General features: G+C 36.8%; 3 protein-coding genes across 3 annotated transcripts; 2 read left to right on the top strand and 1 right to left on the bottom strand.

Annotated features, from left to right (window-relative positions):
• The first annotated feature begins 20380 nt into the window (after positions 1 to 20380).
• Positions 20381 to 21520, top strand: LOC117030950 (olfactory receptor 226). The gene has a single exon (XM_033121216.1). The coding sequence runs from the start codon at positions 20446 to 20448 to the stop codon at positions 21427 to 21429; it is 984 nt and encodes a 327-aa protein (XP_032977107.1). The 5' UTR covers positions 20381 to 20445; the 3' UTR covers positions 21430 to 21520.
• Positions 21521 to 53994: 32474 nt separating this feature from the next.
• On the top strand, positions 53995 to 54918 carry LOC117031202 (olfactory receptor 2D3). Its single transcript, XM_033121625.1, has one exon. It carries the CDS (start codon positions 53995 to 53997, stop codon positions 54916 to 54918), a length of 924 nt encoding a protein of 307 aa, XP_032977516.1.
• A 12368-nt stretch (positions 54919 to 67286) lies between these two features.
• LOC117030824 (olfactory receptor 2AG2-like) lies at positions 67287 to 68291 on the bottom strand. The gene has a single exon (XM_033121063.1). It carries the CDS (start codon positions 68261 to 68263, stop codon positions 67298 to 67300), a length of 966 nt encoding a protein of 321 aa, XP_032976954.1. The 5' UTR covers positions 68264 to 68291; the 3' UTR covers positions 67287 to 67297.
• Positions 68292 to 72089: the final 3798 nt, after the last annotated feature.

Here is a 72089-nt window from a genome sequence, read left to right on the forward strand (position 1 = left end):
TTACATTATGAGGTCAATCATGATAAAAATAATTGTAGATTCAAATTGGGAACTCAGCAATTCTATTTTTAAACAAAAAGAAAATAATATGAACTATAACATAAAATGCTAAATTTGGCTAGTCAAGTAACATTAATAGAGCTTTTTATTTTTAGTTTTAGTATACTCACTTACCTGTTCAAAGGCCAGAAAAGCAGCACATTATGTTCAAATCTCTTACATCCTTACTGTATTTTTGTCTAGTCCTTTATCAATTACTGAGAGAGGATTGGTGAAAACTTCTATTATAATTGTAGACTTGTTATTTATCTTTTCAATTTTACTTTTTTATTAAATTTATTGGGATGACATTGGTTAGTAAAATTATATAGGTTTCAAGTGTACAATTCTATAATAAATCATCTGTATATTGTATTGTGTGTTCACTACCCGAAGCCAATTCTTCGATCACCATATTTTTGACCCCCTTTACCTTCCACTCCCACTCCCACTCTCCCCTTACTCTCTGGTAACCACTAAACTGTTGTCTGTGTCTATGAGTTTTTGTTTGTTTGTTCATCTTCTTCGTTTGTTGCTTTCAGATTTATATCCCAAATATGAGTGAAATCACTTGGTTCTCAACTTTTTCTGTCTGACTTACTTCTTTTAGCATGATAATCTCAAGATCCACCCATGTTGTCACAAATGGCAGTATTTCATCTATTTTATGCCTGAGTAATATTCCATTGTGTATATGTACCATACCTTCTTTATCCAATCATCTATCAAAGGACACTTGTTGTTTCTATGTCTTGGCCACCATGAATAATGCTGCATTGAACATAGAGGTACATACGAGTATACCTTTACGGATAAGAGTTTTCAGATTTTTTTGGGTAGATAAACAGAAGAGGGATTGCTTGGTTGCATGCTAATTCTATTCTCACTATTTGAGGAAACTCCATACTATTTTCCATCATGACCGTACCAGTTTACATTCCCACCAGCAGAGTATAAAGATTCCTTTTTCTCCACGGCCTCTCCAACAATTGTTATTAATTGTTTTGTTCATAATAGCCATTCTAACAGATATGAGATGGTACCTTATTGTAATTTTGATTGGCATTTCCCTAATAGTTAGTGAAGTTGAGCATTTTTTCATATATCTGTTGGCCGTTGGTATGTCTTCTTGGGTGAAGTATCTGTTCAGATCCTCTGCCCATTTTTTAATTGGATTGTTTGTTTTTTATTGTTGTTGAGTTGCATGAGTTTATACATACATATATATATATATATATATATATATATATATATATATATATATATATATATATATATATATATATATAATTTGGATATTAGCCCCTTATTGGAGGAGGTGTTTGCAAATATCTTCTCCTACTCAGTTGGTTGCCTCTTTGTTCTGTTGATGGTTTCTTTTGCTGTGATTTTGACATAAGCTTTTAAGTTTGATATAGTCCCATTCACTTATTTTTGCTTTTACTTCCTTTGCCTTTGAGATCAAAATCATAAAATCCTCTTTGAACCCAAGGTCCAGTAGTTTTAGTACCTATGTTTTCTTCTATGCAGTTTATTTTTTCAGGTCTTATGTTTAGGTCTTTGAACCATTTTGAGTTAATTTTGGTATATGGTCTAGATAGCAGTCCAGTTTCATTCTCTTGCATGTGTCTTCCCAATTTTCCCTGCATCACTTATTGAAGAGGCTTTCTTTTCTCCATTGTATGTTTTTGGTTCCTTTTTCTGTATATATGTGGGTTTATTTCTGGGTTCTCAATTCTGTTCCATTGGTCTTGTGTCTGTTTTTCTGCCAATACCATGCTGTTTTTATTATTGCCGCTTTGTAATGTAAATTGAATTCAGGGAGTGTGATACCTCGGGCCTTGTTCTTTTTCCTCAAGATTGCTTTGGCTATTTGGATCTTTTGTGATTTCATACAAATCTGATGATTTTATGTTCTATTTTTTTAAAAAATGCCATTGGGATTTTGATGGGGGTTGCATTAAATCTCTATATTGCTGGGGGTAATATGGCCATTTTAACTATGTTGGTTCTTTGAATCCATGAATATGGAATATCTTTCCATTTCTTTGTGTATTCTTCAATTTCTTTTAATAATGTCTTGTAGTTTGCAGTGTATAGGTTCTTCACATCCTTTGTTAAGTTTATTCCTAGGTATTTTGTTCTTTTTATTGCAATTGCAAAAGGAATTATTTAAAAAATTGTTTTGTGTGAAGTTTCATTGTTAGTATATATGAATGCAATGGATTTTTGTACACTGATTTTGTATTCTGCAATTTTACTGTATTTGTTTGTTGTTTCTAAGTTTTTTGGTGGAGTGTTTAGGATTTTCTTTTATCTATAAAGAAACATGTCATTTGCAAAAAGAGACCATTTGACTTCTTTATTCCTAATTTGATGTCGTTTATTTTTTTCTCTTACCTGATTGCTCTGGCTAGGACTTGCCATACTATATTGAATAACAGCGGTGAGAGTTAGCATCCTTGTCTTGTTCCTGATCTTACAGGAAAAGCTTTAAGTTTTTCACTATTAAATGTGATATTAGCTGAGGGTTTGTTGTATATAGGCTTTATTATGTTGAGGTACTATGGTATTTTGTTGAGGTAACCCTGCTATACCCATTTTAAGTGTTTTAATCATAAATGAATGTTGTATTTTGTCAAATGCTTTTTCTGTATCTATTGATATGATTATATAATTTTTATCCTTTATTTTGTTTATGTGGTGTATCACATTGATCAATTTGCATATGTTGAACCATCCTTGCGCCCCTGGAATGAACCCCATTTGATCGTGATATATAATCTTTTTAATGTATTGTTGGATTTGATTTTGTTTAGGATTTGGCATCTGTATTCATTACATTCTATTTTGGTTTTATGTATTTTGAAGCTGTTTTATTAGAAGCCTTTAAATTTAGGATTGTTATGTTAATGTGACGAATCAATCTTTTTAGTATTAGAAATATACTTTCTTTTTTATTTTTCTGAAAATTCTTGATACAGTCATTAACTCAGGTGCTCTAATTTTCTTATGGTTAGTGTTTGCTTTATATAACACTTATCCATTCTTATATTACAACCTATTTGTGTCTTTATATTTAAAAAGCCTCTCTTGCTGACAGTACATAGTTGGGTCATGCTTTTATACCAGAATGATAGTCTCTGTCTCTTAATAGGGATATTTAGTTTACTCTTATTAAATATTTAGTGTAAATATTGGTAATATTTAGTTCTCAGTTTTAATCTGCAAGTATTTATTTTTATCATAAGCATCATAATGTAATACTACTACATTTATCATCAATAATCCAGAGTAAATTGTGTAGACATAAAGATCACCATATATTGATTTCCTAATTACATTTAAGTAATTGCTTATTGTTGTGAAATTTGTTGGTATGAAAATCAACTTCTGTTAAAATAGACTAACCTTACAATTAATTTTGATGTGGTTGGGTTTTGTGTGTACTATTCTTTCCTGCCTCCTTTTGGATTATTTTTTTCTTTTCTCTTGATATTTTAACTATACCTATGAATTATTTATTTCTTTGTTCATGTGTTTTCTATAGTATTGCCATATGCATCCTTAACATATAGCAATCTACCTAGAAGTAATATAACTATTCATGTGTAATGTAAAATTTCTAAGAGTAAACTTCCATTTACCTCTCTTTCTATTGTGCTATTGCTGTCATACATTTTACTTATACATATTCTATAAATTTCACAACACACTGTTATTATTTTTGCTATAACAGTTCATTGGCCACTTTTATTAATTCTGTCCATAAGCATAACTAAAAACTGTGGAATATATATATATATATATATATATATATATATATATATATATATTTTCAGAAAGGTGGAGGAAAGAAGGCAGACTAGCTAGGGACCTTATGGACCAAGGAATGAAATGGTAATGAGTTCCCTGGGTTTTCTTTTGGTTTCCTATATCCCAGACCTAATAGTGGAGAAGCCAGAAATCTGGACATTTTAAATACAGGTACAAAGAAAAAACTCCAATCAAAGTATACTCTCTCTTCCCTAACAACCAGGAAAGGGGCAACCTAGGGAGACAGAATGTTTTAGACAATAACCACTTTCCTTTAGCCAAAACCAGTTAAAAAAGAAACTGTGGTTCTATCCCTACCCACACTAGCAAAGGTTGAGTGGGGAGTCTAGACTTCCACACTTACCAGGCTGGGTAAGGAGCCAGGGATTTCATTCCCACTGGGAGGTGGGAGGTGAGCTCCTCTGCCCTACTGCCACCAGATGTCAGTGAAGAGCTTCGATTCTACCCTCATCCAGCAGTAATAAGGTGTCCCAGTCCTTTCATACTAAAGTTATGTCAGAAGATGCCTAATGGAGAGTCAGGACTTTCACCACCATCCAGCAGTAACAAGGCCACTCACTGTGGTGTCAGTAGAGTCCACACAGTGAGCAGTAACTAAGCACTCTTACTCCTCCCAGGAAGGTATCAGCAGAGTAACAGGGAGTTGGAATTGCCATCCCTGCCCATCAGTAATGAGAAGCTCCACATTTGGATATCAGTGGAGAGTAAATAATGAGCCTAGACTTCTACCTGCACCTGGCAATAACAAGGTCGTATCCCTCCTGTTCATATAGGAGAAATGTCAAAGGAAACCAGCTAAAGCAAAGGGTTTAAATAAGATCCAAGCCTCAAAAGAGAATATCCAATGTATTCTGGTTTCAGTAGAAAATTAGTCATCATATCAAGAACCAGGAAGATCTCAAAGTGAATATTAAAAAAAAAAATCAACAGAAGCCAATACTGACATTATAGAAATGTCAGAATTATGGACAAAAAAATTTTAAATAGCCATCATAAGGAGGAATGATAAACACTCTTAAAACACATGAAAAAATAGAAAATCTCAACAAAGAAATAGAACACATAAAGAAGATACAAATGGAAATTTTACAGCTGAAAAACAAAATAAGGAAATAAAAAAGTTCAGTGGATGGGCTAAACATCAGAATGGAGAGAACAGAGGGAGGAACAGAAGAGACTGGTGAGACTATAACAAAATATCTTAACATTCAGGTTATCAGAGTCCAGTAAGGAGAGGAACAAGAGAGTGAGGCTGAAAAAGTACTCAAAAAGTGATATCTGAAAATATCCCAATTTGGCAACAGAAAATCTACAGATGCAAGAAACTAAATGGACCCTAAACATGATAAGCCCAATGAAATCCACAAGATACATGTGAAACAAATTTCTGAAAACTGAAGATAAATTAAAAACTTTGAAGCTGTAAAGGAGAAACACCTTACCTCTAGGGGAGGACAATTCGAATGACAATCAATTTCTCATCAGAAACCATGGAGGCTAGAAGGAAAGGGCACACTAGTTTTCAAGTGCTGAAGAAAAGCAATCAACTCTGAGCCCAATATCCAGTGAAAATCTCTCTCAAGAATGAGAAAGAAATCTAGACATTCTCAGATGAAGGGAAACCAAGAGAATATGTTACCAGCAGACAAATCCTTAAAGAATGGCTATAGGAAGTCCTCTATCCTGAAAGGAAATGATCAAAGAGATTGAGAACAATAGGAAGGAAGAACACCGTAAGCAAAAGCATGGGTAAATAGACTAATTGGGATGATCATTGCATAAATTATATAAATGTCTAACTACTATACTGTATACCTGAAACTAACATAAAATAATATTGAATGTCAACTGTAACTGAAAAACATAATTAAAAAAAGAAAAGTCATTTAACTCCTGAGGTTCGCCACATATGTAAAATAAAAAAGCTTCTAAATGTTAAAAACAACAACAACAACATTCTTCTCCTCTTCAGTTTTCCTTGTTTTTTAGTTGAAATATAATTGACATAAAACATTCTGTAAGTTTAAGGTGTACAATGTGTTGATTTGATACATTTATATATTGCAATGTGATTACCACCATAGTATTAGCTAACACTTCCGTAACATCATATACACTACAGTTAATCAAGACTGTGTGTTATTTATGGAAGTGCAGACATACAGATCAATGAATCAGAATAGAGAATCTAAAAATAGACCCATTGACATATGCTCACTGATTTTTTAAAAATGTGTGAAAGTAATATGGAGGAAAGAAACCCTTTTCAACAAATAGTGCTGGAACATTTGAGCATCCATGGATGAAAAAAATGAACCTTGACCCAAGTCTCACGTCTTATACAAAAATTAACTCAAAATAGATCATGCACTTACATGTAAAATGCAAAACTATAAAACTATGAGAGAAAATCTTTGGGAACTATGGGTAGACAAAAAAATTCTTGTAATTCACACCAAAAAATCCATAAAAGAAAAATTAATAAATTAGACTTTATCAAAATTAAAAATGTTTGCTTTGTGAAAGACAAAAGGATCAAAAGAGAATCTACAGACAGGGATGATATATTTGCAAGGCATACAGAACTAGGCTCTAGAATACATGAGCAGCTCTGAAAACAACAGTCTAAAAACAACAATCCAAGTGGAAAACAGGCAAAAACATTTCACTGAAACAATATAGGAGGCAAATAAATACATGAAAAGATGTTCAATTTCATAGCTATTAGGTAAATGCAAATTAAGTCACAATAAGAAACCATGACACATCTATCAAAAACACTAAAATAAAAAAATAGTGACAACAACAAATGGTGGCAAGGATGCAGAGAAACTGTATCACATACAACTGTGGTGGTGATGTAAAATGGTACATCCACTCTGGAAACAGTTTGGCAATTTCTTTAAAAAATTAAGTATGCAATTAACACATGACTCAGCAACTGCACTTCCGTGCATTTATCCCAAAGTAATGAAAACTTAGTTTTACATAAAAGCTTGTACACAAATGTTTATAGCAGCATTATTCATAACAGCCTGAACTGGAAACAACCCAGATGTCCTTCAACTGGTGAATATTTAAACAAACTGAGGTACATCCATAGCATGTAATACTATTCAGCAACTAAAAAATGAACTATTGATACACACCACAATCTGAATGACTCTCCAGAGAATTATGTTAAGTGAAAAGCCAATTCCAAATGATTATAAACTGTGTGACTCCATTTGTATAGCATTTCTGAAATGACAAATTATAGAAATGAAGAACACATAGTAGTTTTCAGAGTTTAAGAAAAGGATAGGGGCAGGAGAGAAATGGGTGTGCGTATAAAAGGACAACATGAGGATCCTTGTGATGAAGATACTCTGTATCCTTTCTGTATCTATGTTGTTACTCTGTGATAATGTACTATAATTTTGTAAGACGTTATCGTTATCGTTATAGGAACTACAAAAAGTACACAGAATCTTTATGTAGTATTTCTTACAATTATCTAACAGTTTTTCATTTAGTACTCTTATTTTTCATGATCCTAATCATATAAGCAAATAATAATTTTGAATTTATCTTTTCAATATTTATTATACATTTCTTTCATGTATTATATTCACAAAAACTGCCTAAGAAGATGAAATAATGAGGATAAAGAATATATATTTTTTATTAATTAAATTAATTGGGGTAATAATGATTAGTAAAATTAGGTACATAGTTTTCAAGTACACAATTCTATAGTATATCATCTATATATCATATTGTGTGCTCACCCAGAGTCAGTTTTCTTTCCATCACTATTTATGTGATCCTCTTTATGCTCTTTTACATTCCCCCTCCCCGTTACCCTCTGGTAACCACTAAACTGTTGTCTGTGACTATGAGTTTTTGTTTGTCTTGTTCCTTTGTTGCTTTTAGTTTTATATCTCACATTTGAGTGAAGTCATATGGTTCTCGACTTTTTCTGTCTGACTTATTTCACTTAGTATAATAATCTCAAGATCCATCCATGTTGTCACAAATGGTAGTATTTCTTCTTTTCTTATGGCCAAGTAATATTCCATCGTGTCTATGTACCACATCTTCGTTAGCCAATCATCTATCAAAGGACACTTTTGTTGTTTCCATGTCTTGGCCACCAAAAATAATGCTGCAATGAACATCAGAGTACATATATCTTTACGGATAAATGTTTTCAGATGTTTTGGGGTAGATATCCAAGAGAGGGATTGCTGGGTCATATGGTAATTCTATTCTTAATTTTTTGAGGAACCTTCACACTGCTTTCCATAATGGCTGTACCAATTTACATTCCCATCAACAGTGTATGTGGGTTTCTTTTTCTCCACAGCCTCTCCAACACTTGTTATTATTTGTCTTGTTGATGATTGCCATTCTAACAGGCATGAAGTGATATTTCATTATGGTTTTGATTTGCATTTCCCTAATAGCTAGTGAAGTTGAGCATTTTTTCATATATCCGCTGGCTGTTTGTATGTCTTCTTGGGAGAAATGTCTGTTCAGGTCCTCTGTCCATTTTTTAAATGGATTGTTTGTTTTTTGTTGCTGTTGTTTGTTTTTTTTTTTTTTTGTTGAGTTGTATGAGTTTTTATATATTTTGGATATTATCCCCTATTGGAGGTGTTATTTGCAAATACCTTCTCCCATTCGGTTGGTTGCCTCTTTGTTTTGTTGATGGTTTCCTTTGATGTACAGAAGCTTTTAAGTTTGATATAGTCCCATTCACTTTTTCTTTTGCTTTTGCTTTCCTTGCCTTTAAGGTCAAATTCATAAAATCTTCTTTGAACCCAAGGTCCATAATTTTAGTACCTATGATTTCTTCTATGCAATTTATTGTTTCAAGTATTATGCTTAGGTCTTTGATCCATTTTGAGTTGATTTTGGTATATGGTGACAGATATCAGTCTAGTTTCATTCTTTTGCATGTGGTTTCCCAATTTGCCTAGCACCATTTATTGAAGAGGTTTTCTTTTCTCCATTGTATGTTTTTGGCTCCTTTGTTGAAAATTATCTGCTCATATTTATGGAGTTTATTTCTGTTTTTTTTTTTTTAATTCTATTCCATTGGTCTGTGTGTCTGTTTTTCTGCAAATACCATTCTGTTTTGATTACTGTCACTTTGTACTATGAGCTGAAGTCAGGGAGTGTGATACCTCCAGCCTTTTTTTCCCCCTTAGGATTGCTTTGGCTATTTGGGGTCTGTTGCAGTTCCATACAAATTAAATGATTTCCTGTTCTATTTCTTTAAAATATGCTATTGGGATTTTGATGGCGATTGCATTAAATCTGTATAATGCTTTGGGTAATATGGCCATAGTTAAAAAACTATGCTGATTCTTCCAATCCATGAACATGGAATGTCTTTCCATTTCTTTGTGTCTTCTTCAGTCACTTCAAAAAATGTCTTATAGTTTTCAGTGTAGGTCCTTCACATCCTTTGTTAAGTTTATTCCTAGGAATTTTATCCTTTTTGTTGCAATTGTGAAAGGAATTGTGCTTTTCTTTTTTTGAAATTTCAATGTTACTATACAGAAAAGCTATGGATTTTTGTGCATTGATTTCTGTAGCCAACAACTTTATTCTTTTATTGTTTCTAATAGCTTCTTGGTGGAGTCTTTAGGGTTTTCTATATAAATAGTCATATCACCTGCAAAAAGTGACAATTTAACTTCTTCTTTCCCAATTTGAATGTCTTTTATTTCTTTCTCTTGATTGCTCTGGCTAGGACTTCCAGTACTATGTTGACTAACAGTGGTGATAGGGGGCAATCCTGTCGTGTTCCTGAACATAGGGAAAAAGGCTTCAGTTTTTCATCATTAATTATGATGTTAGCTGAGGGTTTGTCATATATGGCCTTTATTATGTTAAGGTATTTTCCTTCTGTACCCGTTATATTAAGTGTTTTAATCATAAATGGATGTTGTCTCTTGTCAAATGCTTTTTCTGCATCTATTGATATAATCATATGATTTATTCTTTTATTTTGTTTACGTGACATATCACATTGATTGATTTGCTTATGATGAATCATCCTTGTACCCCTGGGATAAACCTCACTTGATCATGACATATAATCTTCTTAATGTATTGTTGTATTCAATTTGCTAGAATTTTGTTTAGGATTTTTACATCAGTATTCAATTCATCAGAGCTATTGGTCTGTAATTTTCCTTTTTTGTGTGTTATCCTTAGCAGGTTTTGGTATCAGGATAATGCTGGTCTCATAAAATGAGTTAGAAAGTATTGCCTCTTCTTCAAAGTTTTGGAAGAGTTTGAGGAGGACAGGTGTTAAATGATCCTCTTTGAATGTTTGGCCGAATTCGCAAGTGAAGGTATCGGGTCCTGGACTTTTGCTTTTGGGAAGGTTTCAGATGACTAATTCAATTTCCTTACTGTTGATCAGTCTGTTTACATTTTCCAGTTCTTCGTGATTCAGCCTAAGAAGGTTATATGTTTCTAAGAACTTATCTTTTTCTTCTAGGTCATTAAATTTGGTAGCATATAGTCCTTCATAGTATTATTGGATGATCCTTTGTATTTCTGTGGTTCCTATGGTAACTTCTCTTTCGTTTCTGATTTTGTTTAATTGTGTCTTTTCTCTTTTTATCTTAGTGAGTCTAGCCATGGGTTTGTCAATTTTATTAATCTTTTAAAAAAACCACCTCTTTGTTGCATTTAATTTTTTCTATTGTCTTTTTGTTCTCTATTTCATTTAGTTCTGCTCTGATTTTTATTATTTCCTTCCTTCTGTTGACTTTGGGTTTCATTTGTTCTTCTTTTCCTAGTTCTTTAAGGTGTAATGTTAGGTTATCTGGAATTTTTCTTGCTTGTTGAGATAGGCCTATAATGATTTAAATTTCCCTCTTATTACTGCTTTTGTTGTAGCCCAATAATTTTGATAGGATGTATTTTTATTCTCATTTGTTTCTACGTATCTTTTGAACTCTCCTTTTATTTCTTCTTTGACCCAGTTGTTCTTTAATAATATGTTGTTTAATCTCCACATATTTGTGTTTTTTTCCTGCTCTGATAAAGAATATTTTTGCCATCTTCTGTTTTAAAAAGAACATATCTTATATTTCTCCATTTTTATATATGTTTAGTTTTAAATAGATATTGATTCCACAAGGCTTTCTCTATGATTTCAAATTCCAACCAACTTTGGAAATTGAATATTTATTTCCTAAGTTTTGGGGCTAAACTCATTGGATGACAAAATCTGTTATGAACTGATATAAAATTATTTATTGCCTTTATTTCATCCACATTATAAAAATAGTCATAGGCTTTGCTACAGAGATATTAATGTGTTAGATTATAGGATGCTGCTTGAGAACTCTGGCAGTTTTAGGACATGTATGGTGCAGGCAGCATATCACCTTTCCAAAATCTAAAAAACCCAAGAGCCCCCATTTGTTTGGATAAAAGAATTTGGACCTTTATTTTTCATTTTAAGCATGTATTCCCTCTGTCCTCAAGGGTGATGATTTTATCAAATGGATAATAGTATATATACTGAATGGATTATGGCTCATTTTATTTAGCCTATTGATGTAGTCTGTTGACTGTGGAATAAACACGAAAAGCAAACTGACATCAATGTCAATATATGTAAACTTTTGCAAAACATTTCTTATTCAAACAGTACTACATCAACCAAACCAATGCTAACTCAACCAGCTGCTAGCTTTAGAAGTTTTTCAACTAAAAATACAGCTTGTTGATAATATTTATGTATATACATATTTTTCCTTTATTCAAAATAGATTTACTACAATGTCTATGGCATATGATTTTACTCAAAATAGGCTTCTATTTTAAGGGAATTAGCAGTTACTCTTTTAAGCTCTATCTCTCCTAACAGCTGGGTTGGTTCCTTCCCCTATGAGTTCCTCCACATCTTTTCCATTCTTGAAGCAACGAGTTTTGTTCCTATTATGAGATCAGTGAGGCTTATGACTAGCACAGTGATCTCGATAATGATTACTGCCTAATCATACTCATTTTGTTCTTATTATTTAAGAACCGGTTCCTCCCAATTACTTATGAGAATCCCTCTTAAACTCAGAATATCAAAGATCCTTCTCTTATATCTCCAAATATTTCCATGAATAAATTCTGTTCATTCTCAACAGACACAGATTCAACAAATATTTCTTGAACACCTGCTAAGACTTATTGAGAAACATTATGTTGCAAGTTCTGTTTTAAGAAACTTCCATCCAAAAAAGAGAGCGAGGACCCAAATTAATAAAAATCAGAAATGAAAGAGGTGAAGTGGCAATAGACACCACAGCAACACACAAAATTTTAAGAAATTACTATGAGCAACTATATGGCAACAAATTAGACAATCTGGAAGAAATGGACAATTTTCTAGAAGCATACAACCTTCAAAGGCTAACTCAAGAAGAAACAGAAAACCTGAATAGACTGATTACCACCAGGGAAATTGAATCAGTAATCAACAAGCTCCCAACAAACAAAAGCCCTAGACCAGATGGCTTTACAAGTGAATTTTACAAAACATTCAAAAAAGAATTATCACCTATTCTCCTCAACTATTCCAAAAAAACCAGAAAGAGGGAAGGCTCCCAAACACTTTTTACGAGGCCACTATCACCCTGATCCCAAAATCAGACAAAGACACTACAAAAAAAGAAAACTACAGGCCGATACCTCTAATGAACATAGATGCAAAAATTATCAACAAAATATAAGCAAACAGAATTCAGCAATACATTAAAAACATCATACACCATGATCAAGTGGGATTCATTCTTGATATGCAAGGGTGGTTCAACATCCGCAAATCAATTAATGTGATACACCACATTAACAAAACGAAAAATAAAAATCATATGATCCTATCAATAGATGCAGAAAAAGCATTTGACAAAATCCAGCAGCCATTTATGATAAAAAACCTTAAGAAAGTGGGACTAGAGGGACCATATCTTAACATAGTAAAGGCCATATATGATAAACCCACAGCTAACATCATACTCAATGGGGAAAGGCTAAAAGATCAGGAAGAAGGCAAGGTTGTCCACTTTCTATGTTGAACAGAAGCAGGCTTCTATTCAACATAGTGCTGGAAGTTCTAGCCATAGCAATCAGACAAGAAAAAGAAATAAAAGGCATCCACATTGGTAAGGAGGAGGTAAAATTGTCATTATATGCAGATGACATGATTCTATATATAGAGAACCCTAAAGACTCCACCAAAAAACTATTAGAGCTGATAAACAAATTTAGTAAAGTGGCAGGATACAAAATTAATATTCAGAAATCAGTTGCATTTGTATATACTAATGATAAAATATCAGAAGGAGAAATTAAGAAAACAGTCCCATTTATAATTGATTCAAAGACTATAAAATACCTGGGAATAAATTTAACCAAAGAAGTAAAAGATGTGTACTCAGAAAATTATGAGACACTGAAGAGAGAAATAAAAGAGGATAGAAATAGATGGAAACACATACCATGCTCATGGATAGGAAGAATTAATATAGTTAAAATGGCCATACTGCCTAAGACAATATACAGATTCAATGCAATTCCTATCAAACTACGAAGGACGTTTTTCACAGAAATAGAACATATAATCCTAAAATTTATATGAAACCATAAAAGACCCCGGATAGCCTCGGCAATCTTGAGAAATAAGAACAAAGTGGGAGGTATAATGATACCTGACATCAAATTATACTACAAGGCTACAGTAATCAAAACAGCATGGTACTGGCATAAAAACAGACACATAGATCAATGGAACAGAATAGAAAGCCTAGAAATAAATCCATGCCTCGACGGTCATTTAATCTATGACAATGGAAGCAAGAATTTATGGTGGGGTAAAGATAGTCTATTCAATAAATGGTGCTGGGAAACCTGGACAGACACATGCAAAAAAATGAAGCTGGACCACTTTCTTATGCCATATACATGAATAAATTAAAAATGGATTAATAACTTAAATGTAAGATCTGAAACCATAAAATTCCTAGAAGAAAATATAGGGGAAAATTTACAGACATTACCCGGAGTAAGATTTTTACTGATATATCCCCTCGAGCGAAGGAAGTAAGAGAAAAAATAAACACGTGGGATTACATCAGACTAAGAAGTTTTTTTACAGCAAAGGAAACCATCAATAAAACAAAAAGAGATCCTACTGAATGGGAGAAGATATTTGCCAATGATATATCTGATAAAGGGTTAATATCCAAAATTTATTAAAAAAACTCACTCAACTCAACTCCAAAAAAAAACCAAACAACCCAATTTAAAAATGGGCAGAGGACATGAAGAGACATTTTTCTAAAAAGGACATACAGATGGCAAACAGACATGAAAAAATGCTCAACCTCAGTAATCATTAGAGAAATGCAAATAAAAACCACAATGAGATACCACTTCACCCCAGTCAAAATGGCTATCATCAATAAATCAACAAACAACAAGTGCTGGCGAGGATGTGGAGAAAAGGGAACCCTTGTGCACTGTTGGTGGGATTGCAGACTGGTGTAGCCACCATGGAAAACAGTATGGAGGTATCTCAAAAATCTTAAAATGGAACTAGTCTATGATCCAGCAAATCCACTCCAAGGTATCTATTCGGAGAAATCCAAAACTCTAATTCAAAAAAATTTATGCACCCCTATGTTTATTGCAGCATTATACACAATATCCAAGACATGGAAACAACCGAAATGCCCATCGGTAGACGATGGGTTTAAGAAACTGTAGTACATTTATACAATGGACTATTACGCAGCCATAAAGAAGAAAGAAATCTTACAATTTGCAACAACATGAGAAAGACAAATACCATATGATCTTACTTATGTGTGGAATCTAAAGAAAAGAATAAATGAATGAAGTAATCAGAAACAATCTCAGAGACATAGAGGAAAAACCGAGGGTTGCTAGATGGGAGGTGTGGGATAAGGGGTGGGGATAAGGGGAAATGTGAGGGGATTAGAAAGCATAGTCAGTAACCACAAGATTGCCACGGGGTTATGAAAGTCAATTTGGGGAATGTAATCAATAATGTTGTAAAGATTTTGTAGGGTATCCGATGGACACTTGTCTCGTTAGGGAGACCACTTCAGGGATGATGTAGATGCCTGATCACTGCACTGTACACCTGAAGCTGAAGGTGAACAATAATGAATGTCAACTACAATTTTATATATATATATATATACACATAGTTACAAGAAGCGGAGTACAGCATTAGGAATAGAGACAGTGGAAATGTAATGGCTGTGTGCGATGTCAGAGGGATAGTGGATGGGGGGCAGGGGGTTGTCACTGTGTGAGGGATATAAATGATAAATGTCTAACTATTACAATTGTTTTGTGCACCTGAAACCAATTTTAAAAAGTTATAAAAAATAAATAAATAAATAAATAAATAAATAAATAAATAAATAGATAAATAAAAAAAATAAGGATAAAAAAAGAGAAACTTCCATCTATATATGCATTTAATATCCATAACTCTGTGAGGTAGGTATTAGAATTATTCCCATTTTAATGATAAGAAAAGGGAGGCATAGAGAGGTTAAATAATTTCCCCAAGGTCACATAGTTAACACAAGTAGTGTGACTGTGGAGCCCACACTATTAACCTGTACTTAAGCTGCTGAGTATAGACTGAGTACTGTGCCAAACCTTTCACAAACTTTGTTTTATTTAATCTTCAAAACACCTGTAATATATGTCATTTTATGGAAAATAAACTGATATATAACAAAAACCTAGAATAAACAAAATATAAATTACAAACATGGAACTAAAACCCAGAAACCCTAACTCCTAATTCAGTGCTCTTTCTATGATGTCATAGAATTAATAGATGTTACCCATATGGGTTCAGAACATAAAAGAAAAAAAAACTCTAGCATTGTTGAACCCCTATCATGTTCCCAGGTATATCTCCTAACATTTACTCTTCTCAACAACTCTGTGAGGTATATTAATCACATTTAATGGATTAACAATCCAAGGTTAAAAGAGGTTAAATACATCGCCCAAGATTATGTGACAGAGCTAGGATATAAACCCAGGTTGTCCTGGCCCCAAGCTGAAGGCTTTCCTTTGAACAGGAATGAGGCACGATAGAAAGAAATGGAGACTGACAAGGAAAGAAAAGGCAAGGTGAGAAGCTATGAGGTTGTAGGGGTATTGTGACACCTACATGTAACTTTCCTGATAAACTTTTATTTCCTAAGTTTCCCAAATATACCTTTTTCCAGTCTTGCACCTCAGTCTTTTTTTTTCTTCTTTTCTTTTGGTCTCTTGGGCTCCAGCTTCAGAGCCATCCCAAAGCATCACAAAGGAGGGCAACATGCGGACTACAGGAGGGAGGTACAAGATAAAAGAATGTTTTGTGGTTTGGCAGTTTCTCTGATCATGAGAGGAAGAGATGGTGGAGTCTCTGTGGCACCTTTCTTTGTCCTGATGCTTCAATTTTCTTTTATATACACTCCTTAAGTCTTTTCCTAAGCAGCCTGGTCATCTTAGGAGGATCAAAGACATCTGAATAAAGTGAGTGGATTCTATTATCTGCTACATTGCTCTTCAAGTGGTCAATTCTCTCATGTTCACTTTCTGTCCAATACACTCTCCTTCCTACTCCTCTCTACACCTAATAAAACCCAAACCCCTACAAACATTTTCCAGATCTCGTCCATTCTATTGATACTTAGACCAACATCACTTTCTTCATCTTTTCCATTTATATCTGGTCTCTTTATTTATTCATACTCTGCCTGCTCTTGCTACAGCTTCTATGATCTTCCATTGCTAGTCTATCCTTTCTATATTATAGTTATCTTTACCTAATCTTCTCTCATTGGATCTGTTGCCTAGATAGCAAATTTATCCTACCAAATATCATCCATTTTATCCATAGAAAGTTTACTCTCTCTGCATGTAATCCAACTTCCTCATGTTTTATCTGATTCCTGCAGATCTACTCACTTTTCTACATTCAGTGTCTGTTTTCCTTGCATGTCATTTCAACTCTGTCAGATTTTCTGGTAATTCATTTAAATTCTCCACTCCTGACCATTTTCATCCAATTCATTTTCACATGCTGCCCTTTTTATATTCCATTCCTATCACCTGCAATTCATCTGTTCATCCCATATCATAATTTTCTTTATTTTCCCACCCATCCATGCATCCATACAACAATATAATACCTTTACTAAACAGTTACTAAAGCAGATCCTATCATAGGAACATTGTCAAAAAGAAAGACAGAAATACTAGTAATTAATCTATGTCTTTAGAAATGTAGAATGGGAACAGTGAGGAGAGGAAGTTCACCAAACCAGTGAAGGGAAAAGGAAAGAAAGAAGGACAGCTGTCTCTATGAGGAGTTGCCACATCAGCCAAGACTTGAAGGCTTGAAGGAGTTAGCCATGCTCATGGAGACTGCAGCATGAGCAAAGCTACAGAGGTAATACCCATGCCATATGCCAAGAGCTTCAGAGTATAAAATATAAGGTAGGTTGTGGCAAGAGATAGGTTTTGGTGATAGGAGTGGCAGGTCATGAAGTACTTATATGCCTTGTTAAATAGCTTGAACATTATTGTGTAGGCAAGGGGTGTTATAGAAGGACTTTAAGTAGGGGAGTGAAATGGTCAGATTCCAACTTTAGGGGAGAGATTATAGGCAATAAGACCAATTACCAGTCCATGTGTAAGAAACTAATCTTTTTATTCAAGTATGCAGAGCATCAAATGTGAAGGTAGAGAAGACGAAAGGATAAGCAGGAAGGTCTGGGGCCAAATGATCAAATGCATATTAAATGTCATATGAGGCTGGTATTGAGAAGAAAGAATGAAAGTTACGATTATGAATGACAATTGTACTTTTGAGATTCCCATTTATGAAGCTAGTATATAATGTAGGGATAGTTGTGGTAGCTTAAGCTTTCACAGATGAGAAGATGAAGATATGTCTCTACCACTAGATTATGAGCTCCTTGATAACTTAGTTTTCTTTACTTTTTACGTAATGCAACTCGGCTTGTGGTCTGGAACATAGTTGATCTACCATAAATTATGAAACGAATAAATTGTGGGTGTGGATAATAAGGATGGGAGTGATGGGAAATGTAAGCCAGGGATATAGGAATTTTGTAGTTGTAACAAAGTACTTTAGTATTGAGGGATGCCAAGGGCTCAAGTGCTGAGTAATGCTCAAGTATTGATCACAGCATAAAGAGAAGAAAAACCATTACCAGCTTTAATGTTTTTATATTCCATATATAAGTAAGATACATAGTATGAGATATATAGTATTTTTCTCTGTCTGGCTTATTTCACTTAGTAGAATGCCTTTAAGGTCTATCTATGTCATTGCAAATGGGAGAATTTCCCTTTTTTGTGGGTGAAATACACACACACACACATACACAAACACACACACATTTTCTTTATCCATTCATCCATCGATGATGGACACTTAGGTTGTTCCCATGTCTTGGCTACTCATAGAAACAGAAAGAGGAATAGTGAGTGTCAGGAGCTGAGGGCTAGGAAAATGGGGAGACATTGGTCAAAGAGTATAAACTTTTAGGTATAAGATGAATACATTCTGATATAATGTACAACATTATATGTACAGTTAACAACACTCTATTGTATACTTGAAGGTTGCAATGGGATTAGAGCTTTAGTACTCCCACCACAACAACAAAATGGTAATTATATGAGGTAAACGATGTGTTAACTAATCTTATTGTGGTACACATTTCACAATATATACTTGTATCAAATGGTCACATTGTACAACTTAAATTTACCCAATGTTATATGTCAATTTTATGTCAATAAAGCTGGAAAAAAATACATTTGCAGGTTGAAATCTGATGTGTGAATGCGTTCTGCCCTTGCTAACCCCACAGAAACAGGCAGGCCTAAGACTAAAATGTAAGGAATCTCCTGAGGGGAACTAGCACCCAGGTGTTCAGCTTCTTCTGCCACCATTCACCCTTCTAACCTCTATACTCCCTTCCAATGCTACAACCATACAGGGACAATAGAGGCCAATAACTTTTTCTTCGTATCAACCCCCATGTGGAAAAATCAACAGTAGGTCCAGAAGAGGCTTGATGTTTGGAAAGGGCAAATTTTATTTTTGATACCACAGAAAACAAAGACAGTACTCTCTAAATATATGCTTTTATGTTGGTCTTGATACTGTTAAAGTAATTAAACAAGGATGCCATTGAATTACGTGGCTTTAATGGCTTGGTAGCATACAATGGCTTGGTAAGCCATCAAAAACTTAAGCCAGAGTCAACTGGAAATGCACTCATATTCAAGAAAACAAAATTTAAAAACAACCAATCACAAGAAGTCAACTAGGCCTTTCCCCAAAAGTCAACCACCTGACCTATAACCAGTCAAATAATGTCCTTGCTTTGCCTCTCCACCTGCTCTATAAAAGCCTTGCCCCTAGCTTCTGTCAACAGAGCATATCTAACCAATTTGTTTGGCACTGACTGATTTGAATTGATGTTTGCTCAAATAAACTCTTGAAAATTTTAATGTGCCTCAGTTTATCTTTTAACAATACTAAAGGAAGACTTTTTTTTTTACTCTCATTCCAAGAGAGCACAACTTTCAGAACCATTGGGATTTCCAATTTTTCTGCCATCCAGAATCCTCTTCCTAATGTGATTTTCTGGTGGGTCCCAGGTCCTCCTCTTAAGTACTAGGTTATGTAGGACTTTCATTCTATAGGTAGAACCTTTTGGGGTTCTCCTTTTTTCCCTTGTAGAAGAGGAACTGCTTTCCTAGCTGAACCCTAAGGATTCCCTCTCTTGGATGTAAATCCAGGGTAAATCTCACAGTCCCTCCTTTATGTTGCCTGAATATTTTGGAAACTCTAAGGTCCTGACTTACTGGTTCCACCTCTTACTATCTGTGTGACCTGAAACAAGTACTTAACTATACCTCAGTTTCCTTAGGTGTTAAGTGGGGTTAATAACAGTACTAACTCAAGGTTTTTCTGAAGATTAAGTGAATTAATATCTGCAAAATTTTTAGAATGCTTGCACTAATAAAACACAACAAATACTCAATTGTATTATATGTTATTGTTATTCCTTCATTATGTAACTTATGACTCAACACAGAGTCATAATCTAGCTCACAGACAAACTTCCATGTTAGGGTAGATCAGATTCTCTTACTATTTTTGTTTTTTAATGTATGTTCTTTGGGGACCAACTAGTGTCATCTTTACCTGGTGCTTATCAATGCATGCTTCTTCAAGTGCCAGAACAGACTCCTTCCTGTACTATCTCCAAAATAACACACTTTATTATTGTCCATGTTTGTCTTAGCTCTTTCCCAGGTTACAGAAGAGAGCAATGGCCTCTGCTCAGTGGTGAATTATATATACTACATACATTGCATTCTACTAATATAAACCCATCAAGAGAAAGGCTGGGTTCTTGCTGCTACCTCCTGAAGACACTCTGTTCTCCCTCCTGAACAGCGGGCAAGACCAAACCCATGGAATGGAGGAACCAAAGTGGGAGAGTAAGTGAGTTTGTGTTGGTAGGCTTCCCAGCTCCTGTGCCACTGCGGGCACTACTGTTTGCCATCGCTCTGCTGGCCTATCTGTTGGTCCTGATTGAGAACACACTCATCATTGTGGCAGTTAGGACCCACCCCACCCTCCACAAACCCATGTACTTCTTTCTGGCAAATATGTCCTTCCTGGAGATCTGGTATGTGACTGTCACTATTCCCAAGATGCTAGCTGGCTTTGTTGGGTCCAAACAGGGCCATGGACAGCTAATTTCCTTTGAGGGCTGCATGACACAGCTCTACTTTTTCCTGGGTCTGGCCTGCACTGAGTGTGTCCTTCTTGCTGTTATGGCCTATGATCGTTATGTGGCCATCTGCCATCCTCTCCGCTACCCCATCATTGTCAGTAGCCAGCTGTGTGTGCAGCTGGCAGCCAGCTCCTGGGCTGGAGGTTTTGGTATCGCCATGCTCAAAGTTTTTTTCATTTCTCGCCTCTCTTACTGTGGCCCAAACACCATCAACCACTTTTTCTGTGATGTCTCCCCATTGCTCAACCTTTCATGCACTGACATGTCCACAGCAGAGCTTACAGACTTTGTCCTGGCAATTTTTATCCTGCTAGGGCCACTTTCTGTCACTGGGGCCTCCTACATGGCCATTGCTGGTGCTGTGATGCGCATTTCCTCAGCTGCTGGGCGCCATAAAGCCTTTTCTACCTGTGCCTCTCATCTCACTGTTGTGGTCATCTTCTATGCAGCCAGCATCTTCATCTATGCCCGGCCAAAGGCACTCTCAGCTTTTAACACCAACAAGCTGGTCTCTGTACTCTACGCCGTCATTGTACCATTGCTCAACCCCATCATTTACTGCTTGCGCAACCAAGAGGTCAAGAGAGCCCTACGCCATACTCTACATCTGTACCAGGGCCAGGATGCTAAGCCTGGGAAAGCTAGAAGAGGTGGGTAGAAGGGAGGTGTTAAGTCTTAGAAAATATTCTTAAATTTGGGGTCTATGTCTTCTATGAAGTTCAGAGGAGTTTTAGGGCCTAAATTAGGGATTAGAGGTTCAATGAAACCACCAAGAAATTAGTTAAGAAGGAGAAAGAGGAATGGATTGTAAGCTAGCAGCTATCATCTGGATTTCTATGTAATTTACATAGAGCAGGTTTAGGAATCATGCATCCTGATGGGGTGGAAAGGATTGACTGAGCAGAAGGTACTGCACTTCAATATTTAAACAACCAAACAAGTGCAGAACTGGCATCTCTCTTCATGGCCTTTCCTGGGATTGCTCTTGGTTGTGATTCTGAAGAAGAAGATATAGAAAAGGGAAGCAGAAGGACGAAGCCATTCAGGGAAGCAAAGGCTTAATTATGGAAAAGCATCAGGAGTCTCTGGATGATAATTCTTTTAGCTATAGGCCACTGACTGCAGCCTATGAGGTAACGGGGCCCAGGAAGTTATAATTTTAGTGTGAATTACAAGGCAAGGAGATAAGGAACTGTGAATTTTTGTGTTGACAACGTATCACCTTCGGGACTACAGAGGTTTTTGCCTAATTTCTTGATTTACAAAGGTCAGTTAACACATCGAACTGGTGGCTGAGTGCAGTTGTTTGTTTAATCTTCCATTTTCCTAATTAGACTGTAAGCTCCATGGAGACAAGGATCACATTTGCTTATTCATCATTTTATTACCATGACCCAGAACAATGTCTAGCATATGGTGGCTATAAGAAAGCATAATAAATAAATATAATTTAGAGCCATGTAGGCAGGCATGTGTGTCACACCTATAGCTAGGATTGGGAGGTGCAGGAACTAAACCCTTCAAGCTTCGCTAGAGTATGGAGAGGTACAAATTGGTTCAGGCTTGCTGGAAGGAAATTTGGCAACATGTGTCACAAACACCAAAAATATAGAAAACATTCTGATGCAGAAAGATTTGTATAGATAGATGTATAATTTATAAACTGTAAATTATTTAACCAATTCTCTATTTGTAGAAGTTTAACATATTTCTGTGTTTTTGTTATTATAAATAAAATGCACTGATAGGTCCTCTCTGATAGCCAGTCATCATGATCACAGGTTATTCTGTGCAGCTGGTAGATTTCTTTTATATAACTGGTTTTATGATCGCTGTGATCAAGGTTTATTTCATTTTACATGTCACCATCTGTGTCTCCAATGTCATGAACCACTGTTTTTTTGGTGACATCTCACTGGTCCTCGAACTGGCCTGTAAAGACATGTCCATAGCTCAGCAAGTGGACTTTGCTTTAGCTATTGTCACTTTTGCCTTCCCTTTCATCATTACCATCCTCTCCCATATCTACATTGTCTCTGCCATTCTGCATATATCCTCCACTCAGGGAGGGAAGAAATCCTCCACCTGAGCACCCCACCTCACTGTAGTCATAGTTTATTGCATAGCCATGATTGTCGTGTATGTTCAATCCAGAACTATTGCATCATTTAATTCCAACAAATTAATCTCAGCTGTGTATGCAGTCCTCACACACATGCTAAATCCCTTCATCTACTCTCTCAGGAACGGGGAAGTGAAGAATGCTATCAGAAAGACCATGGGGGTTGGCCAGTGCCTCCTGCTCAGCTGAGCCCTGCTGCCTTGAGGAAGAAACAGTGTCCGAGAAAGGATGTCATTCCTATGACACTTATCATGATTCTGCATATTTGCTTGCTTTATAGATCTTGATTTTTAAAGTAATCACAGAATAGGACGAGAGAAAAAAATTAAAAATTGAAACATGACATATCATGTATTGCTTAAACTATGTTTAATATATACTGTATGAAGTTTGGACAACTAAGTTTGTGAACTTATATTTATATATTTAATCAGTACTTTGAAATTACAGAGTAATAATAATAAAGGTTAACATGTGTAAGGTAGTATTATTAGCTCTTTACACATAATAAACTATTTTATTCTCATAACACTATGAGTTAGCTATGATTAGTTACCTGATTTTACAGATAGGAAACTGATTCACACAAAGAGAGATTAAATAAGCTGTCCAAGATGCACACTTAATAAAATGTGAAAGTTGTTTTTGAAGTCAGGGAGTCTAACTTTAAAACAACTGTATTAGATTTTCTCTATATCTAAGAGTCTGCGATAATAGCTCTAGGTATACATTAGTTAACAAACTCTGATGCCTGGAAGGAATAAGCAATCCAGTCAGTAAGTTATGTGCAAGTGCGATGAGATTTGATAACGGTGTGGTAGTGGTGGTGGCGGTGGTGATAGCGCTGTTTGTGATTGTATAGGGTTGATGATGATGGACTACCACTGACATTAAAAATAATGTTGATAATCTCCCAGTCCTCTCCCAATTTTAGACTCCTTCCAGGACTATAAGAGCTCATTTCTCATTATAGGGTTGGGATCAAGTTTCATGAGAAAGAATCAGTATTACTGCAAATTTTGCAGTTATGTGTCCCTTGAGACACTCTCTTTTGGTCTCTTGGATTCTTGTGGCCCTCCATGCTATATCATGATCACTATCAGCAAACTAATGGAACATCATTACATCAGCATATATCTGAGCATATATTGAGGGTTTCAACCCTCAATGCATCAATATAGCATAAATGCTATACACAAATTAGGCAGAAAACAAATACAAAATTTTCTAAGACAAATGTGTTAAATACCATTGGGGAACCTACTGACTAGATAAGGAAATGTTGTGTACCAGGGAGAATTCCACACAATTGATCAAACTGAATCTAAAATATGAGAGAAATAATCAGAAAGAGCTACCCATTTTATATCCTGCCCATTTTAAGTGAGAGTCTAAAATTGGTCTCCAGGGTACCCAGTTAGTTCAGTTGGTTAAGGCATGGTGCTGATAACTCCGAGGTTGCTGGTTCGATCCCTGCATGGGCCACTGTGAGCTGTGCCTTCCTTAAACAAACAAACAAACAAACAAATAAAATAAAATAAAATAGATCTCCTAATTTTGACCTAAGCCATCCTCAACATTATTCAACCTCCTGGACTAATCATTCTTATATATTGCTCTTATAATGTCACTCTACTACTTAAGAATTCTCAATTTGAATGAAATAGTACTTACTCATTTGATTAATTATTATTATTTTGGAATCATTCTAGCATTCACCAACTCAATCTTGTTTTTTATTGATCCTCGATATGAAACATCCATTTTGATGATATCAGTCACCTTAATATACTTAATAATTACATTATAGTAATTCTTATCTTGCTTAACTTCATTCATTCATCCACTGATTAAGTATTTTTTGTACCTTTATCCCTTGGCAAGCCCTGTAATAGCCTATGAGAATATAATGGTCAACAACAACAAAAAATAAATAGACACAGATTCTTCCTTCAAATAGCTATAATGAGTATGAAAGATAAAGACACAATTACCTTCAGAGTTATAAGTGTGATGATGCAAGTACAAAATACTATGGAAGCAAATGGTAGGTAGAACTAGTGTGAGCAGAGAAAATGTTCCAGTAGAAGAAGTAGCATTTAGGCTAACACTTGAAGGAAATACACAAATGTAAAATGGTGGGCAGTAGTGAAGGTCAGGATTGCAGAGATAAAAAAACCCAAGAATCAAGAGAGATAACAGCACACTCAAAGACCTGAAAGATGATTAGCATAAAGTGACGTAAGGAAGTAAGGGCTCACATAACAAAGAACATTCATGTTTACCAATCCAAATCTAACCAATCTGTGAATTTTCTCTTACTGCATAAATTTATGGACACATAATAACTTCTACAGAGGCATTTTTAGTTTCTGCAAGTACTGGATCTTCAGGTTGTTGTGCTTCTACCAGGTGAATGGCAGTTACTCATAAAGCACGAACAAAGTGAACTCACTTTGAATATTCAGCCTTGCCTGCAGCAGCTTTTCATTCCAATAGATGTCAGTCTGTGTTTCACTCCTTGTTAGACTGTGAGTTACTCCAGGGCAGAAACAACCTTATTCCTCTTAAATCTACATTATTGGCCATAGTCCCTGACACTGTAGGCACCTGTGATGGCTATCCTCTATTTCCCAAACCCCCACCCCAGTTATCTGTTCTTTGCATTCCTGTACCACTTTGTATACCCAATCTCCCAAGGGGTGAGAAGAATTGATCCTGTGGACTATATCACTCTGGCTCTGTTGGCCTCTGGCTTCCAATTTGGTTGGGTCAATGGGAGGCACCAGCAGAAAACTCAAGATGCCAGGATAAAGATGACAAGGGATTCTTTCCTACTTCCCTGGGTTCTGTGACTCTGGCAATGACAACTTCTGCAACAGGGGTGCCCCTTCGAAAGCTGGAGCTGTCACTGGGTATCTGCACTACCAGTCCTTACGTGGCTCAACATCCCTATTGGTTGTCTTCATCTCATCCAATCCTTGGCACATAGTTGTGAAATTAATTCTACTCAAAAATTTCAGCAGAAATTACTTTCTGTTTCTTACTAAGATCCTGACTATATATGACATTTAATAAATATTAGTCAAATTGAAGTAAATGTCAGTGGGAATGCTTTGAATAAATATACTAATTTAAAGACTGACATGAGTTTATATTTTGAAATAAATAACACAACCTAAGGAAAGTTCATTTTCTACTTAAGTATGATATATGACAGAACGTGAATTAAAATACAAAACCATTAGTTCCACATTTAATTTTTCAAATATTTCTTTATAAAAAACTTCTACCTTTCTACCATCTACATGATGTCACTGCTGAATTGAATTGATTCTGAGATGTCTGAGCTAACACATTCAGCAAATTTAAACTCAGGTGTTGAGGATCTAATACTGGTCCTACTTAAACTCTTCCAAAAAAACTGAAGAAGAGACAATACTCCCTAACTCATTTTATGAAGCCAACATTACCCTGATACCAAAACCTGGTAAGGACAACACAAAAAAATAAAACTACAGACCAATATTTCTGATGAATACAGATGCAAAAATCCTAAACAAAATTCTAGCAAATCAAATGCAATAATGCATTAAAAAGATTATACGTCACGACAAAGTGGGGTTCATTCCAGGGACACAAGGATGGTTCAATATATGCAAATCTATCAGTGTGATACATCACATAAAATAAAGGACAAAAATCATATGATTACATTAACTGATGCAGAAAAACGCTTGACAAGATACAACATCCATTTATGATTAAAACACTTAATAAAATAGGTATAACAGGAAAATACCTTAATATAATAAAGGCCATATATGACAAACCCTCAGCTAATCTCATAATTAATGTAAAAAACTGAAGCCCTTTGTCTCCGTTCAGGAACACGACAGGGCTGTCCCCTATCACCTCTGCTTTTCAACATAGTGTTGAAAGTCCTCGCCAGAGCAATCAGGCAAGAGAAAGAAATCAAAGGCATCCAAATTGGGAATGAAGAAGTTAAATTATCACTCTTTGCAGATGACATGATGCTACATATAGAAAACCCTAAAGACTCCACCAAAAAGCTATTAGAAACAATCAACGAATACAGTAAAGTTGCTGGCTACAAAATCAATGTACAAAAGTCCATTGCATTCTTATATACTAACAATGAAATCTCAGAAAAAGAAATGAAAAAAAAAAAAAACCAACACAATTCCTTTTGCAATTGCAACGAAAAGAATAAAATACCTAGGAATGAACTTAACCAAGAATGTGAAAGACCTATATGCTGAAAACTATAAGACATTCTTAAAATAAATTGAAGAAGACATAAAGAAATGCAAAGACATTCCATGCTCATGGATTGGGAGAATTGACATAGTTAAAATGGCCATATTACCCAAAGCAATATACAGATTTAATGCAATCCCCATCAAAATCCCAATGGCGTTTTTTAAAGAAATAGAACAAAACTCATCAGATTTGTTTGGAACCACAAAAGACCCTGAATAGCCAAAGCAATCTTAACAAAAAAGAACAATGCTAGAGGTATCACACTCCCTGACTTTAGCTTGTATTACAGGGCAACAACAATCACAACAGCATGGTATTGGCAGAAAAACAGACACATAGACCAATGGAATAGAATTGAGAACCCAGAAATAAAACCACATAAATATGGACAGATAATTTTTGACAAAGAAGCAAAACACATACAACGGAGAAAAGACAGCCTCTTCAATAAATGGTGCTGGGAGAATTGGAAAGCCACGTGCAAAAGAATGAAACTGGACTGCTATCTGTCACCATGTACCAAAATTAATTCAAAATGGATCAAAGACTTAAGCATAAGATGTGAAACAATAAACTGCATAGAAGAAAACATAGGTACTAAACTTATGGACCTTGGGTTCAAAGAGCATTTTATGAATTTGACTCCAAAGGCAAGGGAAGTAAAAGCTAAAATAAATGAATGGGACTATATTAAACTTAAAAGTTTCTGCACAGCAAAAAAAAACCATCGACAAAATAAAGAGTTAACCAACTGAATGGGAGAAGATTTTTGCAAACAGTGCCTCCGATAAGGGGCTAATATCCAAAATATACAAGGAACTCATGCAACTCAACAACAAAAAACAAACAACCCAATTGAAAAATGGGCAGAGGAACTGAAGAGACATTTTTCCAAAGAGGACATACAAATGGCAAATAGACATATGAAAAAATGCTCAACATCACTAATCATCAGAGAAATGCAAATAAAAACCACAATGAGATATCACCTCACCCCAGTCAGAATGGCTATCATCAACAAGACAAATAGTAACAATTGTTGGAGAGGCTGTGGAGAAAAAGGAACCCTCATACATTGTTGGTGGGAATGCAGACTGGTGCAGCTGCTATGGAAGGCAGTGTGGAGGTTCCTCAAAAAATTATGAATAGAATTACCATATGACCCAGCAGTCCCTCTCCTGGGTATCTACCCAAAAAATCTGAAAACATTTATCCATAAAGACAAGTGTGCTCCAATGTTCATTGCAGCTTTATTTACGGTGACCAAGACATGGAAACAACCAAAATGTCCTTTGATAGATGAATAGATAAAGAAGTTGTGGTATATATACACAATGGAATACTATTTGGTGGTAAGAAAAGATAAAATAGAACTATTTGTGACAACATGGATGGATCTTGAGATTATAATGCCAAGCGAAATAAGTCAGACAGAAAAAGTAGAGAACTATATGATTTCACTGATATGTGGTATATAAGCAAAAACAACAAAAGAAAAAGAGAAACAAAAAAAGAAACAAAATCTCATAGACACAGACAATAGTTTAGTGGTTACCAGAGGGTAAGGGGGGATTGAGAGTGTAAAGGGGATCAAATATATGGTGATGGAAGGAGAACTGACTTTGGGTGGTGAACACACAATGTGATATATAGGCGATGTATCACAGAATTGTAAACCTGAAATCTATGTAACTTTACTAACAATTGTCACTCCAATAAACTTTAATTAAAAATAAAATAAAATAAACTCAGGTGTTGAATATGTTATACTCAGCTTTTTTGCCACTTATTATGAGACTTTATACGCCACTAAGAAACATTTAGTTCATCTCTGAACCAGTATAAGTGACTTTACTGCATAGAACTACCCCCACTACTTTTTACCTTTTAGGTTGCACTGCTTCTCTTAGCAGAGTAAATCAGACTATATTTTAAGATCCATAGAAGAATTTCCCCAATATATTTTCCCAGGGGCTTCCAATTCACTCATTCAAGTTTATTATCTTTTAATAAATGATGGTAATCGAACTTTAAAAACAGCTTCACCAGCAATTTGGTAACTGGGAAAATAATAGGAATGTAGATGATCTTGGGAGGCAAATATTTAGCTTAAGACCCTGACATTACCAGCTATTATTAGTTTTGTGGTTTCTGTAGATTATTAGAACTTCAGGTTTTTTTTGAGTTTCAGTTTCCGAAATGTGGGTCATAATACCTACCTTCAAAAGTTCTTATGAAGATTGTATAAAAATGAATACATATGAATGCATCTGGAACAGCGTTTGACACATACTTTTCTAAATTAGTCAACAAAATACAAGATAAGCAGAATTGCTCATAACATCTTTAAAATTCAGCTGGAGTCTCAAGTCTTCCATGATGTTTTGCCATTTTTTCCCAAACTCCAGCTTGTGCTGATTTGTCGCCACATCTATCAGGAAGAAAGGATCTCTAGCTGTGCCTAGCTCCTTTTTAGTGTGACAATATATTGGTTATAACACTCTTCCAGACTCCACCTTTTATTTGATAATGATTCAAATTCACATATTGTTTCTCATTATTAGATTACAAGTTTCTTATTTCATAGACATCTCTTTATGACTCTCAGCTACTAAAAGTTATTTCTAATTATTATGTATTCAATGGTCAATACATATTTGATGGATAAAGCCCTTTGTGAATGTATGTCATACTTTCAATTGACAGCCACAGTGCCCATACTTTACAAATTTGGGTGCATACTTCCAATTTCAAATATTCTGTTCTCTCTAATCTTCCAAATTTTAAATTAAATTTATTGGGATGACATTGGTTAGCAAAATTACACAGGCTTCAAGTCTATAATTCTATAAAACATCATCTGTATATTACAATGTGTGTTCACAACGCAGTCAGTTCTCCTTCAATTACCATATATTTGACCCTCTTTACCCTTTTCTATCATCCTCCCTTACCCCCTGGTAATCATTAAACTGTTGTCTGTGTCTATAAGTTTTTATCTTTTTGTTTGTTGTTTTCAGTTTTATATCCCATATATGAGTGAAGTCATATGGTTCTCAACTTTTTCTGTCTGACTTATTTCGCTTAACTCTTCCAATTTTTAGATTAAAGGAAATATCATGGATTAGTTCTTCATATCCATTTCAATACTTTCTAACATGCTGAGGCTGGAAAGCTTAACATTATAATTCTCAGGCTTCATTTATGTTTAGGTTCCTGTCTGATGCACATATGTGAGACATTGATTCACACATAAGTCACATGCAGAGGGAGGCAGAGGGTGGGGCATTCAAGTAGCTGATGTGGATTATGTCCAGCAGATTCTGGTTCATTGGCCCTGGAGAGGAAGCAGCAACAACAGCAACAACTTTATTGTGGTTAAGACAAGGAGGTTTGGGGGAGCTGAAAATTGTTCCTGGGTTTCAGCCTAAATAAAGCCCCCTACTCAAGCCCTCTCTATGATTTTACAAGAACCAAATTCTCTTTTTGCTTAAACTAAGGTGAATTCCATTATCTATAACATAACACTGACTAATACAATCTCTCTGGGAAAATTATTATTTATCTTTAGCCTTGATTTTCTTGTTTGAAAAATGGAAATATTAATAACATTTTACAAGATGGCAGATTAGGTAAATGCTATGTCTATTGCATCCCAGGATCATACCAAAATTACAAATAAGCTATAGAACAATCAACCTCAAGAATCATCTAAAGACTAGCTGAACAAAACCTCTGTAACTAAGGATATAAAGAAGAGGCTATATCCAGAATGGTACGAAGGGTGGAGACATGAAACAGGCTGACCCCAAACCCATAGACAGTGGTTGAACACTGGGAGGGACACCTTAGTGGTGGAGGTCCCACCAAAAGAGGAAGGGGTCCCAGCCCCCTACTGGGCTCCTCAGCCCAAAGGTCCTATGTGGGGACGAGGAGTTTCCACAATATTAGGCCATGAAAATCAGTGTGTAATCTGTTCATCCCCGTGAGACGGAAGGCGGCTGGAAAGCCACACACCCTCTTAAAAGGCCCACACAGACTCGCTTGCAAATACTCAGTCTCCGGTGGAGGGGTGGCAACTTGAGATGTGCTAGAGACATACAGGGAAAGACTGAGTTGTGTGGCTTTGAGAGAGGGTTGGAGGGACAGCAGCCATTTCTCTGTGTGGAGCCTGCCTTATGTGTGGCTTGCAGGAGGGTCCCATCTTTTCTATGTTGGTTCCCCCAAAGCGCCAAATCTGCGACCATATTGGTCTGGAAAATTCATGTTAGTGCACCACTTTGGTACCCACCACAGACAGCTAGTATTGCTTAACCCAAAGCATTCCCAGCGTTGACCCTGTCTCAAAAGCTTCAGAAGACTTTTACAGCAGTGAATGGCCTGTGGCTGCCTGCAAAACTTTTGGTGGTGGGCAATGAGCCACAACCTGTTCTGTAGCCTCTCTTGGGAGGCTTTCAGGGACCTGTGGGCCTAAGGAGAATGGTGACTAGCTGTGGTGTTCTCAGCGCATTTTTGTGAAGTGGTCACAGGCCCAAGGATGGTACAAGAACTGAAACTTCATTAACTTTCTATAAACAATTGCCCGCACTCCATAGCTCCCTGAAACCCTGCCCCCACCACACACACCTGTATTGCCAGTGGACACTCTTGGCACCTGGGTGGCCAGCCCTGCCCCACAAACTGTGGAATCCTTTTACAGCAGGGGACAACCCACAGCTGCCTGGGGAAATTTTGGTGGTGGGCAGTGAGTCACAACTTGTGCCATAGCCTCTCTTGGCAGTTTTCAGAGATCTGCAAGCCTGCGGTGACTGGTGGCTGGCTGTGGTGTTCTTAGAACAAAGTGGTCACAGGCCAGGCACTGGTATAAGAACTGAATCTGCATTAACCTTGTGAAAACCACCAGCAAAACCTGTGACTCCCTGAGACCTCACCCTCCCAGCTAGTGCTGCATCATTGGAGGCACTCTCAACACTGTGTGAACAAGCCCAGCCCACACACCTAAGGAGGCTCTTTCAACAGCTAAGCCTTATATGCAGCTGGCAGGTGGCAACAGGCCAATGGGGCCCTGGGTCTTTTGATAAGCTGCCTCAGGCCAAATACTGGTAGCAGCCAGCCTCAGTTCATAGGGAAGCCCCCCCACACTCCTCCAGGTTCAGCACAGGCAGCAGCCAACCACATCTACAAGGCTGAAATTGGCCTGCACAGGAACCTTTCCCAAGAGACACCAGAAACAATACATCCAGGGGCCAGAATCAGAACATACCAGGCACTACCTGGTTAGTCCTCCAAGCCGCACATCCAAAAGATGGTCTCAACAGGTACAAGAGCTCACGGGGTCAAATCCTCCTCTGACTGGACAGCCCGCACACAGCAGCTCATATACAGTGGGCATAGCCAATCCTCACAGTCAGTCAGCTTGGGAATCATCCCACTTACTGAAGTGCCAAAAGCAATCAAGGCTGAACTACAACAAGAGAATACACACAACATACTCAAGGGACACTCCTGGAACACACACAAAGGAGATCAGGGAGACTGCATCATTGGACCACACAAGACACAAAATACATAAGGCCACCCAGCAAAGACTGAAAGACATAGGAGATCTACGTAATACATAGAAACAAACACAGAGAGGCAACCAGAATGAGGAAACAAAGAAACATGTCCAAAATAAAAGAACAGGAGAAACCTCCAGAAATAGAACTAAATGAAATGGAGGCCACCAACTTACCAGAGACAGAGTTTAAAACAATGGTTATAAGTATGTTTAAGGAACTTAGTGAGAATTTCAACAAAGAGATAGCAAGCATAAAGAAGGACATAGAAATCACAAAAAAGAATCAGTCAGAAATAAAGAATACAATAACTGAAATGAAGAATACACTAGAAGGCATCAACAGCAGATTAGATGAAATAGGGGATTGAATCAGTGATTTAGAAGACAAGATAGAGGAAAACATCCAATCAGAACAGCAAAAAGAAAAAAAAATAAAAAACAATGGAGATAGTTTAAAGGACCTGTGGAACAACATCAAGCATAAAAACATTCACAGCATAGGGGTACCAGGAGGAGAAAAGAGGCAGCAGGGGATCGAAAACCTATGTGAAGAAATAATGACTGAAAACTTCCCTAACCTGGTGAAGAAAATAGATATACAAGAACAGAATGTGCAGAGAGTCCCAAACAAGATGAACTCTAACAGGCTCACATCAAGACACATCATAATTAAAATGGCAAAGGTTAAAGACAAAAAGAGAATCCTAAAAGCAGAAATAAAAAAGACAACTAGTTACTCACAAGGGAGCTCCCATAAGACTATTAGTTAATTTCTCAACAGAAACTTTGCAGGCCAGAAGAGAGTGGCAGGAAATATTCAAAGTGATGAAAAGTGAATACCTACAACCAAGATTATTCTGCCCAGCAAAGCTATCGTTTAGAGTCAAAAGACAGATAAAGAGCTTCCCAGACAAGAAAAAGTGAAAGGAATTCATTACCATCATGTCAGTATTATAAGAATTGTTAAAAGGACTTCTTTAAGCACGAGAGAGGAGAAAACAAAAATCAAAAATATGAATAATAAAATGGCAACTATGTACCTATCAATAACTAAGTTAGATGTAAATGGATTAAATGCTCTAATCAAAAGACATAGGGTAGCTGAATGGATAAGAAAACAAGACCCATGGATATTCTGTCTACAAGAGACCCACCTCACATCAAAAGAAAAATATAGATTGAAAGTAAATTGATGGAGAAATATATTTTATGCAAATGGAAACCAGAAAAAAGCTGGGGTAGCAATAGTTGTATTGGACAAAATAGACTTTAAAACAAAGACTATAACAAGAGACAAAGAAGGACATTACAGAGTAGTAAAGGGATCAATCCAAAAAGAGGACATCACCCTAGTAAACATTTATGCACCCAACATAGGAGCACCTAAATATATAAAATAAATATTGACTGACATAAAGGCAGAAACCAACAGTAACACAATCATAGTAGGGGACTTTAACAACCTACTGACACCAATGGACAGATCTTCCAGATAGAAAATCATCATGGAAATAGTGGCCTTAAATGACACACTAGACCAGATGGATTTGATATTTTTAGAGCATTTCATCCCAAAGCAGAAGAATATACATTCTTTTCAAGTGTACATGGAACATTTTCCAAAATAGACCAAATGTTAGACCACAGAACAAGTCTCAATAAATTTAAGAAGAGTGAAATCATATCAAGCATGTTCTGACCACAATGGTATAAAACTAGAAAACAATTACAAGAAAAAAAATTGAAAAGCACACAAATATTTGGAGGCTAAATAACATGCTACTAAATGATGAATGGGTCAACAATGAGATCAAGGAAGAAATCAAGATAACTTGAGACAAATGAAAATGAAAACACAATGGGACACAGTGAAAGCAGTCCTAAGAGGGAAATTCATGGTAATGCAGGCCTACATAAAAGAACAAAAAGTTTTTCAAATAAACAGTCTAACTTTACACTTAAAGGAATTGGAAAAAGAACAGCAAACAAAGCCCAAAGTGAGTCCAAGGAAGGAAATAATAAAAATCAGAGTGCAAATAAGCGAATTAGAAATTTAAAAAACCAATACAAAAGATCAATGAAACCAAGAACTGGTTTTTTTTTTAAAGATAAACAAAATTTACAAACCTTTAACCAGATTTATCAAGAAAAAGAGAGAGAGGACCCAAATAAATAAAATCAGAAATGAATGAGGAAAAGTGACAACGGACACCACAGAAATACAAAATGGTTCAAAAAAATACTATGAGCAAATACTCGTATGTGCCAACAAATTGGACCGTCTGAAAGAAATGGATAAATTCCTAGAAGCATAAAATCTTCCAAGGCTGAATCAAGAAGAAACAGAAAATCTGAACAGACTGATTACTACTAATGAAATTGAATCATTAATCAACAAGCTCCAAATATACAAAAGTCCTGGACCACATGGCTTCACAGGTGAATTTTACCAAACATTCAAAAAGAATTAACACCCATTCTCCTCAAACTATGTCAAAAAAACCAAGACATTTCAATTTTATTTAGGTAGTAGACCACCTTTGGGTCCATGTTTCAGCCAATCAGCTAAACTACCTTTAGAGCCCGTTCTAACCTCTGAATCCAGGATCTCTGTAAATTCTCATATCAATAAATTCAGCCTGATACAACATTTTTTTTCCTTCCACCATGATTCCACACCTATAAGAATCATTCCTACACATTTTCCAAATTTCTGTTTGTATACATTGGAAAAAAATCAGGTTGTTGTTTGAATGATATGTAACACATCTCAGGGGTCACACTTTGTACCCCACCTTTTGGAGTCTGCTGGAACATGGGCGTACTTACAGGTTTAGAAGGCAAGAGAGATGGTCATGGTAGCCTCTAAGGATAATCAGCAGTGCTTTGAAAGGCAATGACCTCAGGGGAGGCCATTACAGGTTCTTATGGAAAAGGAGTATTAACCTCTCAGGCAGAGGTAAAAGAGCTATTGGTAATGTTTCTATTGGTAAAGAAACTTATCAGTACTTAAGGTTCCATGACCCCAGAGTCATTGGGATCTATATGTATGTCTCTAATATAATTTTCAGGATCCCATTCTTTCTCAATTAATGCCTTCACTTTAAGAAAACATACCTTGGGAACTTTGGAATTTAATTTGAAGTATAATTCAGCCAATTGCAGAGTGATACTCTGGGTTTGGTTTTCAGAAATCTTAGCCACAGGTTATAGAAGATAGGGATTTCTTTAGGGCCATCTAGGGAGGGTAACAATTATCTTCTTCCTGAGTTCCTTTCCTCACACTTGAAGTACATTGGCACCCTCTGTATCTAGTGGGGTGCCATTGTGAAGTCTTCAGAAATCCACCTCCTTAGCAAACTCTGGATTGTCTAAGACCTTCTGAATTCAGACACTCATATAAGCTATCTGTACGGTTCTCAATATCTTACCCACTACAATATAGAGTGCAGAAACTATGTATTTTCTAACATTGGGTCCACTATGCCTAGCACAGTACCTGGCACATAGTAGGAAGTAATTATTTGTTGAATTCATAAATGAATCCCAGTATCAGAGAAAAATTTTAATCGACTGAAATCAGCATAGAGTTCTAATTACCTGGCTTAACTGAAGAGAGCCAACATGACAATACTAACATTTATATACTAACATTTCTAAATACACACATCCTTTTTCAAAATATATCCAGGATCATATCACTTTACAGTTCTTCCACTGCCACCCCTCTGATCCAAGCCATTGGCTACCTCTTGGATCATTGCAATATAATCTGGTCGCCTTGCTTCTTTTCTTGTCCCTCTTAGGTCTTAACAGAGTAACCAAGGGAATCCCATTAAATGAAAAACCATTATTTTGATTCTCCACTTAATGTCCTCTTATAGCTTCCTCTTTTACTCAGAGTAAAAGCTAAAATCTTTACAATGGGTCAATATGTTTACTCCACTTACTTCTCTGACCTCATCTCCTAACATATCCTAGTTCACCCACTCTGTTCCCAGCTCCATTGGTCTCCTTTCTGCTCTCCTCAGTACCAGCACAGAACCTTTAAGAGGTTATTTTTTCTACATAGAATGTTCTTCAAGTTTTGCTCATTGTCACCTTCTCATTAAGGTCTGACCTAACCACCCTATTTAAATTTACTACTCCTCCCCATATTCTCTATTCCCCTTCTCTTGTTTTTTTGGCTGCAAACCACTTTAAACCACGTAATATATAACACTTTTAATATTTTATTTCTTGTTTTCTCTCTCCCCACTCACCAAAATGTAAGATCCATGTTATAAGTGATAGTTGTCTATTTTTTCACTGCTGTGTAATTTGGCATTTGAAATCTAGCACATAGTAAGAGTTCAATAAATATTGAATGAGAAAATTATAAAAAAAATTAAAACTGGAACAAAGGAGGAAAAACAAAGCATTTACCAGAGAGTAAGAGGGGAGGGAGGTAATAGAAGAGGGTAAAGGGGGTCAAATATATGGTGATGGAAGGAGAATTGACTCTGGATGGTGAAAACACAATGTGATATATAGAAATTTAAAAAAGAAAAAAAAGAAAAGAAACAGGGAGGAAAGGTCAGCCTAGCCAGATTGTGGTCTATGTTGTATAGTATGACAAGAAGATTGCAGCTGGTCTTGAGGGTAGTTTAAACTATGTTAAAGAAGAATGGCATACGAGTTGTAATATTAATATTTCTATGTCTGTTCTTAAATTTTTTTTCCGTAACACCACAGTGTGGAAAATGGATTGCAGGAAATAAGACTGAATCCATAGGAATCAATTAGAAGGACACTGTAGTAATCCAGGTGTGGGTAATATCCAAGGAAATTGACAGGACCATGGAAGAGATAAGACATAATTTGGGAGCTCAAATTAATAGAAAGTCATGAACTCAATGTCACCTAACTCACCAGGCTTCACACTCCTAATCCTTTGTCACCCTTTAGATTGTAAATGGCTATCTTTTCAGCTACTCTTCTTTTCACATCTGTTTCCTCTCTTCTTACCCAACTTCCCACTGTGTACCAACCCTCACTCTCTTACCCTTACTTTATGTTCTTTGAAATCCTTGGTCCTTCTTACACAAACATTCCTATATCCTTAATCTACAGTATAGTCCTTCCACTTCCTTAACTAAACAAAATCTTGACTATTCCCTAAGAAACCTGTACTCCTGTTGCCCTCTTTGGTGAGTTCTTACCACTCTTCAACACCTACTTACCATATTTCCCCGAAAACAAGACCTAACTGGAAAATAAAAGCTAGCATGTTTTTTTTTCAGGATGCTTGTAATATAAGCCCTACCCCAAAAATAAGCCCCAGTTAAGACTGTCAGTCAGATGGACGCATTTAGTGCACCCATTGCAACACACAACAGTCGTATTGAATTATAAAATAATAATAATATATAGTTAAATATAAATAAGTAATATAATTGACATTAATATTTAAAATACATGATAATATAAATTATAATTAAGTATTCATAAATACTCAAGTGGACACCTTTGAACAAGAGGTAAACGCTTATGTAAACAGATGAACTCGAGACTTATTGCTGAATGACCAATCGGAGCATAGACACAACGCATGAATAACGTGCTCACTTGATAACGAACGGAGGTGGTTGTGTCTAACATGAATCTTCATAGTTCATGAATAGGTCATGTGTTGTAACGAACGTGCTTAATGCACTCGTGTGAAATAAAGAAACGTTTTCTGAGTTTTGATGCCTGCAATTTTTCGTCGCTTTTGTGTGGACCGTTATTCTTAACTGTCATCATTTTTGTTGCCACTCCTGTCTCGTAAGTCTTCAATTAACACTTGATTCAATGGTAGATTTAAAGGGAATGATATTTTGACCCCCAGACAAGATGAGTGCAAAAAGAAAGAGGCATTCCGTGGAATACAAGAAAAGAATTGTGGAGGACTCTCAGGGCAAGAATCTTATGGTTTTCTGCACAGAAAAGAAGTTGGATGTCCGAATGGTCCAAAAATGGCAAGCAAAGTATTATAACTTCAGTCAACAGGTGGACGAGGGAAATGCTAAGAAGCGCAAATGTGGATCAGGTCGGCAACCATTATTTCCTGAGCTGGAAGACATCATCTGTGAATGGATTGCTGACAGGATAGTAAGGGCTTTGGTTGTGTGCAGGGCTGATATTCAAGCATTTGCCCTTGTGATGGCACCACAGTTAGAAATATCTCAAGAAGAATTCAAAGTATCACAAAACTTGCTGGATGGCTTCCTTCAGCGATATGAATTCTCTAAGAAAATTGACAATACTGCTCAATCTGGAAGATACTGAAGCTATTAAACGTGCACTTGCATTCAAGTCCTTTGTTGATGGCAACTTTTCTCAATACCAACTCTTCAACATGATTACTATGGATGAAACTGCAGTGTTTATGGACCAAGGATCTCAAATGACAATTGATCAAAGGGGTGCCTTGTCAATCTACATTACCTCCACTGGTTATGAAAGTGCATGTGTTACCTGTATTTTGACAAATCATCTGTATGGAAAGAAAGCCCCACCTCTAATCATCACTAAGGGTAAGAAAGATAAGGTTGAATGTGTTTCAGGTATTTATGTTCTTGAAACCGAAAAAGCCTGGAACACACAAGCAGTTGTAAGAAAGTGGGTTGATTTAATGCTGGCATTTGTTTTGCATGATGGCCAAAGAGGTCTGATAGTTTGGGATTCAGCCAGCACTCACCGTGCTAAAGACATGAAGAACTTCTTTGCAGAGAGAAGAATAGATCAAATAATGATTCCGCAGAATGACTGCCTATCTCCAGACTCTTGATATTGCAAAAAACAAGCCATTCAAGGGCCATTTGCACATGGAAATCAATGACTACATTGAAAATAGAATGGAGAGAAATCGGCATGGAAACTTTGTGAAGCGTAGCCTGCAAGAGATTGTGACTTGGATGAAGAATTCATGGGATCACTGACAGCTGTGGTGCCAGTGCACTACGAGCAGGCTACATGGACAAGAAGTGCTCATTTAAGGAGAGCTCTATTGCTGGACATGAGAGATTGGGGCCAATGGTTCTACAGGAAATGGAGTCACAAGAAATTCAAGCCAGAATTCAGGGGTTTGGAGAGTTATGACGATGTTCCAGAAGATGACATGACTGTATTTGAATAAATGTAGATTTTTGTACATGAATAAATGAATAAATGTAGATTGTTGTATATGAAAAAATAAGACATCCCCTGAAAATAAGCCCTAATGCATCTTTTGGAACAAAAATTAACGTAAGACCCAGTCTTATTTTTGGGGAAATACGGTACCTGTGGGTTGAGAGGTGGACTTGACATTCTCCTTGTCCCCCAGGAGCACTTTCTAAACCACCACATCTCTATTCTCATATAACATTTTCTACTCCTTGAGGATATTTCATTCCTTGTCATTTTTATCTCCCACCACCCTGGTCATTCCTTCACACCCTTGGCATTTAGATCATAATCTTTTAACTGCCTTGTTCTGTCATTGTCTTAGATGATTTCAGTATCCATGGAAATGACCGATCTTAGTTCCATATTTTTTAAGCTCAAATAACATATGTATACAATGTAAGCCACCCATTCCAGTGGATTCACTATTCATTTTGTCCCCATTGTTGTTCTACCTCTGAATTTGAAGCACATGTTTAACTCTTTAATTATAATCTACTATTCTTCCAATTCTCACATACATTAGCTCTCACATACAATTTTTCAAACTCAAAAAATAAAAATAAAAACAAAACTATATGTTCCTTGATGCTTCTATTATTTCCTTTTATTCAGTCCTCTCTAGACCATTCTTTATCTTTACCCAGCTTGAACTCCATAGTTGGGTTTTGAAGGTTCTCTCACTAATTCTCTCAGTTGCCTTGCACGCCAATCTCTCACACCATCTCTTTTACAAATCTCCAATTCTGTATCAGTAACCCATCTTTCCTGATTCTATACCTGATGAAAGAGAGGATATGTGGACATAACTCCCTCCCCAACCCTGAAAAAACAAATAGTGATTCCCTACCCTTCAACCATAGCAAGTCCTTCAATTCCATCAAGAAATCCTTGTATTTTACTTAGTTAGCAGTATCACCTATTCTCCCCACCAAGCATTCAAAACTTCACTCTCTTCTCAAGCCTAGCTTCCACACCCTTAGCAGATAATCATGTTTCTTTCTTACCTGAGAATACTGAGGTCAGATGTAATCACATGAACATCCACCAGGTCTGGCTTACTATAATATCTTCCCCTGATCTTCTTCCTTCTTATATTAATTAATATATTTTCATATCCTTCCTTACCTCCTTGCTTCCAGTCTAAGAAGATAAAGTTCCCATAACTCTAGCCAAGGAAAACTTCTCAATTACTCTTCTTGAACACATTTGTCCTGACTTCTCCTGGACCTTTTTCAATCTTTATCTCCTTTAACTTCAACCTCTTTCTCCTGGATCCTTCCCCTCATTTTATAAATGTGCTAAACTCACCTCCTATCCTGAAAATAATAAAAACATAAAAGGCTACCTTGCTTTCCAAAACCTTCCCCTCTTGCTACTTTCCAATCTTTCTACCTTTTTATTTAAAACTATGAAAGTGTAATTTATACCCACTATCTCAGCTTCCCCACCTCCTCTTTTCAAATCACAGCAGTCTGGCCTCTTCTCTCACCTTCCACTGAAACCTCCATACCCAGACTTGCCAATGATATCTTTATCTCTAAAATCCATGCACTTTTATTCTACTCATATTTACTGAATCTCTGTGCTACATCTGCCAGTGGATGTCTCTTTGAAACTTTCTCTTCCTTGGCTTCCACGAGACCTCATTCTCCTGGTTCTACGGAAAAATATATCTGTTTCTTTGTTTTTGCCCTTCCTTGCCTCACTCACTGGCAATTTTTCTTCTTAGACATTAATGTTTCTTAGGTTTCATCCTTGGCCCACCCGTCTTACCAAAATTAATGGAAAACTGGGGCAGTAATTGATTATTCTATTTTCGTTCTTAAGTACTTTTAACTTATAACAGCATTCTTTTTAAAGATTTGAAAATGACCATCTCTAAGGAATACAGTTTACATTGTAATACAGTTTACAGTATAATACACACAAATAAAATGGAAATGAATGTTTTCTGAAAATTAAAATTATATGATTACAAGAGATGCTATTTTCTTTTCTATTTCAGTTTTAATAAATACTGATGGCTACTCATTAAATATATTTATTATTCACTAATGTGTTATAAATCAGTTTCAAAAGAACTGACTTACGCAAGTGATTATTTGGCTATTGATGTTGCAGACTTTAAAAAATTGATCCTCTTGTGTATTCTCTACACTGTCTCTAAAAGAAAGCTATTTCTTATTTAATTTTGCCAGTTCTTCCTTGTGCCTCACAGCCCATGGATCTTCCTCTATGTTCAGGGTGAACCCAGTTTCATATCCAATCTGGATGGAAATTCATGATTAGAAAATTTACTGTCACCCAGTGGTCTTGAAATCAAGTTACATTTGGCAGTTTATGAGCCAGTGGTCTAGCCACAACTGATCTGACGACATTTTCCTATACCACCAGCTAGATGTAGTGTCTTATGTGTGAAAACAAGCCATTATATGTTTGCAGTCTTTGACTTCCCCCTATCCCAAGATGGCCCTCCAAGGTGGGCTGACTGTCTGTTCTGACATGTCTACTCCAAAGGGCAGTTCTAGGACTAGTACTTCAATCCTTCCCAGAGATATCAGACTCCAGCCCTCAGTCCCAGCCATTTGCCCATGACCCTGTTACCTTCCCTAACTCTTTCTAATCTCCTTCCCTATTAGCTCAGATCCAGCCGTGTTATTCCTTGCTTATTCTTGATGTACAGCAATGTAAAGACTTTGAATCAGTGTCTCCTGTCTGGCTTCAGAGCAATGGACCAGTGATTGATTTCCTGCTGATGCATCTATCCAACTGGATATTCTTATACAAACGGAAGCACAAATGAACTCGAACAATGTTATGCCAGATAAGACACTGAACTATGCAGACAGATATTGCAGCTGCATTCAGTCTCCCGACTTCCATAGTGTGTGGTGCTGCCTAAGTCTGGCCTCATGTAACTGTCTAGGCTCTGTGATGATGAGGTCTCATCATGCCTTACTTTTGCCATTGAGCCTTGATTCTCTGATCCAGAGAAGAATTTAGGAAAGGATGAGGAAGATAATCTCTTTAATACGTCATCTATATGTTATAGAAATGTACACTTGAAACCTATATAATTTTACTAACCAATTCACCCCAATAAATTTAATAAAGATAAAAATAAAACATAATCTAAAGACAATGAGGAAAAACTGAGGGTTGCTAGATGGGCGGGAGGGGTGGGGGGTGGCGGGGAGGGTGAGGGGATTGGAGGGCAGTCGGTGACCACAGGATGGCCACGGGCTTGAAAATTAATCTGGGGAACGTAATTTGGTGGTTACCAGAAGGTAAAGGGGTTGGGGGGTGGGGGATGAGGGTGAGGGGGATCAAATGTATGGTGATGGAAGGGGAGCTGACTCTGGGTGGTGAACACACAGTGTGATTTATGGATGATGTGATACAGAATTGCAAACCTGAAATCTATGTAATTTTACTAACAATTGTCACCCCAATAAATTAAAAATAAAAAAAAATAAAAAAAATAATAAAAATAAAAAATAAAATAATCTTTTAAAATTTCCTTCCTACTTGGAAGAATGATAAAGGATCACTTGGAAATATAAAGGAAAAGTGGTTGCAGCTTGCTTGCTTCAAAATAGTTCTTTTGATATTGTATTATAAATTATATTTATATGTTATACAAATATGATATATAACATATAAATTATATTAACATATAAAACATTATATTTATATGTTATATAAATATGTTAAAATATTGAACAGAATCCTCATTTACAATTGCCTTATTAATTCACTAATCAATTATCAACAGAGATATTACCTTTCAGTTCTAAACTCTAAACTCCACAGCTGCTTGTCAGACTCATCCCATGCCAACATTATCTACAGCCATCCATAGATCTTGTACTTGTCAATATGTTAGACTTTACAGTTCCCTTGAGAAAAAAATCAATGACACCTTGAAGGTCTGGTATGGAACCATGCTTCTTATTTTCTGTAGAGTCCCAAAATACTGCTATAATCAATTTAATTGCACACGGGGGAGCTATTGGCATAAACAATAATGTGTGGGATCTCATATTGCAGCAAACACCTTTCATATATCACACACTGTTACCCTCCAAAGACAATTGCTGGCTTGAGGGAACTAGAATTGAGAAGCAACCTGCCTACATCAGAACTGTCAGGTCAGACACCCCTGTGACACTAGTATACCACAGGTGTTGCCCCCTCAGACATGCTCTCCCCTCTTCTTCAGGTTTGATTTTGCCAGTACCCATTAAGTTCTCTTTGGGTTAAGTGAAAGAGAATGCTGATATGATAAGCAATCCCAGAAGATGGAGCTTGTTCTGTAAGATGAAATTGCCCCTTTAGTTTTTTCTAACTACTGCTATAACCCTCTGTTACAGCAGAAGCAGCACTGGAAACCTAACTGTAGCTTTTCACCGAAGTTCAGTAGATGTACTTCCCCTCCCTTGGAAGGAAATCCACTGCTGTCTTCTCCTTTATCTTCAACTAAAGGTCTAACTCCAGGTATTAAGTGAATTGACCCAACACTTTATTGGTACGTAGAAACATTACCAATTCACATCCCTGGCTTCAGGGCCCATGAGCCATGAAGCAGCTGGGGACCATCATTATCCTGCCCATTTCCCCCCATGGATCTCCACCTCTCCTGGCAGAAGTCCCATGACACCAATATATACCATTACTCTGTGCTTCATTTGCCAGACTTACATATATCCCCTGACTCATCGCACACACCTGCCATTGAGCCATTTGTAGGAATTTTGTCATATTAAGATAATGCTGTAGCCATATCCAAACCTTTCTTTCACAAAATGAGAAGAGTATGGGAGCACTTTATCTTTAACTGGGAGTAATTTCAACTCGGAATTCAACTCTCACTTCATGATCTTTTCTTAAGGCACCTACAAACAAAGTGATTATGGGATGGCATGATTATGAAGGATGGCATGAGCCAGAGAAAATAAGAAGGCCCTGATGAAAATCAAGCTTACCCCACTGACTTCTGGCTGCTCCAGCTTCAGTGTCCATGGCCTGTTCTGGGTATCCAATGCTTAATTCCATGTGATGATGTCATTGCTGAATTGAATGTATTATATACAGAATGATTCTTCATGGCAGAAAAAATGTGTGCAATACTAGATTCACTATGTGTATTGTTTTCAAACTATGTGGGCTAGCATGAATCTATACAAGGAAAAAAAAACTGGTCCTGCACTAAAAATTATTTGAGAAGCTATGTTTAAAAACACAGCTGCAACTTTCAGATATGCTGCTACCTTATGACCATTCAAAGGTCCACTTTACCACTTCCTCTTTGCTTGCCATTAAGTAAAAGGGAAATCATATCACATACTTGGAATGATCTTTGATTTATATAAAAACAGTATAACTGACCTCAGTAGGAAAATGGTAGAGTCAACAGGGTAAGAAAACACAGATATTGACATATATTTCTAAATGAAAACACCATCCTCTGGCTTGATACCAGGCAATTAATGACTGTGCAGCAGATGCTAGATGAATAATAGTAAGTGAGAAGCTAACAAGCTACTTAAGTCACCATATTCTGGGAACTACCCATGTTTTGTAAAGGAAAGAGTTTTTCAGTTTTTAAAGGAAATAAGTTTTCTTTCATTTATGCCACAGGTTGTAAGACTGTTACTCTGCATTAGTCAACCCAAATGACATTGATTTCAATAGCACAGTTTAAGTTCATTTATTCAATGAATATATAATTCATTTATTAACTAAATATTTAAGAACTCTTCTAGGTACTGAATATATAACAACGAATGAAGTTCAAAATTCCTGTCCCCATTCTAACAGGTGTGAGGTGACACCTCATTGTGGTTTTAATTTGCATTTCCCTAATAGCTAGTGAAATTGAGCATGTTTTTCATATATCTGTTGGCCATTTGTATGTATTCTTGGGAGAACTGCCTATTCAGGTCTTCTGCCCATTTTTTAATTGGATTGTTTGTTTTATTGTTGTTGAGTTATGCAAGTTATTTATACATTTCGACATTATCCCCTTATCAGAGGCATTGTTTGCAAATAATCTTCTCCCATTTGGTTGGTTGCCTCTTTGTTTCGTTGATGGTTTCACTTGCTGTGCAGAAGCTTTTCAGTTTGATATAGTCCCATTCATTTATTTTAGCTTTTACTTCCCTTGCCTTTGAGGACAAATTCATAAAATCCCCTTTGAACCCAATGTTCATAAGTTTAGTACCTGTGTTTTCTTCTATGCAGTTTATTGTTTCAGGTCTTACGAGGTTGGACAGTTAAGTTCACGAACTTGTTGTCACGATGTTGCCAACCTTTTTTTAATATCAGATGGATTATTCATTATGAACTTGAACCAACTGGACAAAGAGTTAACCAAGTTTACTACTTGGAAGAGCTGAAAAGGCTGCATGAAAAAGTTAGATGAAAACGACCTGAACTTTTCGCCAACACTTCATGGCTCTTGCATCATGACAATGCAGCAACTCATATGGCACTCTCTGTAAGGGAGGTTTTAGTCAGTAAACAAATAACTGTATTGGAACAGTGATCCACTCACCTGATCTGGCACCCAATAACTTCTTTCTTTACCCTCAGATAAAGGAAATATTGAAAGGTAAGCATTTTGATGATATTCAGAACATCAAGGGTAATATGACTACAGCTCTGATGGCCATTCCAGAAAGAGTTCCAAAATTGCTTTGAAGGGTGGACTAGGCAATAACATTGGTGCATAGCTTCCCAAAGGAAGTACATTGAAGGTGACTGTAGTGATATTCAGCAATGAGGTATGTAGCACTTTTTCTCAGATGAGTTCGTAAACCCTATTGTCTGACCTCATATGCTTAGGTCTTTGATCCATTTTGAGTTAATTTTGGTATATGGTGACAGATAGCAGTATGGTTTCATTCTTTTGCACGTGGCTTTCCAATTTGCCCAGCACCATTTATTGAAGAGGTTTTCTTTTCTCCATTGTGCTTTTTTGGCTCCTTTGTCGAAAATTATCTGCCCATATTTATATGTGTTTATTTCTGGGTTTTCAATGGATATCATCAACAAGACAAATAATAACAAGTGTTGGAGAGACTGTGGAGAAAAAGGAACCCTCAAACACTGTTGGTGGGAACGTAAGTTGGTACAGCCGTTATGGAAAACATTATGGAGGTTCCTCAAAAAATTAAGAAGAAAATTACCGTATGACACAGTTGTCCCTTTCCTGGGTATCTAGTCAAAAAATCTGAAGACATTTATCTGTAAAGATATATGTTCATTTCAGCATTATTTACAGTGGCCAAGACATGGAAACAACCGAAGTATCCTTCAAGAGATGACTGGATAAAGAAGATGTGGCATATATACACAATGGAATACTACTTGGCCATAAGAAAAGATGAAATAGTGCCATCTGCAACAACATGAATGGATCTTGAGATTATTATGTTAACTGAAATAAGTCAGACAGAAAAAGTCAAGAACCATATGACTTCACTCATATATGGGGTACAAAAACTAAATGTAACAAAGGAACAAGACAAACAAACAAAGAAACAAAAACTCATAGACACAGATAACAGTGGTTACCAGAGGGTAAGCGGGGAGGAGAGATGGTAAAAGAGGGTAAAGGGAGCTAAATATATGGTGATGGAAGGAGAACTGACTCTAGGTGGTAAGCACACAATTTGATATATAGATAATATATTATAGAATTGTACACTTGAAAGTTATGTAATTTTACTAACTATTGTCATCCCCAAAAATTTAATTTAAAACTAAATACTAAAAAAATTTTCTATCCCCATAGAACTTACATTTTAGAAGAGGGTGATAAAAATAAATACACAAATAAGTAAAACACAGAATATGTCTGATGGTAATAAGTGCTATGAGAAAATAAAAACAAGGAAAAGTGGGTTGCACTTTTTAGCAGGTGTCAGGAAAGGACTTTCTGAGAAGGTGGCATTTCAGTTAAAAGACATCTTACATCTTAGAGAATTTAATATTTTGTGCTGTGACCAGAAGATTAAGAATAAAGAATCAGACAAGCAGAGATTTGAGGGAAGAGGTTTTAGGCAGAGAGAATAGAGCCTAAATGGCTTGGATGGGAATGAGTTTTTTGAGACCAGGACAGAGAAAGGTCAGTGATTGGGGGTTGATGAGTGACAGGGAAAATGGCAATGAATGAGATCATAGAAACAGGCAGAAGCCAGATCTGCATTATTTTCCTAAGGCTGCCATAACAACTCATCACAAACCTTGTGGCTCAAAACAATAGAAATTCACATTTCTGGAGGCCAAAAGTCTGAAATCAAAGTATCTACAGACTATGCTCTCTCAGAAGGCTCTGGGAGAGGAGCCTTCCTTGCATCCTCCAGCTTTTGTGTTCTGGGTGTTCCTTGGCTTGTGGCAGCATAACTCCAATTTCTGCCTCTTTCTTCACAGTGCCTTCTTTCCTCTGTCTGTGTCTTCCCCTTTTCTTAAAAGGACATCTGTCATTGGGTTTAGAGTCTACCTTCATCCAGGATGATCTCATCTTGAGACTTCCCTTAATTACATTTTGATATATAGATACACAAATAAGGTCACACTCTGAGGTTTCAAGTAGACATATGTTTTTGGATGACACAATTCAACGCATTACAGCCTTGGAAGTCCTGAAAAGGTGACTATTTTATGTTCAATAAAAAACCATCTTGATGTTATACTTTTAAAATGTCACTTTGAGTGTTGTATAGAGAATGAATGGTAGATGCACAAGCATGGAAGCAAGAAAAACAATCAGTAAGACTGAGCTCTATTGCAGTAGTCCAGAGGAGAGATAATGGCCTTAATTAGGGTTTTAGCAGTGGAAAAGCAGAAAAGATGGTAAGATAGGATGTACAAGATGAAAAATGTCATGGCATCTTTAACTGCATCATGTACCTCTTGTTTTGTTTGTTTTTCCCCATTAGCAATTAAAGAATTTTGAGTACAACTACAGACAAGTGTTCTGAAATCCCCTGGCAGTTCTTAGTTTGGGGGCTATCATCCGACAATGCAGAGTATACTGATGTCAGCTGCTTCTGTGTTGCCATCATTCTTCAAAAAATGCTATTTAAAAAATTCAGATAGAGAACTCAGAGACTCCAGAGGTCCTTAGACTGGTTTGAGAAACAGTAGTGACATCAAATAAGATTCAGGTATTTAATCTGTGATTATAATAAAAAATGCCCCAGGGTATCTCTCATTGTAGAAAGGTTTAAAAAAATTTACAGCACTGATTGCTCCAGAGAATTGCCTTATTTACAGTGGCTCTTAGGACCTGAGGTTTAAAGACTTTCTTCCAGGAAGATCCTTCAAATTTGTTCCTTGGTGAATTTGGGATTTTAATAAAAGGGTGCTCCTTGGCTTGGGATCGAATAAGACTCAGCCCAGATGATGTCCTAACGTTTAAAATCTTTGATAAACTGCAGTGGAGGGTGCCTATTAGGATATGAATTAGCAGATGGCAGAAAGCACACCTTCCTTCATCCACTAACTTACCTCTTCATCACTGACCCCACTATCCTGTGTTTGTCGCATGCCAGTCCTCCAGGTGAGAGTGGGTAGGATAATTAAGGGGAATTAATTCTTTTAGGGAGTCAGAAATCTTGATACTGCTCATTGGGGTGGGTTTTGCCTTTCACTCTCCTGCCGGTCTCTCTTTTCCATTTGACTTCTAAAGAGAATATGTGCTCTGCTTTTTTGCTGCTTCTCCTGAGTAATAGCGTCATGAATTCTGTTCTGCAAGTCCTCTGGGGAGGATTAAGATATTGATCAGAATACTAGAGTGACTGCAAGGGCTATGGACACATACTGCCTCTCCTTTTGTTCTAAAAGCTAATCTGCCAGATTGTCCTCTGCCCCTTGCTGTCTCAATGCTCTCCTTTCAGGGAGTCCTTCTTTATTCCTGGCAGCCACTTGTGTTTGGACACTGGGAGTAGGCAGGATCAGGATGAACCTGGAACCTTCTGCCCCAGGGGACACAAGCAGGATCTTCATGAGGTCAGACATCCCTGGTTGGCCACACAAAGCTGTATGAGTACGTTACACTGCGTGTGCAGCCATATACAGATACTGGTATCTTGTTCTCCCTGTCACACTGAATTCACCCTTCATTTGGATGCAGCTGACAGTTCATTCATCCTATTTAACCTGGTGATCAATCCTGAGATTTTCTAAGCCAAGATCTTCCCAACCACAGGTCAAAGTTCAATATCTCAATAGCCAACATAGTCTCTTCTTACCTACATTTCTATTGAGAAAGTGAATGCATTGGTGTGCTAATGTGTTGCTGTGAAGTGTCAGCATGAGTCTATTTATTCAACTCACTTTAAAAACCCCTACTATGTATATGACATATAGATAATAGAATTAAGTGTTATACATTTTACTACCTTGAAGAAGCAATTTAGTTAGTACAGGGAGACAAATATTTAAAAGACAATGTGCTCCTATTACATTTGGTGCCGACATTGAATTTTGCTAGCAACACAGTTTCAGTGCCAAAGGATGAATAAAGAGCAAAAGAATGCAAAGGGTAAAAATAGAGAGAATAAGCATCTTCTTCAAACAAACACAGCAGCCAGGTGTTAGAATGCATCGTCCTAACAACTGTTTTCCTAATCTTGCAGTTACTTCTAGATCACGATCCCATTATTATAATGGGATGTTATATAATATTATAAGCTAGCCTGGTTACTGTCCTAAAGTCTTTAAATGGTTTACATTTTATTTAATCTCTATAAAAACATTATAAGATATGTATTATTTATATTTTATAGATGAGGAAAATTAGACACAGAAAATCTAACTAATTTGCTGTTAGTCGAACATCAACTAGAGAAGGCAGGATTCAAGCCCTTCAGTTTAGCTGCAGAGTCCCAACTTCCAATCAGTGAGCTGTATACTGTCTCCTTACAAATGAGGGCAGTCCATGATCAGTGGACTCTCACTGCAGGAAAAATGCCTGAGGAAATACCACAAATACACATGTATACACAAATACACCCATTCACACTCCATTTAAAACATTAAAATGATGTATCACACATAGAGTCTGATGGCTCGCTTTTTACTTCATAACCTATTGCAGTCATCTTGCGAAGTCACAAACTTGGATGCAATATCCTCTTAAATTATATCTAAAAGGCAAATATGATACCCCATTTATTGTTTTAATGTGCATGTTTTTGCTTCATGTTTATTGCTCAGTTTTACTTTTTTCTGTGAATTGGATATTTAAATCATTTACCCATTTTGTTTTGGAATGGATTATGTATTTTGTTATTGATTTTTAAGAGGTTTTCTATATTAGGAATAAAACTTTTTCTGCTAAAATTTTTGCAAATATTTTCTCAGATTTATCTCACTTTTTAAATTTTGTTTATAGTGCCATACATTACATAGAAGTCTGATTTTTTTAATTGCTAAGTTTGTTAGCATTTTCCTTTATGATTTTTTATGTGCATGTTTAAGAAAGGTTTTATCATCCAAAGATTGAATAAATAGACAGGTTGATAGAGATGATAGGTAGATTGATAGATGATAGATAGAAAGATAGATAGATAGATAGATAGATAGATAGATAGATAGATAGATGATAGACTACCTAATTTCATAGAAAACTTAAATGTTTTTTAAAATTAGATCATTCATTTGGGATCAATTATTGCTTATACTTAAATATATGTATAAATATGCTTAAATATAAACCTAAATGAATATATGTATGAATATATATAGGTATACATATGGTCTAAGTAAACAAGCAATTGTGTCATACGTTTTGTAAAGTAATATACTTAAGATGCCACCATTGTCATATATTAAATTTTCATACTAGGATCTGTTTCAGCTCTGTAATATATTTATTGGCCAACTGTTTTATGCCTGCTCAGTATACACTGTGTCAATAAGGCAGGGAAAGTTTACTATATATTTTATATCTGATAGGATATATTTCCTCTATTCCCTCATTTTTCTTTGCCACATCTCACTTTCTATCATAAAATTACTCATCCAGATAAAATTTAGAATAAACTTATGAATTCTCTTACAAAAATCCTATGGGGACTTGGTTATAATTTCAGTGAATTTATGGATTAATTCAGATGAAATGAATATCTTTATAAAACTATGTTGTTCTATTCATAAAATCAGTGTGTGTATTCATTTACTCAGATACTCAGACATCATGTTTCAGTTTTCTTCAAATAGGTCTTGAATGCTTTTTAAGTGTATATTTTAAGTGTAACTATTCCAAATGACTTTTTTCACTAATGTCTCTACTTGGTTATTTTTGGTATATATATATTGGTTATTTTTGGTATATATATATATGTGTGTGTGTGTGTGTGTGTGTGTGTGTATATATATACACACATATATATATGTATATATATGTATATATATATATGGTGCCAAAAAATGTATACACATTTTAAGAAAGAAAAACACTACTAAAATTGTAATACTCAATATATACCAATAACAAAAGATGAATACAAGTCATATTTGACTTCTGCAATTACAAGAGGTGCTCAAAGTAGTTACCATCAGCGTCCAGACACTTCTGATTATGGCGAACTACTGCTTGAGCAACATTGACCAAAATGACCACATGCATACATTTTTATTTTTTTAGCACTAACGATATATACATATATATGTATATATATACACACACACACATATTTATACACACACACACACACACACACACATATATATATATATATATATATATATATATATATATATATATATATATAAAGAATGATCAATTACGTCACCTTGTAACAACTCACATTTCTTACCAGTTACAGGCTTGAACTGGCTCTTTTTAAGATTTTTTAAAAGATTTACAATCAAATTATCTTCAAATAATCTTTATCACTTTCTCATTATTTGTTCCTTTAATTCTTTCTATTGTTGTTTGGGCAAGGCTCCCCAAAATGTTTTAAAATATCTGTTAAAATATGCCTGTTATTTTTGTGCCTGCAGAGAGCTCTGCCATAGTGGATTAGCTTTAAAACCCTTAAAATAGAGAAGGTCTGTGAGCTGGTCTTCAAGAAGTGCATGTGGAGGATAGGCAGATATAATTGGGTGAAAGTTTAACCTCTTCTATATTCAGTTTTTGAGTAGGAAAGAAAAAGAATTGCAGGACAGAGAACAAGTGAAGAAGGCTTAGAGGAATCAGTTTGAAATTTTCTGAGTCTTTGTTTCATCATCTGTATACTGAGGAAAATAATAGCTACCTCATATGGACTCAAAGAGGATTTAAAATAAAAATGTAATATAAAGAAACTATTAATAATGACTGGCACCAGGAGAGTACCCAATACACGATAATTAGTATTATTATTATTGCCCAAGTGCCTGCACAAAAAGATAAAAGTGTGAAAGACAGATAAGGGCATATTTAAGGGATGCTACTGAATGCAACGACCTATGAAGCAGCTATGTTTATTGATGTTTCTCAGCACCCTCTTCACATTGAAAACAAATGACAGGAGAATTTGTTTAAGAACCAGGGTCACGGACTACTACATCTTCCTTTAAATTCCTATTCCTTACTCAGAATGTTTCTTTAGGATTATTTTGTAAATATGATGAAACAAATCAGCTTTCATAAATGTTATTAGGCAGTTTGTAGTATAAAAATCTAACTGGTTCAAATCAACATTAAACTGTTTGCTTCTCAAACCTATATAAAAGGAAGGATGCACTGTGAGCAGCACTATAGTTTTCTCAGGACTACATGGTCCAGCCCAGATTTGCTCACGGAACATATTAGGATGATTTCTGCCCATCTGGTGCTACTAAAAGATTCAAGAAGAGAGAAAATCAGAAACATCTCTTAATTGTCAGCACTACTAAGCAAAAAGAGAACTCTGTCTTCTGACATAGAGAAGCTGTTAAGAGACGAAAATCAATAACCCAGTTTTGTATACTGATTAATAAAATATCAAAGTTACTCAGATTTTTTTTTTATAACTGACCAATATATATTTCTTTTCTTGGTGCTGACCTATACACAGTTATAAATATTCATGGGAAAAGAAAACCAAACCTATGTGACTGTATTTGTCTTCCTGGGCCTTTCACAGGATCCACAGACACAAGTCCTGCTCTTCTTCCTTTTTCTGATCATCTACCTACTGACTGTGCTGGGAAATCTGCTTATCATTGTGCTCATTCACAGAGACTCCAGACTCCACACACCAATGTACTTTTTCCTTAGAAATTTGTCCTTTGCTGATCTCTGTTTTTCTACTACCACAGTTCCCCAGGTGCTAATTCACTTCCTGGTAAAGAGGAAAACAATTTCCTTTGCTGGATGTTCAACACAGATAGTTGTTTTACTTCTGGTTGGCTGTACAGAGTGTGCGCTGCTGGCAGTGATGTCCTATGACCGCTACGTGGCTGTCTGCAAGCCCCTGCGCTATTCCACTATCATGACACATTGGGTATGTGTCCAGCTGGCCATAGGGTCCTGGGCTAGTGGAGCATTTGTGTCTCTTGTAGACACCGCATTCACGTTGCATCTGCCCTATCGAGGGAACAATATCATTAACCACTTTTTTTGTGAGCCTCCTGCACTCCTGAAGCTGGCTTCAGCAGACACCTACAGCACAGAAATGGCCATCTTTGTAATGGGTGTGGTCATCCTCTTAGCTCCTGTCTCCCTGATCCTGGTCTCCTACTGGAATATTGTCTGTACTGTGATTCAGATACAGTCTGGGGAGGGGAGGCTCAAGATTTTCTCTACCTGTGGCTCCCATCTCATTGTTGTTGTCCTCTTCTATGGCTCAGCAATATTTGCCTACATGAGGCCAAACTCCAAGATAATGAATGAAAGGGATAAAATGATCTCGGTATTCTACTCAGCAGTGACGCCCATGCTGAACCCCATCATTTACAGTCTGAGGAACAAGGATGTCAAAGCGGCTCTCAGGAGAGTGACTGCAAAATAGTCTTTTTGAAAGTAGGAATCTATGATCATGATGACAATTTTAGGAATGTGGAGAGAAGTGATTTTCTTGTAAACTTTTCCCCTTTCCATGCCATTCCTCCATTTTTTTCTTTCTTCTCCTATTTTTCAACATTTCTCCTCAGATAAATTCGGCAAATTACCTATTCCAATCAAGGCACTTTGATAGACACAGGAAAGAAATATAGAAATGGAAGGAAAGGGGAAAAAAGAAGGAAGAGGAGGAAGGAAGGGAGGGAGAGAGAAAGGAAGGAAAGAAAGAAGAAAGGAAATAAAAGGCAGGTAAGTAAACAGTCACTAATCTCTGAGCCTATATAAGTTAATAAGGAAATTAAAACAACTAGATTTACAGCTATATATCAAAAACAAAGAACAAAGTAAATAAATAAAACTATCACAAATATGGTAATGCATTTCTGGCAAATGGAGTAATTTCCTTAATTTTTGCATGTGCTCATCAAACATATTTTGAATGCTTATTATATATCCCAGGTACATTTCTAGAAACTGGAGATATAGAAATAAAAAGTAAAGTCTTCAAGGTATTATATTTCTAAACATGGCATTAAATTCTAAATTTAACAATCTGAAATTTAAAAGAAAGCACATTTAAGGAATAACATGGTAGAAATTTTTCTCAGAGTATGTAAAACACTGGGAAAATAGTGAAATATCAGGCTTAAAAGTAAAACAAAGAGTCTAGATTGAGAAATGTTTTGAATTCATTTTTAAAGAATTTGCCCAGCATGTAATTCTGAAAATGGTGAAGATTAGGAATTTATGGGACAGTGATGGAAAATGAGGCTAAAGAAAAGGAGGGATGGGACAATTTATGCCTTGGTAAAGCATTTATGATGTAGACCACAGTTTTGCATATCGTGACTTGAAATGATTCCTGAGTCGCTTTTTTGAAAATATTTTTTAGTAAAGGATGGAGTAGGGCAGTTGACCTCAGGAATCTACATTTGTAACAAGTTCCAGGTGATTCTTAAGCACACTAAAAATGGTATATTACTTTTTAGGCAATGGAGTGGCTTTTATATAAACAAATGGTGCAATTATTTCGTAATGTCCTGCTCCTTCAGTTGACTGTGAATTCCATGGCATTAAAGACAGTGACTTTGTTGATCTTTATATTATTACTTGTAGTAAACTACCCATTGCTCAAGAAATATCATTTTGAATAAGTGAATAAAGCTAGAGTTTAGGAGAGCGATATGAGCTGGGGAAATAGATTTAGAAGTTTACTGCAAATAAATGCAACTGAAATTTGACACGCCTAAGGATGTATGCCAAAAGTTTTAGCCAGAAAACCAAGTACATGCATTGCAATCTTGAAGGAGTTCTATTAAAATGCAAGTTCCTGGTCCTACTGTAGATCATAAGAGTGACAAAGATCGAGGCAATACATATGTTTTGTAAAAAAACATTCCAAGATAATTCGGAAACACAATCCTTGATGAGAGGTGATGTTGAAGAAAGACAATGGGAAAGAATCCAAGACAGAACCTTGGAGTTACCAGCATTTCAAGATGGATGAAGAGTAGCCAATCAAGCCTGGAGCAGCAAGAACCAGAGAAACAGGAGACGTTGAATACAGGTGTGTCAGAAGTGTCGAAAGGAGAAGACTTCCAGGAAAGATTTCTCAAATGTCTCAGAGTTTTACATATTAATAAAGGCTATTGAATTTGTCAATTCAGTCATTATTGACCTTTGCAAAGATTATTACAGCAGATTAGTGGAATAAAAGTTTCAGACTTTTAGAAAGCATACAAAATGCATTTTTTCCCTTTTTTAATTAAAATTTATTGGAGTGGCAGTGCTTAGTAAAATTACATAGGTTTCAAGTGTACCGTTCTGCACTACATCAGTGTGATATATAAATAATGCATTCCTAAGGAGTCGATTTATAAGTTGAAAACTGAAGGATGAAAGAGCTAACCAGGTAAATGTACGTACCGGTGGAAGTAAGAGGCAAGCAGAGAATAAGAGGGGATGAGTACATAGATTTTTCTTTTTATTAAGAGAGGGTTTCCTCACCCCTAACATAATAAATATTCTCCTATGTTATCTTCTAGTTCTAGTTGTAGTTTTCCTTTATGTAAGGTAATACTTGTTGCTCTAACATAGAGATCAGCAAACTTTTTCTCTAAAGGGTCAGATAATAAATAATTTAGGTGTTGTAGGACATACTGTCCCCATCACAGCTACTCAACTCTGTCATTGTAGTGGAAAAACACTCATAGACAATACAAAAATGAATGTGTTCCAATAAAATTTTATTTGTAAAAAACATGACGCCAGGGACATGTTCATCAACTTCTACTCTAACAGATAAATCCCAAATCTCAGTGGTTTAACAGGTAGAAGTTAATTTTTTCACTTACATAAATTCTAGTTGAAGGATAGAGGGGCAGGCATATAGACCCAAGCTGACAGAAGCTCTGCTATCTGGAGCTTTCAAGGTCATCCTGCATGTCAACATCCAGGAAGATGAAGATAAAAGGATTGTTCACTGGTAGGTTTTATGGCTTAGAAGGAGTACACATCATATCTGCTCACATTCCATCTATGGAAACTAAATCATACGGCCCCACATAAATGCTGGGAAACAAGAGGGACATGAACCTGGAGTGGGCAGCTTGACATAGGACTTTGTTTTTAACCATTAGATATTTAAAATATCTGGAATTTATTTTAGGAGAATTTATATATGTGAGTTAGTATGGTACTTTTCCCCCTAAATATTTAGCCATTTTTTCTACTATCATAATTAGTCATTCTTTTCCCAATAATTGCAAATAGCATCACTATATGTGTGTGTGTGTGTGTGTGTGTGTGTGTACACACACACACACACACACACACACATATATATAAAATTTCAACATGCATAATGGCATATTGTCAATTACTGCACTTGTTTTGTGGTATTTCAATTACTGTAGCTTTAGTTGGTAGGACATAACTCTTATTTTTCTTCTATTTCACAATTTTCTTGATAATTCATATGCTTTCTACCTCTAAGCTCATCAAAATCTACTTTTTAGCATGCCATTAGAATTTTGATGGTTATCACTTTAAATTTATAGATTATGTAGCAAAAATTTAACATAGTAAATATTTTTATCTAGGAACACGACCTATTCCTTTACTTCTTCAGTGAAGTTATACACATGCATTCATACACATATATCTTTTTACATTGTTATTGTAGAGATAGTGGTATATGTATACCTAGATCTTACGGTAAAGAAGCCCTGACACACACATAGCACAGTCCAAGCTCTCACAGAGTTTTAATTTTAGAAGGTGGAGGCAGAGAGTAAACAAGTAAGCTACGGTATAAATAAATAAGTTTCACATAATAAGTGCAGTGGAGAAAATAAAACAGTGTGTAGTAATGACTTTTAGTTTGGGTTACATACCTCTTAAATTGGTAACCTCTTTGAGAAGTTAAGATTTTAAGATGCAATCTGAATGATAAGAAGTAGTAAACCAAGCATGTTTAACAGAAGAAAATCACAGGCTAGGAGAATAGCTATTAACTGGCCATAAAGCAGGAACAATTTTGGACTGTACAGCAAGAAGGTCAATGGAGTTAGATTAGAGTGAGTGTAAGGCAACAAAGTTTCAAATATGGGCTGAAAGTTAGGCAGGGGTAAGATCAGGTGCATTCTTGCTGCAAAGTGATAACATCTGATTTATGTTTATGAAGGTCAGTCTGTATATTATGAAGAAAACAGATTATAGTGGGGAAGAGTTAAAAGACGAAGACTCTTAAGAAGCTATTGTAGAGTACAGGCAACAGATTATGGTGACTTGGGCTAAGATACCTGTAGGTGAGACCAAGAGAAGTGCACATATTTGTATTGCATAGATTATGCCAACAGGAATTATTTGTTGGGGCAGTAAGAAAAAAAGAGAAAACCATGTTTATATTTAAGTTTTTAGTTCGGTCAGTTGTGTGGATGGGAATGCTATTGATTTAGAAGGAAAAGAATGAGGGAAGAACAGATTAGTAGGAGAATGAATCAAGTGTTATGTTTTGGATTAAGTTTGAAATTCCTATTAGATGCGACAAGTAGGCAATTAGATATGAGTCTTATGGTTTATGGAAGTAGTCAGATCTTTGGGAGTTAGAAGCCTCTAGGTCATGTTTTAACCTATGCAAGTAAATAAAATTACTCAGGAAGAGGTTATTGAGTGAGAAGAAAGAGAGGTCCATATCAGTGCCACGGGGAACTCCAAATTCAGAAAGAGAAGGGGATCAAATAAGGTAAAGAAAGCTAAGAAGAAGGAAAATCAGGAGTGTGTAGAGTCCGGAAGCCAAGAGAAGTTTCAAGAGACAGGAAATGTCAACTGTGTTAATATTGCCAAAAGGTTAAAGGAAAAGGATATAGAAATGACCCCTTTATTTGGAACATCAATGATGAATTTGACAAAAAAGAGATCAATGGAGAGAGATCAAAGCTTGATTCAGAGTAGGTTAAAATGTGAACAGAAAATCATCAGAGGAGAAAGTGAGAGATACCCCTTTTGAGATTTTTTTTTCTCTCTGAAGAGAAGCTGGAAAAAAATGGGTAACAGAAAAAGATGTGGAGTTGTAAAAAATGTTTTTTTTTTATGATGGAATAATCAGAGCACATTTATATCCTTATGATAATGATCCAGAAGAAAGAAAGAAAATGGTTTCAGATTAAAGGACTTCTGTAGGCGCAAAATCTTTGATATGTGAATCAGATTGGGATCCCTAACACTGGTGGAGGGGTCAGCCTTTGATAGACCGTTGAAAAGGGGAAAAACAGGACATGAATGTGCCGGGACGTACAAGTGGGTGAAAGCTTTGAAGAGGGGAAGATATAGAACTGCCTTTCCTTATTTCTCTTCCTCTTCTTACCCCAAATTTTACTTTCTATCCCAAGTAAAGTATGGGGTAAGGTCGTCAGCCGAGACAGAAGGTGTGAAATAATCATTTTAAGAAAAAAACCTGAATCTGGGTTCAGGAAATGTGGTAGTGTACTGTGTTCTGGAAGGCAGGGCTGAGTATTGCAAAAAATGCCCAAATTTCAAATGAATTTATAAGTTGAATATATTCATGATCAAATTACCAGTAAGCTTGTAAGTCGTACATGATAGAATCAAATATCTTCAGAATACGTAGAGAAGAGAAAGACGCTAGAACTAAATAGATAGCCAAGACATGTAGCTTAATACTATATTTATGAGAACATAACATATGATAAAATAAATAGAAGAAATTAATGGAAAAGGCAAGAATTATTTTTAAATATTACTAGGAAAGTGGCAACTTCAAAAACAAACTTAAAACCTTACCATATCACAATAAATCAGAAATTTACTATAAAAGTTAAATTCAGAGTTCTGGTCAAGATGGTGCAATAAGTAAATGCTTTGCTTACTGTCATGCCGGGTGTCATGCAGGGTCTTTAGTTCCGCTCCCCGCATAAGAACGCAGGATATGGTGAGGCCAAAAAGGAACACCAATGGAGCCATAAGTAGGGGAGTCAGACCACTATAGTCTCTCTGGCGGCTGGGTTGGAGACACAGGAAGCAGGAGCCACATGATCTGCAACCTGCCGTCTGCTTCTCTATCAACCAACCAACCCCACTTGCTAACTGCAATCTGCACTTATTAGCTCAGCTACCATCTTCTTGCTAGCCCCCATCTTCTGCTAGCCTAACCAGGGCAGTTATATTAGTGGCCAATGGCTCACTGGTTACAGCTGACGGCCAACTAGCCACAGCTGATGGCCATCCAATCACAGTTGATGGCCATTGACTATCTGAGTGAGCACCTTTCCACGTGAGGGCGAGAGCCTGGAAACTACATTCCTGGCTCTGTCCCCACACTCACCTTCTCTCACAACCACATCAAAATTATAACTAAACTACAAAACAACCACCATTGAGAATCACCTAAAATCTTGCTGAGGACATGCAAAAGAAGCGGCCTCCAGACTGGTAGGAGAGGCACAGATTCTGAACCAGCTGGTCCCACACCACGTGTGACCATTAAAAATCAGGAGAGATATCTTGGCTGTGGAAGTTTCCCTCAGAGGAGTGAGGGGTCCCAGCCCAGGGTTCCAGTGCTGGGAAAGAAGTCCCCATAATTTCTGGTTGTTTCAAACAGCAGAGATAGTGACTGAATAAGATGGTGGGGGTTGGAGTCCCAGGCGCTCCTCTTAAAAGGACCGCGCTCAGACTTACCAATGGAATCACTCACTCTGAGCTCTAGCACTGGGGCAGCAGCTGGAGAGGCGGCAGGGACATATGGTGGGGAACTGAGTTGTCTGGCTTCGGTCGGGGCTAGAGGGGCAGCTTTCTTCTGGATGGAGAAGTGGGCAGAGGCCATTGTTTCTTTGTTGAGTCCTCCCCCTTCCCTGCGTGCAGACACAGGTGGCCGCCATATCTGAGTCTCCATCAAGCTGGCTGACACCATTCATTTGCCAAGTCCTGATTCGAGACCATGCCCTGCCCAAGTTTCTAAGAACACCCAAGCCACTTTCAGTGGCTTTTGTCTGCCTTGGCTCATGCTGCAGACTTTCTAAGCATCTCTCAAAGATTTGCAGAACCCAGACAAGCAGCATCTGGCTTGAGCATATTCTGTACCTACCTCTGGCTGAGCAACTATAAGCCCAGCACTAGTAGCAGCAGGCCTTGGTTAGTGACTTGGCCTCTTGAGACATTTCCAAGTATGGCACAGGCAGTGGCCATCTGCATATTGGTTTGTGGCTCATGCCGGGTGACCCGGGAGGAGGCACAGGCTGCGGCTGAACTTGACCTGCAGCAGGTCCCCTCCCAGGCGGCTCTGGGGCTGGCGCCCCCCAGTGGTCAGCTTTGGAACAAGCTGGAGCATCACCCAGCTGCTTCCAAGGACAACAAACCCAAGGGGCGGGTTGTATAGGTACCAGAGCCCTGCTGACAGATCCTGCTCTATAGGGTCAGCCCCTGCACCACAGCTCCTCCACTGTAGTCACAGCCAGTCCTTACAACCAATGAGCTTATTTATCCCAAATAAAAGAACAGAACAAAGCTCCAGGAAAAGAACTAAACAAAATGGAAACAAGTAATTTACCAGATGCAGAGTTCCAAACTCTGGTTATAAGGATGCTCAGTGATCTCAGGGAGAACTTCAACAAAGAGATGGGCTACATAAAAATGGAGATAGAAAACATAACTAAGAAGCAGTCAGAAATAAAGAATACAATAACGGAAATGAAGAATACATTACAGGGAATCAACAGTGGATTAGATGAAGCAGAAGATCAAATCAGCAATTTAGAAAATAAGGTCGCAGAAAACACTCAATTAGAACAGCAAAAAGAAAAAAAATCCAAAAAATGTGAGGAGAGTTTAAGGAGACTCTGGAACAATATCAAGAGTAGCAACACTTGCATTATAGGGATGCCAGAAGGAGAAGAGAGAGAGCAAGGAATTGAAAACTTATTTGAAGAAATAATGATGGAAAACTTCCCGAACCTGGCAAAGAAAATAGATATGAAAGCCCAGGAAGCACAGAGAGTCCTAAACAAGATGAACCCAAAGAGGCCAACACCAAGACAGCATAATTAAAAAGCCAAAAGTTAAAGACAAAGAGAGAATCCTAAAAGCAGCAAGAGAAAAATAGTTATAATATTAAGAGTTACCTACAAGACAGCTCCCATAAGACTGTCAGCTAATTTGTCAACAGAAACTTTGAAGGCCAGAAGGGATTGGCAGGAAATATTCAAAGTGATGAAAAGTATGTACCTACAACCAAGATTATTCTACCCAGCAAAGCTATCGTTTAGAATTGAAGGACAGATAAAGAGCTTCCCAGACAAGGAAAAAGCTAAAGGAGTTTGTAATTACCAAACCAGTATTATAAGGAACCTTAGAGGGATTTCTTTAAGATGAAAAAAAATTCAAAAGTATGAATAATAAAATGGCAATAAGTACATGCATATCAAGAATTACTTTCAATATAAATGGATTAAATGCTCTAATCGAAAGACAGGGTGGGACTGAATGGATAAGAAAACAAGGCCCTTACATATGCTGCCTACAAGAGACTCACTTCAGATGGAAAGATACACACAGACTGAAAGTAAGGGATGGACAAAGATATTTCATGAAAATGGAAACAAATGAACAAAATCTGGGGTAGCAATACTTATAGGAGACAAAATAGACTTTAAAATGAAGACTATTACAAGAGACAAAGAAGGACCTATTAATTCCACTTTTGGGTATTTATCCGAAGAAACCCAAAATGCTGCTTTGCAGGGATGTGCCCATCCATATGTTCGTTGCAGCATTATTTACAATAGCCAAGATATGAAGGCAACCTGGGTATGTCTGAATGGATGAATGGATGAAGAAGAGGTGATGTGTGTGTGTGTGTGTGTGTGTGTGTGTGTGTGTGTATACATACACACACACAATGGACTATTACTCAGCTGTGAAAAAAAATGAAATCTTTTCAGGTGCAACATAGATGGACCTTGAGGGTATTGTGCTGAATGGGTTAAAAAGGGAAAGGGATTAAGAAGTAAAAATTTGTTGTTACAAAGCAGTCATGGGAATGTAGGGTATAGCATAAGGAACAGAGTCAATAATATTATAATAACTATGTATGGTGTCAGATGGCTACTAGATTTGTTGGGGTGTTAGTTGGGAGGGGGTTGGGGCAGGGTGAAAAAGCTGAAAGGATTAAGAAATACAAATTGATAGTTACAAAACAGTCACTGAGATGTAAAGTATAGGGAATATAATCAATAACACAAGTATGGTAACAACTATGTATAGTGCCAGGTGGGTACTAGTCAGGGGGATCATTTCCTAAATTATATAAATATCTAAACACTATCCTGTACATGTGAAACTAATAAAAAATAATATTCACTGTCAACTCTAATTGAAAAATTTAAAAACGGGGGGGATAAAGAATACTAAAAGGTTCAAAGTTCCAGATATAAAACAAATAAGTCTTGGGGATATAATATACAGCATAGGAAATATAGTCAATAATATCGTGATAGTGTGGTACAGTGTCAGAAGGTTGCTGGACTTATCATGGTGATCACTTCTTTAGCATAGGGAATATAATCAGTAATGTGGTAATAACTCTGTATAGCGCCAGGTGGGTACTGTTGAATAACTATGATGTACACCTGAAACTAATATAATATTGTGTGTTAGCTATATTTTAATAAATTTATTTTAAAATAAAGTTAAATGCAAATTGTAAAATGATTAAGAAATAATAAAATACATAAATTGTTACTGAGAGTGGAAAATTACATTTTAACAATAAAATCACTGAAAGAAAACAAGACAGAAAAGATGTATAGATTTCACTACACAAATACATCTCTATTTAAAAATCCTTATCATAGAGATATTAAAAAATCAAATAACAAATTGGGCAAAAAGTTATTATCATAAATATAACAATCAAAGTATCAGCATCCCTAATCTGTAAAGAATTTCAACAACCCAATAAGAAAAATATAAATTAATTACACAAATTAAAACAATAGATTTAAATGTTATACCTAATACATTAGTAATGGCTATTTATATGTTAATCTTAAGATGGCAAAATGTCTGGTGGATTAAGTACACTTACATGTTCCTGGTAAAAATGCAGAAAGTTTAATATTTATAAAAAACAGTGTCTTTATATCAAGAATATTAAATTTTTGACCTTGGTTTTAGCAATTTCACTCATAAGAATTTATTTTAAGGGGAAAATCAATCACACAGCTAAGATACCAACATTGCTGTTTTTATGCACACATACGCACTCACACACCCCACTAATACCAACGATAACAACAACATTAAATGTATATGGTGATGAAATAGCCAATTCAATTACAAAGCATCCAGATGATGTAATATTATGTCATTATATAAAAGTATTTTCAAGGTTATTTATTCACGTAGGAGTTAAGTTTTGTTAAGTACTCATGATATGCCAGGTGCTATCCTAAATGCCTTACATTTATATTTACTAACTTATTTAATCCTCACAACAACTAAGATGTAGGTCTTACTATTATTGCCAACTTACAGTTTATAGATGTGCAGACTTAAGTACAGAGAGGTTAAGTAACATGCTCAAAGTGACACAGTAGTCCCACCTCATCCTTGGGGGATATGTATCAAGACCCCCAGTGGATGCCTGAAACCATGGATAGTATCGAACCCTATATTATGTTTTTTCATATACATACAATAAAATAGACCAATTATAACAATAGACTATAATAAAAGTTATGTGAATGTGGTTTCTCTCAAAATCTCTTATTGTACTGTACTCATCCTTCTTATGATCATGACATGAGAGGATAAAATGCCGTATTAAGTCCAGAACTTTCACCTTTTCACTTAAAAAAAAATCACTTTACGGCTACTCTTTGGCCTACCTGAGTGGCCAAGATCACTACTCTTGTGCTTCAGGGCCATTATTAAGTAAAACAAGGACTACTTGAACACAAGCATCACAAGATGACAGCCAATCTGATAACCAAGATGACTACTACTATGTAACTAAAGGGCGGAGAGCGTTTACAGCATGGGCAAAGGGTTGAGGTACGTCCTAGGAAGGATGACGTGAGATTTGATCACACTACTCAGAACAGTACACAATTTAAAATAAGTCAGACAGGAAAAGTCAAGAACCATATGATTTCACTGATATGTGGTATATAAAATTGAAAACAACAAAGGAACAAGACAAACAAATAAAGAAACAAAAACTCATAGACACAGAAAATAGTGGTTGTCAGAGAGTAAGGTGGGAGGGAGGTGGTAGATGAGGGTAAACGGGATTATAAATATATGGTGATGGAAGGAGAACTGACTCTGTTCTGGTGAACACACAATGTGATATAGAGATGATTATTACAGAATTCTACATCTGAAACCTGTGTAACTTTACTAATCATTGTCAACCAAATAAACTTTAATTAAAAAAAAAATCTTATGAATTATTTCTGGAATTTTCCATTTAATATTTTCAGACCATGGCTGGTCCCAGGTAACTGAAACTGTGGAAAGCAAAACCATGGATAGGGACACAGACTACTGTGTAAGTGGGAGTGTATTACATTTAAACCTTGGTACTCTGACAACTGACCCCAGGATCTCTGTTACTGATCTATACCGCCACCATACAATGTAGTTGTTGGTGGTGGGGGAATAACTATATATTAAATAAGAAAAAAAAATCTCTATTCTACAGGAAATTTTCAGTTGGTTTTTGCCTACTTAATTTTTTTAAAAAAATAACGTCTTTTAGTGTTAAAGATGAAACAGTGCTGTTTGATTTTTTAATAAAAAAAGGAAATGTAGGACAATTTGCAAAAAAAAAAAATGCAATATTCTAAAAAATAGTGCCACTTAATGAACTGTCCTATTTCAAGTCTTCAAAACAACTCAGATTTTGTTTAAATGCTTCCATACTTATAAACAAACTATGGTAGTACAGCATATTGAAGCTACTAGAGAATGAATTTATATGTTGGTTCCTCCTTTTTCAGCACAAATATACATCCACAGAGTCACACATCCACACATATCAAGCATATGAACCCTTTGCAATCGTAGGGATGTTTCAAGATAGCCTGAGATAATGGAAAACCATTTTGTTTCTGTTTTGTTTATTGCCAAGGAATAAGCATAGCTGTTTCCCATGGGCCTAGATGATGAGCTGCCTTAACTTTGTATTTTATTCATTTCAGTAATATTTGGATTTTAGGCAGTATAAAAAAATACCCATGTCAAAAACAAATAAAAAACAAAGACAAACAAACAGAAAACATCTGCTGGAGTGTCCAGGTGGGGGAGTTTCTATAATGGCTGATGTTTGGAAAGGGAGGTGTGAACATGAAGCAAATACATGCAAACTACCACTAGTTGGAGCATTAAACTAGGCTGCCTACATGATCTTTTAACAAGGTCACTTGGCCTAAAATTTGTGCAAAACTTAAGTTCCCCTGCCCGGATTTATGGGCTTGGCTTAGGCCTCCCACTTGACACTCTCTTTTCTTTCACTCTTACTTTGATCCTTTTGGACTCCCAAAGACAGAGGACATACCCTAAGTTGTCAAAAGCCCCTAGCTCCATTTAATTCAGAGTATATTTTACATAGAAACTCACTCATGCCTTATAAGTCACCTCATAAAGAGAAGCTTTAAAAGAGTATTTCACAAGTCAAGTTACATTCCTTCGTTTTTATATTAAAAGATATATTCTGCATTATGGTGTTTTTATCATGAATATTTGACTCTTAGCAAAAATCTTCTGACTTTGAGGAGAAATGAATTTTGGAATCAAGCCATGAGCCCTCCCTAGAAGGTGGACTGTGTTGGCAATATGTATTTTCCCAGGAACCTCCTCACGGCCCCCATGACCTCCTTATTCCTCAGGCTGTAGATGAGGGGGTTCAGGGCTGGAGTGACAATTGTGTAGAAAACAGCACTGATGTTGTCTTGCTTGGGGCTGTGGAGGGAACTGGGCAGGACGTACATGAATGTGGCAGCTCCATAGAACATCCCGACCACAGTCAGGTGAGAAGAACAGGTGACTAGGGCTTTCTGCCGCCCCTCATTTGAGGGCATGTGGAGCACAGTAAATAGGATTAGTGTGTAGGAGGTAACAATGACAGAAAGAGGGAGCAAGAGGAAAGTCACACCCGTTACATACACCATGAGCTGATATCTGGAAGTATCTGCACAGGCCAACTTCAGCAGAGGTGGAATCTCACAGAGCAGGTGCCTGATTTTCCGGGACATGCAGAAGGGATAGTGCATGGTATACAAGGTATGTCCTAGAGCACTTAGGGATGGCAGCACCCAGGATGTGGCCACCATGAGCCAGCAGACTCTCGGACTCACGAGGACCATGTAGTTCAGAGGATGACAAATGGCCACATACCTGTCATAGGCCATGAAGGCCAGTAGGAGGTCCTCTGCACCACCCAGGCTCAGTGCCAGAAACATCTGAAGGGCACAACCCCCAAAGGAAATGGTGGGTTCACTACGCAGAAAGTCCACGAGGGCCTTGGGAGTGACAACAGATGTGAAGAGGAGGTCCATCAATGAGAGCTGCCCAAGCAAGAGGTACATGGGTACGTGGAGACGGACATCCTTTGTGATAACCAAGAGCAGCAGGCCATTGCTGGTCAGGGCCATCAGGTACAGGGCTGAGATTGTGGCACAGAGCAGCTCAGGAGACCCACTGTCCTTCAGGATCCCCGTCAGTAAGAAGCCACTTCCCAGGGTGGAGTTCCAGTGCTCCATTCTGAGCTGTTCCATTAGTTGCCTAGAACCAAATGGATTGTTGGTGAAACTTTGCCAAAATGGTTGCTTGGTTTTGTAACATGAAAAGCTCCTGAGAATGGCCAAAATAAATCCAATGAGGTGATGCGTTTCCCACTGGTAAATGACTTTACCTCTTTTTTTTTATTATTTAAGTATAGTTAGTATACAATCTTATGTTGGTTATATTAGTTTCAGACATATAATATAGTGATTTGACATTTTTATAACTTAAAATATGATAACCCATTAATTCTAGTAACCATATGTCACCATGCATAATTATCACAATATTACTGACTTTACCTCTCTATTTCTCAGTTTCTGACTCTTTTAATTGTATCTTAATAAAGAACCATCTAAACGCAGAACACGTGTCAAAGTCATAGCTAAACATTAAGAGACACTACATGAAAATATTATTCAGTCATCAAACCTGAATGTGTATCTTCCCAGAAAGATTAAATCATCTCTTTCTTAATAGAAAGCAAATTTCTGTACCCATACCCTTGGTTATTCTTGGACCTATCTTATAAGAATAATGTTAGGCTAATGATTTAAATACCCAGTTAGTGTTCTACAGAGACCTGTTTGAAGATGAAAACCTGAAAAGGTATAGAACTAAGTTTCAATAAAGCACTTCCACTTCTTTTTCCATGTAATTTAGACCCACATTTGTTTGCAGCACTCAAGGCTGTAGACACAAGCCTCACTGGAAGAGCTGAGATGTGTGCCCTTTAGTCACCTCTCTTGATGAGCTCCACATTTTTCATATGAGAGAGAAGAATTCTAGATTGTCTGAGAATACAGGATCGTGTGCTTGAGATGCAGTTGCTTTTAGAGTTAAACCTTCAGGATCAATGCAAACATATGTGCTTTTTTTTAAACAGGTTTTTTTTTTAATTTGTTGGTTTGTTTTAACTGGTTATGATAAAATGTGACCTGGGAGGACTCAGAAATATGATAACAGATGAGGCTCTGCCCAGGAATATCAGAGTGTTTATGTTTGGGTAAATGGTGAAAGGTGTAGGCAACAAGAGAGTATGTATTGTATGTTGTAATCAGGCTCAATAATCCTAGCTTCCCTTTCTTGCAAGACCCCTACTCTTCTTCCTGCAGGGCCAGAGTACCCACACTTCATTGGAGGGCCACAGGGATAGAGAGGAAGAGCTCCTGTTCTGAAAAGCTGCTGTCGGAGCGTGGTACCCAATCCCGAGAAAAGCCAGAAGAGTCAAGCCCTGAGATTGACGGAAATCATTGTCATGCATCATGGGAACTAGACAGATAAAGCCAACTCTGAACATGTAGTAAAGAATCTGTACATGAAGCATCTTTCTCTAAATCATTTCCCTGTATTGTGGCTTATGTATTTTGACATCTCACTGGTTTCTATTGGCCTCTTCTGACTCCACAGGATTTGAATGGTAAAAAGTTATTAGAACATAAGACAGGCACATCATCTGCTCTTACATGGCCCTTTGGAGGCATGTATTATCTGACAAGTGCAAAAATGCCTTATCAGAGGCCAGCAAAGCCAATGGAGTCGAAAGACAGGTACTGATACTTTGCCAGGAAACAGATACCCAAGCCTGGCATGTAGCACAGATTCTTTCATCATCCTCACTGATTCCTCTTCTTGTTTAGAACACCAAGAATAGAAGGAATTGGGAAGGGCTATGGAGCTCAAAGCACTAAAGAAGATGGAAGATGGAGCAGCTTAGATCTTAGGGTCTGCTTGGGCTCTGTTTCTCCACTCAACATTCCTGGAGGCTGCACACTTCCTTGAAAGAATCAATGCTCTTACCTCAGGTGGTGAGAAGCCCAGCTGGCCAACCATGCAGACTGCCTTGGGATTGTTTGATGGTCAGAAATGTTCCCATAGAAATGGGGAAATGTTCCCGTAGAGTGGGGATTTTCTAGCAGTATCCAATTGGTTTAATTTTTGCTAAGTTAGGTTAAGAGTCTGAGAAGTCTGACCGAGATAGTTATCGGGGCCCTTCTGTACCTTCTGTTCCTCCACAGAGCTTCTCTAGAGAAGCCGAAGACACAGACAGAGAGCTAATCCAGTCCTTGGGTAGTTTCTACGGAACAAGAAGATGGCTTTTCTGTTCTGACACCTGTGGGGAATTCGGAGAAACTGCTTCGTTCATACAGTTTCCCAGGTAGAAAGCACATCTAGCTCTGGAGCAGTTGTCAGACTGAGTTCTTGGGTCCAGATGCTCAGACGTTCATTCACTCTTGCTAGGGTCTGAGAGCAAAGATGAAAGCAGCAGGAAGCTGGAGGAAGTAAATATTGAAAGAACTGCCTAAGGGAGATCCTGCTGTGCCTGGCCTGCTTGTCCCTGGGGCCGACAGTGAGCCAGGGCCCTGTCCTGGGGGAGGTCACTCTGTCTCCTTATTCTATCACCTTTTCTACTCTATTTTACCCCTACCTTCAGAGGGACTTATTTTCTCAGATGAAATGGCCCCCCTGGAAATCCTGGTCCAGGAAACGGGATGTTAATAAATCCTTTTGGGCTGGTTTCCTGGACTGATATCCCTATACAAACCTCTCAGCAAATTAGCTTGGAGGCCCTAGGGTTTTGTCCCATCTTCAGGGAGGCACGGATGGCCCATTTCTAAATTGCTGACTGAACACACCAGGAAGCAAGAGCACCTTTCATGGTCTGCTCCGATGCAGATTTTAAAGTAGATTTTGTGGCATCTGTGAGACACGCCTTCCACCTCGCTCCCTTCTCCATGGCTTCCTTCATGATTCTCTTAGCCTGGACTATTTCTAATTCAGTGTGACTGTGCTCTGTGGAGTCTGTAATTACAAGATCTTCCTTTCATTGACCTTTGGCAATCCAGTATGACCTGTGCAGAGTATGTGCGTCCTGGTGTTGTCTTCCAGTAATACTTGAAGAGAGTAGACAATTTTCTAAGTACTGAGCAGCAAAAACTAAAAAGAAATGCACACAGTACTGAAGCTATAGAATGTCAATGTTAAACAAAAATCTTTTAAATCCTCCTAGAGATAAAGTATGGATTATCCACTAATAAAGACAGTTAGATGATAGTGGAGTTTTCAATGGTACTAGGACAATGGGAAAAATCTTCAAAGTGCTGAGGGAATATAACTAACTGCACACCTAGAATTCTAATCACAGGTAACCATCATTAAAGAGTGAAGACAAATTAAAAACACAAACTAAAACAGTTTATTGATATTGATCCCCAGTAAAAAATTTCTGCAAGAAGTGATGCCTAGGGAATATATATAATACACAGAGGAATGTTAAACAGAGAAATTGGTTCAGTGAATGAGTTGGCAAGCTTAATTGAAAAAGAATAAATAGGCACTTACCTACTCAAGGTTTTCATCTAGCTATAGTAATGATAAAGAATGTGTCTGTGCATTTCTTCAGTTATCTTTGTTTCCCCTGCAAATTCGTATTTCCAAACAAGGTGGCAAAAAGCTTCTGCAACTGTCCTGGATGTGCCAGACTGAGAGCTTTTGGTTGTAACCATCCTGTCTTTACCTGAGATCTTCAGTGAAAACATTTCTGACTGGGAAGTGCATGCTGCCAGGAGGTCAGAGGAGAGATGGTCAAAGAAAGCAGGTGACTTGGAAGAGAGCTGGCAGGAGCGCAAGATTGAAGCAATCTGCATTTTTAGTGCTTGAAGGCAGCTTTTTGGATCTTTGAACAGCTAAGAGACTCCTGGAAGGATTATTTGAAGGTGCGCTAATTGGGTGAGCAGAGGAAGGAAGGAAGGGAACGGAGTGAAAACGCGCAGGCCCGCGGCGGGTCCCAGCGGCAGTGGAGGTGGCGGAGGCGGCGGT

This window comes from Rhinolophus ferrumequinum, chromosome 11, assembly GCF_004115265.2.
Source record: "Rhinolophus ferrumequinum isolate MPI-CBG mRhiFer1 chromosome 11, mRhiFer1_v1.p, whole genome shotgun sequence".
NCBI classification, from domain to species: Eukaryota; Metazoa; Chordata; class Mammalia; order Chiroptera; family Rhinolophidae; genus Rhinolophus; species Rhinolophus ferrumequinum.

Coding starts and splice junctions, on each gene's coding strand:
- LOC117030950 (XM_033121216.1), top strand. CDS start 20,446: ATGGAATGGAGGAACCAAAGTGGGAGAGTAAGTGAGTTTGTGTTGGTA.
- LOC117031202 (XM_033121625.1), top strand. CDS start 53,995: ATGGGAAAAGAAAACCAAACCTATGTGACTGTATTTGTCTTCCTGGGC.
- LOC117030824 (XM_033121063.1), bottom strand. CDS start 68,263: ATGGAACAGCTCAGAATGGAGCACTGGAACTCCACCCTGGGAAGTGGC.